Consider the following 72,089-nt stretch of genomic DNA (forward strand, 5'->3'; position numbering starts at 1 on the left):
CAGGCGCGCGCTACCACACCCGGCTGATTTTTTGATTTATTGTAGAGATGAGGTCTTGCTGCCCAGGCGGGTCTCGAACAGCGCAGGCTCAGGCAATCCACTCACCTCAGCCTCCCAAAGGCGTGGGATTACAGGCTGAGCCACCGAGCCCAGCAAGCCTATTTTTTTTTACCTTGTTCTTTTATAAAAGTTCTAGGTACTCTGAAAAAACTCAGTTCAAGACTCTCTACCACATAAAATATTTCTAATCCCTCTCCTCTCTGCTTTTACAGTGTTCTGTGTTTGCTGTGGATGCAGCCCTTGTCATACTGCAGGGATGGTGTTTTGTATGTATTTGTATGTCTCTCGTCTTGACGGCAAAATATCTGGTGCATATTGTTGTTCCTAAGCCCAGAATATCTGGTTCATGTCAGTCCTAAGCCCAGTGCATGCTTCACAACACACACTCAGTACGTTGTGTAAATGCTTATAGTAGAGAGAGGCACGTATGAGACAAGTACCTGGGAAAAGCTCTGGTAATGAGGGTTTAGGTTAGTATTGGCAGAGAAAGGCACATGGATATTCTGACCAAAAAAAATCTACAGAGTTACTAACTTATTGCATGATACTATAAAGAAGGAGTTTTAAAAATTGATCTATTCAATGTATACTTATTGAAACTCTCTCGTGGACCTGGCAATGTAGTGAGCACTTGGAGAGCATCGAAGTTTCCAGCATGGTTACTAAGAAAACAGTAAGACCACAGACAGGAAGGGGAATATCCATCTGGAGAACGACTTGGCTGGGGACAAGTGCTGAAGAAATGGATTGGGTTTTCACGATGATGACTTACAAAGTCTTCAAGATGAAGCTATTTGCATGTTCCTATTTTGTTTTTTTCCAACAAGATCAAAGATACGTGTTTGTCAATCATAAGAGAAAAGTTCATTTCAGCAGGGTATTTTTCATAGGTAGTAATATAGGAGGGTAGTTTTGAGTGAGCATTGGTTTGGTAGCTGTGTAATCAAAATTGCAGTGTTATGTTTCAGAGTTCTCAACATAAAACCTGAATTGGGCTGGGCACGGTGGCTCAAAATTGTAGTCCCAGGACTTTGGGAGGCCGAGGCGAGAGGATTTCCTGAGTCCAGGAGTTCAAAACCAGCCTGGGCAACTTGGTGAGACCTCTTCTCTATAGTAAACCAAAAAATTAGCTGGGCCTGGTGACATGTGCCTATGGTTCCAGCTACTTGGATGCCTGAGGTAGAAAGATCGCCTGAGCCCAGCAGGTCAAGGCTGCAGTGGCCGTGAGCATGCCACTGCATGCTCTGACAGAATGACATTCCTTCTCAGAAAAAAAAAAATCCTGAATGTTGTTATTTTGCATAAACTTACATGTCAAATTAAAGGACTTTTTAACCCATGTATGTGGGAGGAGGGGTAAGAAATTGATACAGTCTGTATAATTATATTCAAATCCAAATGAAGAGGTTGTTATATATCCTGTGCAGAATCGTTTAGCAAATCCGTCAACTTGATCAAAGCCCAGGTGAAGGAAGGCTAGCTGCAGTCAGTGATATGCTGGTAATTATTTAACAACGGGCTCTCCAGGAGGAAAGAAGTATTGATTTGTAGGCTTTGCCAATTTCCTCGGTAAAAATACTCTCACTGTGGACAATTTCAAGCTACCAATCTGACATCACTGAACACTCAGAAGAGATATATACATTTGGGTTTTAGAAGTATAAAAAGTAAGTATATGCCAGTTCTAGCACACCACTGACCTCCTCTGAAGATTAAAACTTCTCACATCTCATTTATTGAGCTTCTAAACTTAAGAGCTCCTTCTAAGAGCTGGACTCTCTAGATGGTGAAAGGAACATTAGTACCCATAATAAGCGGCTTTCCTAAACAGCAAATCACATGTTTCTTGTGTTTCTTGAAATGTGGGGCCACTTAAAAGTTAAGAAAAGCAATTATTTTCCCTCATGATATGGTATATGAGTAAAGTGATGTTTGCTAATTCACTAAGGACTGAATGACTCCACTCTTGGAGGCAAGCACGGATCAGGTAGAGTATAGATGCACAGGTCACTATAGGGAAAGAAAGCAAAGTGCCAGACAGCACTGAAATTATTTGCTTAAATATATGTCTCCCCTTATAGATTCTGACCCTCAAGAGCATCAAGCATGTCTTATTTGGCATTTCATCTCTATTGAGTGCCCTGGCACACTGCAGGCTCTGGATTAATGTGTACATTGACTGAATGAGTAAATGAACTTACAGGGGAAAATATTACATTCAGGACATCTGTACTGCTTACCTTACAGGCACATTCTGAGGATAATGCAATGACTGGTGGAAAGCATCTTGAAAAATAAAAGAATTAAATCTGGGCATTATTATTGCCATTATATCTAAGAAGCAGCAGTTACAAGCTATTTAGAGTATTATGAGTTTTTGCACTCGAAAATATTGACAATAATCTCTCGTAGATATAGAAATATTTTGGTGATGTGGTAAGTGCTTTGAAGTACTACCTTCCAAATTTTTGTCAAAACTTGACCAATTACCAGTTTCAGAGACTCAAATGCAAAAAGTAACTGAGTCTCCCCCAAAATAGGAAACTTGGTTGGTGGTTTCCAAGATCCATATTCTGAAAACAGCTTTACCAAAGCAACTCTTTACTTGTTAAATGTTTTGGTTTGGGAAAAAAAAAATTGGTTTGGATTATTTCTCAGCTATTTTGTTTAAGCTTCTCACTGAACATATAGTTAAATTCTGCTTCATCCCTTTTATCAATCAGTGGAGTCTCTGGTCTTTTGATGATAATTTATTGGACTGTCATTTTGTATTACCTCAGAGATTTTCAAAAGCGAATATCAAGCAAGTCAGAGTCATCCGGGAAATCTTTTCACCCGACTCATATCACCTAGAAGTTTGAATAGGCCCATAACGTGATGTGTCACTTTCCTCCCTATAGGTTGAGAATCACTGTTTCACAGGGACGTGTGTCCCCTCAGACATGATAAGACACAAAAACCAAATGATTGAGGCCCACTGCTCTGAAATAGTTTGAGGTAAGTGCTTATAGAATGGGGTTATACGTAAAGTACAATGTTGGAATTAAAAGGGAACTTTAAGAAGATGTAGGGCAACCCCTTGGGTTCCCTCCCACTATGGGAGCTTTTCTGTCTTCTCAATAAATCCAGCTTTCAAAAAAAATAAGAATAAAAAGAAAACGTAGTACCTTCTTTCACCTTACCATTGAGAAACTGAGGCCCAGAGTGGTTAGGCAGACTGCCTAGGTCCAGTGCTATTCAGCAGGAAGATAGGGCCAAGAATTCTGATTCTTCACTTACTCGGCCAGTGTTCCTCACCCCACACCATGCCCTCTCTCCTAACAGATGGTTTTACCACAATATCAGTGCCAATTGTCAGGATATGATTTTCCAAATGTCATTTTATCTATTAGTACCATTTTAGTTGGTGTTCAGTCTGCTCACACATTTGTCAGATTAATAATTATTTTATGATATGGTATTGCTTTTATTGTCTTTCCTTATGGTATTCATCTTCTTGGCCCAACTTTCTAGTTCCACAACAATGTTTGTACCACATACTTCATAGAGTCCTAAACTTTTTTCATCACTCAGGGAGAGTTAACACATTTTTATGTCCCATGACAATGTTATTTGCTAAAGATACACTACTACACAAGACAGTGTCCCCATCTTCACAAAATTTGCAACTTAACAAAATAGTCAAAAAATAATCAGATAATTACAACACAGAGTGATAAGTCCTGGAATGGGGGAGCTACAGACTTCTGTGGGTAACCAGAGAAGAGGCACTGTGTCTATTACCTGTGATGTGTAACAAATTACCCCAAAACTTAGTGGCTCAAAACAGCAAATATTTGTTGCCACTATTTCTTTGGATTAGGACTCCAGGCATGACTTAACAGAGTTCCCCTGAATCAAGATCTCTCATAAGGCTGAAGGCAAGCTGTCAGCAAAGGCTAGGGTTCATTCGAAGGCCCAATTGGGGATGAGGGAGTCTCTGTTTTCTAGCTCATGTAAGTGGCTTTTTTGCAGACCCAAAACAATTTGTTTCCAGGTTCCCTGACAAAGTTGATGGCCACAGGCCTCAGTACCTCACCATAGGGGCATCTCTATAGATGTTTGAAGGTCCTCTGGAAATTAGTGATTTGAAAGAGAGAGAGAGTTAAAGAGTGAGAAAGAGTACTGGAGACAAAAGTCATGAGCTTTTTGTAGCCTAATCCAAGAAGTGACATCATAAGTAGAAAACATCACTTTTGCTGTATTCCATTCATATGTTCTGAGTCTATCTCACATCAAAAGAAAGAGATGGAATAAGAGCATAATTACCAGAAAGAGGAAATTATTGGGGCCAACCTAGAGACTTCCTACCACAGTAGCCCTAAATAAGCAGGGACTGTGGCTACATGTCAAAGAAGCCACCCCACTCCCACCTCTGAGAAAGTATCTGAATGAACTTGAGTGAAGACTGAGCAAAAGTTGCCAAGCTAGAAATGAGTATGTGTTTGTGTGTGTGCATGCACACTCGCTCAAAGGTGTGAGGGAGCCATTCTGGGGGAAAGGTTAGTCTGTGTAAAAGAGTGAAGGCAAGAGAAAGCACTCTTAGTGTTTCTGGAGCACAGAAGCATAAGAGGAGGTGGAGAGTGGTTAAAAAAATGGGACTGGAGGTTATGGAGCCTGACTAAAGAGGCCTGCCAAAGAATGCGTCATGATCTCTCCCACTTGCTTTCCTTTGTTCTCCTAGAGTGGTTTCCATTGTTTATCATTTGGATAAAGATAGATCATTAAAGATAAAGATATTAAGATAGATTATTAAAGATTTTTGACTGCAAGGAAGCAATTCCCAACTCAAATGGACTTAACCAATAAGGAAATGTATTAGCATACATTGAACTAGAAAGTCTCCAAGGTTGACTAAGTCAGTAGCTCAAGAAGAGCTTTTTCTACTTATGCCCCATATCATCCTCAGTGTTGGCTTCATTCCATGATGTCACATCCAGGTACAACGTCCTGTAAAAGAAGAAAGATGTTCTTCTCCTGCATTTCCTACTCAAAATGGAGGAAAGTCTATATTTTCTCCCCCTCCCTTCTCAGGGGCCAGAATTAGGTCACAGTCTCATTCCTGAGAGAGTTATTGACAAGAGAAATAGAATTACCTTGACTAACTTAGACCAATCAAATGGGATGAGTTGATTGATGTTGGCACATCAGTCACAAACATCCACTATAGTCGGTGACATACTTAGACCGGATTCGTTATTTCCACACAGAATTCTTTTCACTGGTTTGTGCTTCAGTTCTCGTGCCCTGGACTTTAGTCAAGGATAGTTCAAGGATCAGTCATATAAAATTTGCCTCCACATTAACGGAAAAATAGAGTGAAGACATTTTTTTTCTTGTCACTTGAGTTTCCTACATAAGAAACATTCTTCAGAATTAAAGATGGATTTTTAAAAGCCTCTTGAGGAAAATAGGCATTTTTCACCCTAAAAAAGAAAGATATAGACTGACCATGTTTCCCTTTCTACAGTGGTGATCAGGAAACTCCAAGTCAGAGTTATAAGTAACTTACAGACTTCTATTAACAATTGTAATTATTGGTGAGTTTATTTCCTGCCTGTTATCTTGGACCTTATTTTCTGTTTCTGCATCTCTGTAACCCAAATATCAACTGAAGCCTCTCTCTTTCAGCATTCTTTTTTTTTTACCCTCTGTGACTCTAGGCTCATTTTCACGACTGGTTGCCACCAGAAACCCACAAGATTAATCATTTGGAAAAATGTATACTACTACAGGTTGCTAGATGATGATGAACTTACAGGGGAAGTTCAAACAAGGTTACCTCCATTACTGAAGAATTTAACTCACTTATGGCATCAATTACTTCTCTGTTTCCTCACTTACATTTTTCCCAGCTCTTCGGAATCAACACAAATTTTGGATTTTGAAGTGTGCATGTCAGTTCAGGGATCACCTTTGGTTATGTAAGCATGTTTTGGGGATTTCTCTTTCCATATCGAGAAGGTCATCAATGTACTCCAAACACAGTTCTCCCCAAGAGAAAGTCAGGCAAATAAAATTTTCTTCATCTTCTTACATATATATATGAGGGGGAACCAAAAACTCAGCAATATTTTTTGGAGGGCAGATCCTTGTAGTACAGGTTTCCCTGCTAGGTAAGTGTTCTAAGAACCCATTAACATCAGTGTACCCGCTAGCGTTGTGATAGAATGCATTCAGCTTCAGTGAATTTTTTTTGGAGATTCTCTCAATGTGTTTGCCCACTTCATGATGGATGATTTACAAGTGCACCTGATCACACCACACTGAATGTTCAGCAGTTTTTGACCCCAAATGGCATGACCTCTGCCTCAACAGCCCTGTTCAGCCAATCTTACCCCCAGCAACTTTTTTTAGTTTCCTTGAATGAAAAAAGTCCTCAAAGGGAGATGTTTTTGCCGATGTGAAAGTGGTGAAACAAAAAAAATGGCAGAAGCACTAAAAGGCATTACAATGGACAAGATCAAAAACTGTTTTGAACAGTGGAAAAAGCATCTCGATAGGCGTATTGCAGCAAATGGAAAGTACTCTGAAGGTGATTGAAGTTCAGATATGTAAGAATAAATACACAATTTTTTTAATAAATAAATTCTGTGGTTTTTTTTTTATTCCCCCTCATGTACTTTAGTGCAAGTCTTTCTTTTTAAGCCACCCCAAATCTTTTTGGAAAAGGAAAGTTATCAATAACTTTAGTAACCTTTCCTAAGCAACACCATAAAGTATGTTGTTAGCTACAAAAATAAAATGTTTGATATTAGGAAATGTAACTGACTAAAATGTCTGCAGATTTTTTGGTAAGAGGCTATGTCATCTATGAACCTTATTTTCCTGTCCCTATATTCTAATGCCTACAACCAAGAGAGGAAATCAGTTGAGTAAAATACTAGATGTTCTGAATCCAAAACACACTTCTCAAATATTTAAGGACTGAGATGACAATAAACATTTTGATCTAGTGAGTATATTATAATTTACAAGAAGCACTCACATACTTCACTTGGATACCATATGGCGTGACAGTTGAGGAAGCATCCTTGACACGATATCGAATAGCTAAACCATCCTGCCATGGTAGAAAGAAAGGTTTTCAAAGATGCTGAAAAGGATACCTAGCTCAAAACAATACTCTTGAATTATTCATTTGGCCACAACGCAGTTGAAAACAGATCCCCACAGGTCTCCTTTCCACTGTGCTCCAGCCACTCCTCATTGTTCCTTTGGCAAGTTCAGCTCAAGTCCTTGCTATTCACAAACCTTTTCTGGACCCCAGCATGAGTATGCAAAGCCATCAATAATTTATATTTTTCCACTTTGGGTGGTGATGATGTTACCGTATCAGCACAAAAACGATCCAGGTGAATAACACTAACAATAATAGTGCTACTTTAGACATCCCTGACATATTTCCTCCCTGGAGTGTAAAATGTTCTCCTAACTATTGGCTCATTTGTCCTTTCAAAAGAGGCCGATACTGTTATGTTATTAAGTTAGCACAGGAACATAAATGTTTAAGCCACAGTATCAGCACAGAAGGTAGGACAACATAAGAAATACCTAGCAGGTCAGACTCAGTGGCTCAACCTGTAATCCCAGCACTTTGGGAGGCCGAGACAAGTAGATTGCCTGAGCCCTCATGTTCTAGACCAGCCCGGGGAACTTGATGAGACCTCATCTCTACAATAAATAAAAAATTATGAGGTCTCTACAATAAATCAAAAATTAGCCAGACGTGGTAGCGAGGGCCTGTGGTGCTGGCTGCCTGGAAGGCTGAAGCAGAAGGATCGCCAGAGCCCAGCAGGTCGATGCTGGATGGCCATGAGCATGCCACTGCACTTCAATCTGGGTGATGGAGTGAGACTCCAACTCAAACAAGAAAGAAATACCTAGCAACTAACTCAAATTTGCCATATAGTGAAGACAAAAAATATCACGTTTTCTTCCTCTTCTGAAAATCCTCAGTTGCATGAAAATTAATAAGTACAATAAATTAAACTAACATTGGCGTGTACTTTACAGTTTGACATGACTGCCTCTATACTACCATTTCTAATCCTCAACTGTACCCTATGCAAGGATATTTTAATCTCAATTTTCTGGATAAAATGGAGACTCATAGAAGTGAATTTACTTGACTGAGATTGTGGAACTGGTAAGTGGTAAAGTCAAGACGCAAATGGAGATCTTCTGACTCTGAATCAAACTCCTTTGTTGTTATACTTCTGACTTGCTGTTGATAAGAGGGAATTGTATTCACATTTCAAATCAGACAGGAATTCACAGTGCTTGTCATATAGGATAAGAAGATGAAAAATAATTCATTCAAACCATTAAGATTTAAAGCTCAACAGGGAAACATGAAAATAGCTACCACAAGAAAATCTGGTTTTATTTGAAAATAGTATATATATATAAAATAATCAGACACAATAGACCCTGAAAACATCTCTGAGATTCTCATCTGCTCAGGAGTGGTCAATCTGACACACAGAAAAAAACCGAGGCTGTTTCTAAGGCTGGAATGAAGAATAAATTAGGTGTGAACATGAGTTAACTGGATAACTTCAGCGGAGACATACTACCAAAATGCTACGTGTTGATTATGCTATAAATGAGCAACTTCATCTCAGCCTGCTATTCCAGAGGATTAAAGGGAAGACAAGTTTTAGCAGTTAGAACCATTAAAGCCATGAAGAAAAGGATAAGGATAAGTACATGCTATCCAGGTGATGGGCCCTTCAGGATGGACTTTTAATTACAGTCATGACAGGACCTGGGAGATGGATGTGAGACACAGAATCAGAAAAGGTTAGCCGGACCTCTACTCAGGTGCTAACCAGAATGATGCTGACAATCACCCACAGGGCACCTTCCAGAGCCAGGCCTGGTACTAGACACTTCATGCACATTGCCTCCTCTCATCCTCACAACAGCTCTGAAAAATCACTTCTTTTTGCGGCTGAGAAAACTGAGGTTCAAAGACACTAACTAATTATTCTGAAGTCCCAAGCTAGTAGAATTTTAACGTAAGACTGGGTCTGTTTCTCAGCACACAGCTCTGATAAGGTAAGGTTAGGGTTGTTCTCCTGCAAAATATAACACACCAACAGAAAGGTTCAGGGAGGAAGAGAGGCATCTGGGAGGAAGAGAAGAAACACAAGAAAACTCTCCCTCCTCTCTGATCTCCACCCCATTGGTCATAAACCAAACTCTCCTCCTCCTCCTCCTTCCCCTTCCTCCTCCTCCTTCTGCTTCAGTCCTGAAGGAGGGTCAGAACAGAGAAGAGACGGAAACAAGGTCTGTCAAGCCCCTGCCCTGGCCCCCACCAAGAGTCATTATTCAAGACTTGCTGGGGAAACTATGAGTTGCTCCAGGGTCACAAAGCTTTCCTGGGGGCCACCTTGGCAGTCGTCCCTAAAACCCTGCCATGGAGCCTCTCAGGCTTCCAGGCACATGTGGAATGGATTATGTTTCTAATCATAACACTGCCCAAGTTGTCTTCAAATAAGGAACTTGCGAGAGAAACTACCCAAATTAGGAAACCAACGTGGGCACAGCAGGATTGGCCTTCAACCTCTCCCACACGCTGCCAACATTTTCCTCCTCTCGCCTGGTACTGTCATTTAAGCATCCTGTTAACTGACAGAATTTCTCACAAGGCAACCTCTGTTTCTGGAGAACTTGTAGCACATTTATTTATAATTGTCCTATTTCCAAGCACCAAATTTATTATTTTCACTGTTCCTTGTGTTATTGGGAAAAATATCCTCTCCCCTGACCTGAAGACTCTGGTCCTCTTGAACTTTTATTTTCTAGAAAAATCACTAGGCTCCCGAGGGCAGAATCTCTGACTGAATGATTACCAGAGTCACCACCTTTCCTGACTTCAAAGTGGGTATTTATGCATGCTCACTCTTCACTGTCACCTCGGCTGTAGCTCCAAGTCTTTGAATTTGGGATGTGAGTGATGTGAATGGGCCTCCTGCAGTGGCGTCTCATACGCATTCAGTTGAAGTCCTAGACCAGAGACAGGCCTCAGAATCCTGCCTTGTGCCTCAAACCCCAAGCCTCCCCCGACTTCCAAATTTATCTCCCACAGCTAAGGTGTCACTTGACTGAAAAGACAACCAAGTCCATTATGGTAAATACTTTCATTATCTCCTCTCTCACAATAACCCTATGGGGTGGGGACTATTATTTTAATTTCCAGTCAGGGAAACTAAGGCATAGAGTGATTACATAACTTGCTAAAGACCTCATAACTAGTAAATAGATAATAGTATAGAGATAATAGTATTATCTATTTACTAGTTACCAGTAAATAGATAATAATTACATAACTTGCTGAAGACCTCATAACTAGTAAATAGATAATAGTAAATGAACTGTGATAATCTGCACTTGTGCACGGACTTTCTTGTTTTGTGTGTGTGTGTGTGTTTTTAAGATTTTTACTTGTAGGCCAGGCTTAGTGGCTCATGCCTATAATCCCAGCATTTTGGGAGACCAAGGTGAGAGGATTGCCTGAGCCCACAGGTTCAAGACCAGCCTGGGCAACTTGGCGAGACCTCATCTCTACAATAAATCAAAAATGAGCTGGGCGTGGTGGCACGTGCCTGTAGCTCTGGCTACTTGGAAGGCTGAGGCAGAAGGATTGCCTGAGCTCAGCAGTTCAAAGCTGCGATGGCCGTGAGCAGGCTACTGCACTCTAGCCTGGGTGACAGTGAGACTCCAACTCAGGAAAAAAAAGTTTGAGGAGAAATATAATATTTGCACAGTTTCAAAGCATTGCTCCAAGCAAAGCAAGTTAATTATTGTACAGAATTAAGAAACTCTTCAGTAAAATCTGTAGTTCTACCTCATCTATACAATAAATCAAAAAATGAGCTGGATGTGGTGCTGCATGCCTGTATTTCCAATACTTGGAAGGCTGAGGTGGAAGGATCACCTGAGCCCAGCAGGTTGAATCTATAGTGGCCATGAGTGTGCCACTGCACTCCAGTCTAGGCAACAAAGTGAGACTACGACTCAAAAAAAAAAAAAAAAAAGATTTTTACTTGTAAATAATTTTAAGCACAAAATATTGGGAAGAACAAGAACTCTGGTGTACTCTTTACTCAAATCCACCTGCAATTAATATTTACCCTGCTTGCTTTATAATCATATTCTTCCGCTTATCTCTATTTACATAAAAATAAATTTTTATATCATGTATTACATAATATATGTTAAAATATATGAGTACTATCTATGATATTTTTCCCTGAGCCATATGAATGTTAACCACAGCAGAGTTATCTAATTCAGGAAATCTAACATTAATATAAACTCTTAACTGAATCTATACCCATAATCTAATGTTTCCAACAGACCCAAAAATGTCCTTTATAGAATTTTTTTTTCTCCAGTACAGGATTCAGTGTAGGATCAGGTATTTCATTTAATTGTCATGTTTCTTTAGTCTCCTTTAATCTATGACATTTCCACAGCCTTTCTTTTTCTCCTAGGACAGTGGCATTTTAAAGAAAATAGTCCCTTCCACCTTTTTCCTAATGGAAAGTTTCTACTTTGGGGTTTTTCTGAAGATTCCTCATGATGTATACTATACACTTCCTGCAAATACACCCTAAGTAATATTGTGTTCTTCTCATGTATCACATCCTGGATGTGTACAAAGTTTATTTGCTTGTCATTGGTGGTTTTACTGTGTTTATCTAATGAAGACATTGTCTGATTTCTATACAGTGTAGATACAAATATCCCTTGGGAACTGTAAATAATCTGTTGGGAATCAGTTTTAAAACATTAAAATATCCTGTTCCTTGTCAAAACTTTTCCCCTAGATTTAATATCCATTGGTGATTTTTACCTGGACCAATCTTGACCACTATCATGGCTATAAAATAATAATCTTCTGGGCAACCCCTCGGGCCCCCTTTTGCTCTGGGAGCTTTTCTGTCCTCTCAATAAATCATACTTTCTCAAATAATAATAATAGTCATCTTCTAACTCTAGCAGTTTCTTATTTACCAGTCAACCTAGCATTCTACAGCAAGCCAGAGACCCCTCCTTTTTACTCCATTTATTCACTAATCTTTCTATTGTTTTTAGTACAGATTCATGGATCCTGTTTTCTTCAGTTGTTTATAGTCATACAATCTTTGTTTTATTATTAAATTGTTTCAGTGTGGGGCAGTGGGAGCCACTTCATACTAGCTCTTATCTTTCCGACATACCTTAATTATTTTTTTTAACACTTCTTTATGTTGGGGGCATAAGACTCTTCAGTATCCTCTAAAATGTTTCCTTCCCCAGGCCTACATTCAGCCATTGTTCCTTTCTGTTGTTCTTTTAGTAGAGAATGGTGTTAGAGACCAAGATCTGAGTAGTAGATGTGTTCATTGCTACTGGAGTCTTTGTTGTTGCTGCTGCTGTTGTTGTTGTTTACTTCTAGGTACTTTCAACATACAGAGTCAGGAAATACATGCATGTATATACACAAACACATTCACTTACATACACACGTTAACATGAGCACACCTGCATGCATATACACATATAAATATTTTCAAAATCTTGAGTTCACACCAATGCCTCCAATTTAGAGCTCTCTCTTAACCTCTACGTAATCATTTTTTGTATGGTTCCACAAGGGCTGAAATAAAGATGCAAGAGAGAAATCAAAGTGACTCTGAGAACTTGCCTCTGTTCTATCATCACTTTACATCTCCTGCTTAAAATTTCACCCCTTCCCCATTTTGATAGCAACATTGTATGTCCTGGAAGATTCATTTTTGTCTTGGGTCTATATCTGAGCTCCTTGCAAGATAGTGGTAGGGGTTGAGAGGACAGAATCTAGGGCTTCTCTTAGAATCCAAAGTTTGGGACCATTAACTATTTTAAATACTTTGAGGTAATTTACATAAAATACATCTATCATAAGACAACAACTTGTCTGTCCACCAAAGTCATAGGCTGGTACTGAGAGGTGGATGAAAAAAAGTGTTCAGGTGGGAAGATAAGGTCCCCCAAATCTTTTGATGCTGGAGTGTGGGGGAAGTCCCAGTCCCTAAAGATAGACACAAGGTGGCCCAGTGACCCTGTTCCTTTGCATCAGATCCTAGGAGGAAAAAAGTAACTATGTTCAGGAGCATATGGCAACTGCCCAGCAAACCCATGGCAGCCCAGCAACAGAGCCTAGACTCAATGCGATAACCCAGCCTCAAGAGTGATGACTTGAATCCCATGGGCCATACCTGGGTTCACCATAAACCTTCAGAGGAGTCACTAACTGATACTCGTTGGCTTCAGCTTCCCTTTATGGCAGTTGAGTTGAGGCCGGAGTATGTGATGACTTTGGAACTAGAGTTTTAGTCTTAGCTCTGCTGATCAGTGTGTGGCCTTGTATGCTCAGCCTCTCTGAGCATCAGTTCCTCACTTATAAAAAGAAAAGAGTGCAAGGTTGGTACATGAAGTTTACGTCATGTGAAACCCATGGCACGTAGTTAGGTCTTAGATAAATGTAGGCTTTTTAAGAACAATATAATCTGTCATAATATGTGATATATTCAAAGTACTTAGGTGTGTACCTAAGCAAAACAGTCCAAGGTGCTTTTACAGAAGAGCTTCAAGTCTGATATCAGGAGAGAACTGAAATGAGTCAAACACAAGCCATTCTTCTCCCATTATCTCCCAGTGTCTCAATGTGAATTGCCTAGCAGCTAACTAGACTGATTCTGATGTGCATCAGCCAGAATCTTACAGTAATGTAATGGTTTGGATTCATGTCTTTTGTTATTGAATCTTTAGCTGCTTTTGCGACTGAGAACATACCAGCTCTTGATATGTTGTTATGCTAAGAACACCTGCAATATTGTATTTTCTTTGGAACTTAAATTGTCAGATACGGTGTGGCCAAGGGCTGAAAGTAAACACCAGCACCCCCTTGCCAAGATAATTCTCTGACTGGGTCTGCTGTCATCACAGGCAGCATTTCTCCCTCCATGAGCCAGCATCCCACCAGTTTTCCCAGTTCGGGATTATATGTCCATGAGCAACCCAGAACAGCTGACTTCCCCTACCATCTCAGGGTGACTAACAAGTAAATGTGGCTTTGTTCTGATCCTACTCAGAAATTCAGAACATCAGGACTGTGATGGATGTCATCATGGCAGATTGTTTTGGAACACCACATCTTCTAGCATTGCTCCACAGGAAAAGAATGTCTCAAGCCTACAGTCTCCAGACCACTCTGTTCTGCAGGTACCACTGGCCTAACGCAGATACCTCCTTGGGCTATACATCACAAGTGCATCTGGCACCTAGGTGGAAGGACATGGGGGTGGAAGGAACTGTATGAACAGTAGAGAGCAAGTCCCACCTAAAAGCACTGACGTTGGGTTATTCTTTAAACATTGTACTGGCCAAAACAAATTAATGAGCTTGTTTGCAACTCTTGCCCTAACCCAATGATTGCTTGTTGCAGGCTATATAAAGAAGCCATGTCAGGAAAATCAGAAATGGGTTCTATGCTTGGCACTGCAACCAGCGGGCTCTGAGACCTCCAAGAGGCACTTGACTTTCCTGGGCGTGGTTTCCTTCACAGGAAAATGAGGATGTGAAGCCTCAGGAGGACATTTAGTTCCTCTACCATCTCATAAGTCCTGGATTTCAGACTGGTGCCAGGCTCCCTCCCAGTGTAAGCTCCTACCCGCTGGCTGACCTAGGTTTGGAAAGACTTGAAGTTTGTATAATTTGTGGGGTTCTCTGTATAAGTAGTACTATAAAATGATGACTACAGAAATAGGTCTATAGTGAATATTTATTCAAAATGAAAAAGAAGTCACAAAAATACCAGCTTTGAAAAGCCAACAAATAACAAAAGATTACAAAACCCAGGGAAAAAAGAATATTTGTAATAATCTGTATTAATAACATGAGATTTACATTAATTATCTGACAAACCTCTATAAATGCTTATCTGCTACATTTTCGCTGAATACTCTTTGTTTCTTTTACAAAAAATTCTGAATCTTCCTTTTCTATAGGGAGACTAGAAAGATCATTCAGCATTTTTCTGTAACAAAATTTGTATATTATTAAAAATAACTGAGAAAATTTCTTTCAGTTTTCACAATTCATTATTGGCAATGTCATGTACATTTTTAGTACTGTTGTCAAATTTGGGAAAATCCTCTATCAAGTATCTTTCATGTGTGAACTGTAAGATTCCAGGCCTTCACACTTCCTTGGCCAGAGACTAATCTGCAATACTCTTTAAATTGATGACACTTGTTAACCAGGGCCTTGGTGGGGGGACGTCTGCTGTTACCACTTCATGCTGGGGCTACCCTACAGCCCCACCCTCAGCACACCGAACTTCTCACGTGTTTCTAACACGTGACAACCTTCTACAATTCTGTGGCTTTGCAAATGCTGATCCCTCGCTTAGAATTGCCTTCCCTTTCTCCTCCCCTGTACCCCTCCTTCAGGATCCAGATTCAGCCACCACTCCTCTGTGCTGCCCCTACCTTTGACTCACAAGACTAGAAGACACTCTTTTCCTTGGTATTATGTTCTATTTGTCTGCCTTTCCTGTTAGAGTCAGATTCCCCTTGGGAAAGCAGTGAACCTCTCCATCTAGCTAGCACAAAATCCAGCTAAAAAAAAAGCTGCTCAGTAAGTGTATCACAAATAGAAATTGCTCCAAAACACGGATGCAAGAAGTGCCACAATTCTTGACCTTCCTAAAACAAACCTTATTCTGCTCCGATTTCTCAATTGCCAATTGATGTTTAAAAAGCAACCGGCGCAGGGGGCTCACACCTGTAATCCCAGCACTTTGGGAGGCTGAGTTAGCAGGATCATTTGAGTCTAGGAGTTCAACATAAGCCTGGGCAACATAGCAAAAACTCATCTCTATAAAAATCAGAAATCTAGCCGGTGTGGTGGTGCATACCTGTAGTCCCAGTGACTCACCTGAGCCTAGAAGGTCAAGGCTGTGGTGAGCCATGATCCATGCCACTGCACTTCAGCCTGGGTGACAGAGTGAGATCCCAATTCAAATATATAGTATTAGTTATTTATTGCGATACCTTCTTCCTCCCTTGAACTCAGGCAGCCCATGAAAATGGGGGCTCACCCTCAGACCACTCGTCAGCATTGGTTACCCTGGACACTGCTTCTGTTTCTGCTACTCTAAGAGAATGATGAAGTTAGAGCCTTCTTCACTCATCTTTGTTCTGGTCCTCAGGGATCCCTTTCCCTGCTTTCAAGATGGCAGCAATCGGAGGCGACCACTTAATTCACCTGGATGGCCCTCCCCCCTAGAAGGAGCAAATGTGAACAGGGGCGGGTCTGTGCCAACTATAGAACATTTGGGGCTCATTTCCTTCAGGGACCTGGAAATCTGAGTAAAAAAGCCATCAACATTGTGTGTCCCCACAAGCCTCAAAAAAGGGAGGGATTTTTTTCAAAAGAAGGAAGGAAGGAGAGGCATGGAGAGAAGAAAGGAAAAAGAGATAAAAGTCTGTCTTATACCAGACACTGTAGGGGAGGAAGGGAGTAGGAAGAGTAAGGATGTGGTGATATACTGGGCGCCTGGTTCACTATCAAGGAAGGGAGGGCTAGAAGCCCAAACTTCACCTGCATGCCACTTTACTTATATAGTAAATCCTGACTTGTATCCTACAACTCTAAAATAAAATTTTATATTTCTGTGTACCTATATGACTGTCCTAGGCAACAAAGTCCAGAAACAAAAACACTAATGACTGACTGCTCTTCCTTTAAGGATGAAAGATGCAATTACTTCTTCATCCATTTTTTAATGAGTCTGCTCAAGCAAGAAAATAATAATAATAATAATAATAACAACAACAACAGAAGGCACGGGTTAATTTCTACATTAACTTATTAATGTGTTAGTCTGCCACAAAAGACTGAAGAATTATTGAAGAATCAATCAATATATGAGCTCTCATGGTTAGTTCATTATCGTGAATCTGTGTTTTTCTTTTTAAATGGCATAAATGTCACTCGGGGAAAAATAAAACAGTGTCCCTCTCCTCACACCTACATAATTGCACAGGTAAGAGCAATGATTAGAAGCTGTTTCCTCGCTGCACTGGGTAAATGAACCAGGCTTGTTCATTTCTGCTATCATGATGGAATTTCCTCCCCTGCTTCAGGAAAGAACTTTTAAATTTATTGTGTATTTTATAGAAAGTGGTTAAAGCAGATGAGCTCTTGCGTACAACCCCCACTAGCTGACCTCAAACTATAGTATGCAAGGAAAAATAAACTAAAACAAAACCAATTTCTTCTTAATCAGAACTTTTTAAAGAGGGGCTAAATTACAATGTCGTAATGCCCCTGATCAAAAGACATTAATGAATTTCCAGAGGCCAAGACACCCCTTATCAAATTCCAAGTGATGCTGCTATTTGTAGTCTAAGGAAGAAAGGGAGGTTTCACTCCCTAACATCATCTGGCCATTAACTTGTGTAGCAGAACAAAATGGCCCACCAAGCTCTTTTCTAGTTAGCAGGACTTATTTAAATTCTTTTCCCTTCCCATCCCCCTTTTTATAACCCACAGCAAATTACCAGTATTGATAAACCATTAGAAAATAAAATAAGAGACAATTTTATTGACAGCTAAATGAAGTAATGCCTGGGTTGTGTTGGTTTTCAGCAATTGAGCTTTTTGTATTCATTAAAACTCTACAAGCAGCATGTGTTAAATTTTTGATGTATGCAGTGCACACTGAAATCTTTATCTACATTAACTGAGACACCAATTTGCACCCCTGTTGCACCCTAATAGACTGATTTATTGTGGTTTCCCAAGGCCTGTTAATGAAAGAGCTTGGAGTTTTCTAGTGACCTAAATCAATTTCATTTTTGGATGCAGTGGAACTTGTCAAGGTCCATGTCTCTCATTTCCTCCTTTGTCAATGGGGATGGATAGTGTGAGCTCTTGTGCTATTTGTAGCAGCCAGGCACTTGACAGATTGGCATGTAAGCTGGGGACTACTTGGACATCTGCACAAGCTCAGTGAATGAGTGACAAAGAAATGCCCCAGGATTCCCAAACTGTTTTCAGGAGGGAGAAATGCCTACAAAAAATTTGTGCAAATGAACAAATACAAATAACAAACCCCACGAAACTGCCAGTAAGCACCAATCTAGAGTGATGATATTACTCTCTGCTATTATTAGTAAGTTCTTGGTCTACTTCCTTTGATGATTTTGAATTATCTTACTTCCCTGTTTGAATTTAAACCTCAGGGCAAGGAGCATTTAGTTTTGTTCACTAATGTATTCTAAGCACCTAGAATAGAGTCCAAGCTCAATAAATATTATCAGTGGATAGAATTCCACACAATAGGGAGAACATAAAAGTTTTGTTGAACAACTACCTTTTTTAACCCATGTTTGTTGCCATGTGGGTCAAAGGTTTTTTGAGAATCTAACAAAAACTATGATCTCTCTCTCTCCAGGAAAATGCTTGACCGTTCATGAACATTAAATTTGCAATACAATTTCAGACTTCCCTATAATATTAAGAGCTGACCTCAATGTCAGATACCCTGTGGTCCACACAGTGTCAAGACACCAGATTGTTTAATTGCAATAGTTGGGAGAGGGTGACAAGAGATATATAGAGTGTGGGAGAGAAGAAACTGATCCAATTGGATAGGATGATCTTTCATACTGTTCCTAGACGTATCCTAACTCAGCCAGTCAAGCAAACCATCCAAGACTTCGTTTGTTATTCTAATTGCTGTTCACAGTCCCAAAATACTAAAAAGATAATGAGCAAATTTGTTAAAATCCACATAAAATTGTCTTTCTTTCTCTTCCAAATGTGCTGGTTGATTTGTCTCCTAGGTTGGCTGAGTTCAAGTTATTTTGTGGTATTACTTCCTCTTTTTGGAGGGAGTTCAGAATACTCAGGCGCAAATCTTCTTACCCTGACACAGACATCTCAGAATTAAATTATCCCATAATTTTGCTATCTTGGAATAGGAGTTTGTCATGTCAATCTCAAAGATCTCCGAATGGTCACCTGAATCTGAGGATTCACAGGAGAAATTGGCAGCTACTCTTCCTGAAAGATAAAGATAATGCTGACAGATTTAAGAAACATTGGCTATTTACATGCTCTTATTTTCAAGGCATTTCTGAGCAAATCCATCAATTGATCAGACTTATTGATGATAGCATTTTTATATCATGTACTTTATAAGTTAGTTTTAGTTTTACTGTGTAGCTTGAGTCTTCAGAAGCCTAAAAGACTGCTTGCTACCCACATTCATAGAAGATTATTGCCTTGTTTCATCTTGTATGAGAAAAATCTAGTCCAGAGGATTATGAAACAGTCTGTTAGGAAACTGTGATATTTTGACAGGATTTTGCAAGGAATACACTGATCCAAAATTTAGGAGAAATTTTAATTGAATAAATTAACACATCTGCTAGGAGGTTCTGAATGTTACTTTCCTAACAAGAGAGAGTTTGTCATATTCAGGCAAATACAATTGTAAATTTGACTTTTGCCACTAATTGGTTCAGTAACTTCAGACTAGCTGCCTAATTATTTTGGTCTTTGGTTACCTTAACTTTAAAACGAGGGTAATAATAGTTATCGTTAAAGTCATTGGAAGAATTAAGCAGAATTTTATCTATAAGACACTTAAGGCAAAGCCCAGAAGCACAAAGTGTACATTCAATCAACAGAAGCTGCTTTCTGGAAACCACCCAGGGAACCAAGACACAACTAGTAGGAGAAACAGAAGGGTACCATGGGCTGACAGAACGATAGTGAACTGTCTAGTCTTCAAAACTAAATCAACTACTGGCAAAAAAAAAGTCAAGGTTTGTCTTTCAAGTCTGCCTCTTTTTGGACGGCAAGGAGGAAGAGGAAGCATGATTTGTAATAAGAGATGAGACAGGTGGCAGAGAATATGGCAGTCCAAATACATGGCAGAAGAGGCAATACAGTGGAAAGAAATTTAAAAATTAGATATAAAATAAAGGTCCTGCTTGTTTGGCAATAACAAAATTTAGAGTAAGTTATTTTAGAAAGAAGGACAAGTACTATTATAGGCCAACCAAGCCATCAATATGTGTTCTCAGAAGAACAAACACTGCGACAATCACTTAAAGTGAATGAAAGCACATCTAATTCACAATAGAAGAAACGCTGTGGGCCCAAAGCCAGAAGCTATTCTTGATCATTTGTTTTCTTATGACATTAAATTTAACCAACTGGAAAAAAGCACTCTATTCACCTTTTCAAATGAAGAACTTGCATTTAATGAGAAACGTGCATTTAATCACAAAAATGGAACTCCTTCTCCTCGGCTTAGTTATTCTTGGAGGAGCAAGACCACATTGTGACAAATATTTCTCAGGTATGAGTGATAGGGGCATGCAGGGGTTAAGTGGAAAATGTTTCCACTCGCAATACAGAGCACTGCATAGTGAATCTTCTCTGAAGGGAAACCACTAATCTCGCCTATGAAGATGGCACAGATCAAGAGAAAAGGTATAACTCTAGAATAAATGGCTGATATAATTAACATGAGGGTTAAGGAAGAACTCAGTTATCAAGGGATAAAAGAGTCAGCAGCAAGTTTAAGCAATGAAATAATGTGCCATGGGCGGTTTCTCAAATTCCTGCTTACTTTAGGAAATTATGACGGGCTAATCAAAAAGCACCCTGATCCTATAATAGTCAGGAGAATAAAGGGAGTAGTGAAGGACAAAAGAACCCAAATAACTCATTTCTGGAACAACAGCTAGCTCTGTTGCTACAAGTATCAGCAGGTTAATTAAGAAGTCGTTAGTGATGAGGCCAGCGCATTTTCATTTCCAGAAGATACTGCTCATTAACACATGAGCATAACTAATAGTTGTTGAATAATAGCATGCCTTTCCAGACAGGAGGGTGTTAGAGATATTTTCCTAGCTCAGAGATAGGCAAGTCTCCCCTTGTTTGGCCTACCCACCATATTTTAAAACTAACATGAATGTAGCTCTGTCAATACTTGTGTCTGTTGTCCACCCATGAAATCACCAGATAGAGAATTCATCCTCACACTTCATGGATATTAGCCTATTCTATACCTGTTCCTTTAGGGAACTAAAAAGAAAGCAACTGACTGTAAAATACTCATAAGCCATGCTATGGTTGTATGTGGTCTGTACCCTCCAAAACTCATACTGAAATTTAATTGCCTATAGAGCTACATTGGAAGGAAGAACCTTAAAAGAATTGGAACCTGATGAGAAGCATTTTGGTCAAGGGGGATCCATCCATATGGGTGGCTTGGTGTTGTTCTCATGACAGTGAGTAAGTCCCCACTCTTTCAAGATTAGACTGGTTCTCTCAGGAATGGATTTGTTCCTGCAAGAGAGGGCTGTTACAAAGCAGTAACACCCTTTGTGCTTCGGCCCTTCACATACTTGCTCTCCCTTTCACCTTCAGCCATGTTATGATGCAGCAGAAAAGCCCTCTCCAGAAGCTAGAGCCATGCCCTTGTACTCCCTAGCCTGCAGAGCCTTGAGCCAAATAAACTTCTTGTCTTTACAGATTTACCCAGCCTCAGCTATTCTGGTGGAACAACACACAATGGGCTAAGACAGAACGTTGCTACCAAGGAGTGGGGTGTTGCTATATAGACATGTGAAAATATGGAAGCAGTTTTCCAACTGGGTGATATACCTAGACCGAGGCTGCAAGAGTTTGGAGGAGCAGGTGAGGAAAAAGCCTGTATTTCTGTGAACAGACCCTAAAGGGTAATTCTCATGAGGGCTCAGAAGAAGACAAAAGGATGAGGGAAAGTTTGAAATTTCTTAGAGATTGGTTAAGTGGTTGTTATTAAAATGACAAAAGGATGAGGGAAAGTTCGAAATTTCTTAAAAATTGGTAATAAGTGGTCGTGATTAAAATGCTGATAGAAATATAGACAAGAAAGGCTATTCTGATGACACATCTCTGAGGAAAATGAGGAACAAGGCTTTGGGAACAAGAGAAAAGGCCATCCTTGTTAAGCCATAGCAAAGAACTTGACTGCCTTGTGTGGATGCCCTAGGGCTTTGTGGAAGGTCAAACATAACAGCAATGTGATAGCATATGGGGTGGAAGAAACTTCTAAGCAGCCAAGTGCTCAGGCTTCTGTATGTTTACTTTTTACTAACTTACAGTGAGCTGCTAGGAAAGAGAAGCAGAATGAAAAGATCTGGAAAATTTGTAGCCTGGTTATGTGGTACAGAATAAAAGATCATCTTCAGGAGAGAAATCCAAGGATACGCTGAGCAGAAAGTTGCTGAAGAAATTAGTCCCAATAAAAGAGAGCCAGTTGCTAATCCTCAAAACAAAGGGAAAAAGGCCCTAGAGGCATTTCTGGAATCTTTGAGGCCACCTCCCTCATCACAGATCCAGAGGCTTAGGAGAAGAGAAGGTATTGATGTACAAATCCAGGGAGCCACTGTGCTGTACTGTTCTGGAATGCTGCTCCCCTCATCCTGGCTGCTCCAGCTAGAGCAACTGTGGCTCATACAGCCCAGGTGTGACTGACACCCTCCTCTGGAGGGTGCAAGCTACAAGCCTTGGTGTCATCCATGGTCATATGATGTTAATTCTGAATGCTTGCAGAATACAAGAGCTGTGGAAGTGTGACTTTCTCCACTGAGATTTTAAAGGACATATCAAAAAGGCTGCAGGCCCAGGCTTAGGTTTGTTACAGGGGCAGATCCACTGCAGAAAGTCTCTCAGAAATGTGGGGGTGGAGCTGCTGCTGAGACCCCAGAATTGTAGAGCCACCAGCAGTGTGCAACCTCAGCCTGAAAAAGCTGTAAGCATTCAACTACAACTCATGAAAACAGGCATTTGGGATATCCCCAACAAAACCGTAGGGCTGGATTCCTCAAGAATAGCATAATGCCCTCACATGAGGGTGAGTGATTTCTCATTCTTGTGGGAATGGGTTAGCTCCCAGGAAAACAGGTTGTTCAAAAGAGTCTGGCTTCCTTGGTTTTTTTTCCACTCTCACTTCCTCTCTTGACGTGTGATCTCTTTGTACACACCCACTCCCTTTCGCTTTTCACGCTGAGCTCAGGTAGCATGAGCCCCTCACCAGATGTAGCTGCCCAATCTTGAACTTCCCAGCCATCAAAATCATAAGCCAAATAAAACATATTTTCTTTATAAGATACCCAGTCTCAGGTATTCTATAATACCACACTAAAAAAATAAGACAAACCTTATGTTACATCATAATGAATGCTTTTGATTACAAGAAACAAAAAGCCCCATCTTAAACAATAAAAAATGTACTCCCAATTTTATCAAATGTAAGACATCAGTTGTAACACACACCATTATTTTATGAAACACTAAGGAAATAACACTGCCAAGTAAACTGACACAATGCTCTCTAATGACATAAAATTTTCTTTTAGGCCAGACGCAGTGGCTTACACCTGTCATCCCAGTTACTTAGGGAGCTGAGGCAACAGGATCACCTGATCCCAGGAGGTCAAGGCTGCAGTGGGCTATGACTGTACCACTGCAATCCAACTGAGTGACAGAATGAGACCCTGTCTCAAAAAATATATATGTTTTATACCCATTGAAAGAGAATTATAAAATTTATTTATATATATATTTTAAATATAATATATATTATATATGTATGTACACAACCATAAATCAAATATATTGCTTTATAGTTCTGAAATATCTTCCCTTTCAGAGTATAAATCTCATTTTTTAAATTCAAAGCCATCAGTATTCATGTTTTCCTCTCAATATCATCCTCTGTGAAATCAAAGTATTAGTGATGCAACATTTCTTAAAAGATTGACCCTCTATTTCCTTTTAGATTTTTCCTAAGCACTGGCACTCATTATGCAAGTTTTGGTGATGATGCTTTATCTTTTCAGAAGATGTCAATGGAAGATTTTCAGACCAAAAACAGGATCCTTACTATAACACCCTTCAGTGATTCATTGACTGAACTGTCAAGGGGCTGCTGTTGACAGTCATGTCATGGGGAATAACAATCAAATTGACACATGCACAGGCAATGACAGAAATGTTAGGACCGCCCCTGGCCAATAGTAATTGTAAGGACTTATCATGGCAAGACACATTCTGATTTCAGATGTTGAACTAAGAAAATAAAGTGCAACTTTAGCAACAGAATATACTATCCTACTTAACAAGAAATCTGAAGACGTCATGGTTCTGGGCCCAGTTAATTCAGCAGCTCTATGTCATCAGGAACACAGGTTTTTCCACTTTTATGCTCAGCCATTCTCAGCACGGTAGCCTGTTCTCAGCTTGCTGCCTTCATGGAACTAGCTGGCATCAGAGAACCAGGAGTCATAAGCAAATATAAGAACCAGAAGATAAGAGAGGGTGTTTGCTCCCAAGTGTCTTCTTTTATCAGCAGCAAAAACAATCCTTCTGGAGAATATTCTTGTCACACAGGAGGAAGAAAAAGAATGTACACTATTGTTCAGCTCTATTCCATTGTTACTTTGTAGGAATTATTAATTAAGATGTTAACAGATCTCCCAGTTTGTCAAAAAAAAAATCAGAAAGTTGAATTTTTCTTTGGGTTTTTAAAACATGTCTCCAGTCCATCAGTTTCCATACTGTTCCATATTGCCCATTTACAACTTGAAAACTAAGAGAGCTTCAGTCCTACGGTATCCTATAGTAACCTAGGTCTGGGGAAAAAAACTAAATAACAATGCCTGCAGCAATTCTAAAAATGTAGGTTGCATCCAGTTCTATGCACCTGAAGGACCATGCAATGCCAGCAGAGACATAGGTGACCTCCAGGCAGGAGAAACCGGATCCATGGACCTCTGCCTTTACCAACGGGCAGACGGCTGAGAAGAGGAACATCTAATGAAAGCCCTTTGAGGCTTCACTTAGAGGTTCTAACTTGGCAAAGAGTCTTTGAAGGCGCCACCAGAGTCATTCCAGCAGTTGATTCAGGCCCCACCCTTAGTGCCTGCCTGACTTCAGCTTGGTGACCACTTCAACGCTACGGAATCCCTGCCAGCATCTCCCTGAATTGTGCATCTACCCTGTATTTGACACTATCTCCTATCCTCATCAACCTGTCATTTTCTGGCTCCAACACTCTCTCACTTCCACTCGGACTTCATTTGCTTCTAATTGTTTGGGTCAACAATTGCAAACTTTGCTTCCTATTCGCTTTAGCCATCTCAGCATTGCAATTTTTCCTGTAACAACTTATGTTAGAGAACTGTCCATTTCCTCTACATCTTAATCTGCCTTCACTCATGGCTGCACAATCTCCACCACATCTGAAAAGACTTGAGGTACTCCTCAAGTCAAAATGATCAGCTATGGGTTTATGCCATAAACATCCAAGGTTCTCTTAAGTGTGGGTGACAGAAAGAGAAATAACTTTCTACATGCAAGACATTCTTCCTTCTTTCCTCCTTCATTACTTCCATGACTTCCTTCTTTTCTTCACCTCCTACTTCTAAAGAATTTTCATATTTTAAATACAGAAAGTATACAAGAAATTTAAGCTTATTCTTAAAGATAAATAAGAAAAAAGGAATGAAAATCCAAATCATGTTTCTACTATGAATGTTTTAGTGTACTCTTTCTAAGTTGTTATATTGATGGCTTTTTATTGATTTCCTTATTATTTATATTATTGATTGATTTTTTTTAAGTTTGAATGTTTTTATTTTTGTGTGGTTAAAATCATCAGGTAGCTTTCTTACATAAAATCAAGGCATTTTCATACACGCATATCTATGAAAATTTAGTTGTAAAAATTATACCATTAATAATTATATAAAGTATTCAATTAAAGCAAGAATGTATATTCTGCTCTTTTAGACTATTATGAAAAGCAGAAACATTTTTATTCACTTTTGTATATCTTCATTGTTCTTTTTACCCAATAGTCACTCTATAAAAATTGAGACTATCACAAAATATAAAAACCCAGATACAATTAAGTAAGTGCCATTCTCACCAATTTTGAATATGCCTTACTGTTGCTTAACCCAACTTAGATATCTTACTAGCTCAGGTTTGAGTAAGATACTCCATTTCTCCCCTAAATTGTTGCTTATTTTTATTCTGTTAATTTGAATATCATCTGGGGCATTTACACAGCTCCAGGATTTCAGCCCCTTCAAGTGTCAAAGCCAGAAGCTGGCACATAACAGGTACTTCAAACATGTTTGTCTTTGCAGCTGTCATTGTGACTACTATCCTTCTAGGCAAGAATACCTTGATTTTTTAAATGGCTTTAGAACTCTGTGCTCTTGTTACTTAATCACCCAGGCTCTCCTTGACTTTTAGTGTGAAATGAAAGATAATTGAATCCATGTTTCCACTGAATGCAAAGATATTTAAAACTTGAAGTATTTTTTATCAATAGAATAAACTCCCAAAGCAGATGGAGAAAAAATTATCTTCTCAAAGAAAATACACAGACATTCACACATAGACACACACTCACACACACACCCCTTACAAGAGGTATTGACATACCCTGCGTGTTTACATTTTATTTCTCATGTTGAGATAGCCGCTAAAAATAAGTTATTTCAAACAATGCTTAGCATTGCAAAACCAATGGTTTTTAAAATTCATCTAAATGGAAATTAATGAGATTTCAAAGAGAAATTAAAATCAATTTTACCTCAGCGTCCTTGTTTGGATTTCCTCCAGAATTCTTAGTCGCAGAATTATGCAGCTATATAGATTTTTCACAAAACTGGTTAAATTACACATAGCTAAATTCCCTCACATAGACCACAGGGATCAGATATTAAGAGGTCAGCGGACTGGGCTGGCAATGACACCCCGTCTCCTCTCTATGGGCTGTTTGTTTGCTAGTCTATTTAGCTACTGGGTATTCTCCCCTTTAAAATATACTAGCAGACAAAAACGACTTTGCTGTATCTGACAAAACGGTAACATGCATTTATTTGATCTGCTAATCCCAAAGCTAACGTCTGAGTGTAGTGGGTTTTTAATCAAATCCTCAATATGCTGAGAGCCAGCTCAGTGCATGCAATCCTGTCTGAGTCATAAAGGCCTGCCTTGGTTTGCAACTACTGCCTCAATTTCACAGAACCATAGAATTTTAGAGCTGGAAGAGACCTTAGATTATTTGTGACGTGACCTCCTAGCTGCTTTAAAACCACTGCTTGAAAACATTGTACTTGTCTGTTGCTAAATCCTTACGCTTTTTAAAAGAAGTGAAACCTCTGTTCTAGATGTTTTTATGGGGCAGCTTGTTAAAGGGTTGTTTGGTGGAGTCCTTTTTTTTTTTGAGTTGGAGTCTCACTCTGTCACCCAGACTGCAGTATAGTGGCTGCTCCCGGCCACTGCAGCCTCGACCTGAGGGGCTCCGGTGATCCTTCCGCCTCAGCCTTCCAAGTAGCCGGAATTACAGGCATGCGCTACCATGCCCGACTGATTTTTTGATTTATTGTAGAGATGAGGTCTCGCTGCCCAGGTGGGTCTCGAACCCACAGGCTCAGGCAATTCACTCACCTCAGCCTCCCAAAGGCGGGGGATTACAGGCTGAGCCACCGAGCCCGGCTGGTGGAGTCCTTTTATGCTCACCACGTTTGAGTGAATTCTTGAATCTTTTTACAAACACTGTCCAAGTAATCATTTCCTGCAAGTAAGGAAACTTGGAAGAGAGGAAGAAGGAAAGGAAGCCAGCCTTTGCGAAATGCCTAATAGGTTCCAGGTTACTGATTGACAACATCTCTTTGTATACTTGATTTCATAAATAGCTATTGTCTCCATTTTACAGATTAAGAAACTGAGGCCCACAGAGTTTAAAAGTGATTTGCTCAACACCTCAGATACAGTGACTGACAAATCTGGGCTTTAAACCAAAGTCTATCAGGCTCTATATATGGCCAATGTTCTGTTTATTATACCTAATTGCTTCATTTGAGTTTATGCAAATATCTAAATAGAAAAGCACTTCATGAACCTCCACATAGTTACATAGGCAAGATAGACACTCCCTTCAGGTGACTCTTCAAAGCAACGTGTCCAAAAATCTAAAGGAAGGGGCTCAGATTTTCTTCTAGTTGGCTGCTTGATAATTATACAGACACTCCTCAACTTATGATGGGGCTACATCCCAATAAATGATACAATAATTGTCTCCATCTTACAGATGAAGAAATTTAACATGTCATCATTACATTGAAAATATTACAAGTCAAAATGCATTTAATACACCTTAACTTACTGAAAATCATAGTTTAGCCTAGCCTACCTTAAATGTGCTCAGACACATTAGCCTACAGTTGGGCAAAAGCATCTAACACAAAGGGTTTTTATAACACAGTGTTGAAGCCTCTCATGTAGTTTATTGGATACAATAAAGTGAATTACAGAGTGGACATACGGGTCCTCAAAGTGCAGTCTCTATAGAATGTATATTGCTTTTGCACCATTGAAAAGTCTAAAATTCCTAAGTCAAACCATCATAAGTCGGGGACCTTCTGCAGTTGAATGTGTTTTGTACAGTGGTTCCTTTATATCAGAAAGCGATGTCTATCCCCTTAGAAGCTGCTCATGATGCTCTTCTAGAGTCTACCTGAAAATTCTGAGTACAAGGAACAAGACCCAACAAGGGTACTTGCCAACTTTACACAGATGTCTGCTATATCAGGTAGGTTTCCTCCAGTGGGTAGGTTGATGTCTGGAGGGCTTTCAGGCAACCCAAAACACAGAAAGAGATTTTGTCCTAAAGTTCAAGATGACTCTGAAATCAGTGCTATAAATACAGTCTGGCCATTCTTCAACTCCAATTTATAGAATTGTCCCTTTCTGCACCCAGAATCCAGAAACAAATAATAGATGTCTTTGTATTCTCCATAGTACTCTGTGAAAATGAAAATTACCTACAATTTTGTTTGGATTAGATTTTACCTCTTTTTCTTTCTTTTTTGTTTGCTTGTTTGTTTGTTTTTTGTTTTTTACTCATCTCTACCTCAAATTGGCACAACCAAGATTTCAAGTTTCAGTGTATAAGGCTGCTTGGGAAACGTGAAATGAAATCAGCCCAGATATTGAAAATATTTTGCTGGTGTCCAAAGTGATATTGAAAATCAAAAGTTAATAGTAAGGTTGAGGTCATTGAGTCTGATTTCTGTCCCAGTAATCATTGTCGAACAGGCATTTAAACTCGATGTTTCTTTAAGCTTCTTTTTCTGCTAAGATAAAGTCATACTTCATGATTCTTAACAGCAAGGGCTCTACAGTGTTCACCATAGATTGTGTTGTGTCAATGAAAATGATGATCTCTAATAAGAAGCGGGCTTCTTGTTTAATTACCTTTTTATCTTTTCATTCTTTGGAACCTTCCTTCTCTGCCCTATTCAACTCTTTAGCTCTCCCTAGGCTGTCTCTTCTCAGGCTTAGCATCTGACTACAAGGTCTGACAATCAATTTTATGAACTCATTCTAGAAGTGCTACATACTTCATTGCTGAAAATCACTATGGTCACCTTTGAAGTACTCCCCTCGGAAAGCTATGCACCGACACCAGTGCCTGGTCCACCCATCAAAGCAATTTGGGAACTCTTTTTCTGGAATGGCCATCAGAGCTGTGGTTGTATCAACTTGATGTCTTGAATGTCATCAAAATGTCTTCCTTTCAATATTTCCTTTATCTCTAGGTAAAGAAAAATGTCACTGGGGGCCAGATCAGGGGAGTAGGGAGGGCATTCCAATATAGTTGTTTGAACAGCGCTGCGAATATAAGCACATGGCATCGAGTTCGCAAATTTAATTGTCAGCGCAGCAAATAATGATGACAGCTCTGATGGCCATTCTAGAAAGAGTTCCAAAATCGCTTTGATGGGGGTACTAGGCCCTGGGGTTGGTGCATAGCTTCCCAAGGGGAGTAATTCAAAGATGACTGTAGTGATGATATTCAGCAATGAGGTATGTAGCGCTTTTTAAAGGATGGGTCATGGAACTAATTTTTGGTCCTGTCATATGACCACCTTGAACCCTCATCTTTGCCTGCATGCCAGCTTTCATTCTGCTCATCCCTGAAAGATGAACACCTTCACTTTTCACCCAGTGAGAGGATGCAGTAAACACATAGAAGTTTCTACCTCTGGGATTCAGCGTTCACTCTCTCTGAAAGGATTACTCTCTTTTACTCAGGTAGGGAACTTACCTTACTAAGAATTACTTACTTTTCTTTCATCCTTTTAATTACGTTCTCAGTACAGCCAGCTAAAGTCAGCTTATGCTATTAAAGAGGCTGGGATACACAGCTGGTAAGCAGCAATTTATTTTTCTCACCCTTTGGACATGTTTCTTGTTGATGGTTTTCACTCAGTGACCCAAATCATAAGTGTCCCTCTAATGCAATGGATGCCCCAAGCAGGGGGGATTCTGGCTCACACAGAAGCAAGCATGGTCTTCATCAGAAATGTCCAGCTTATGTTCTCATTTAACTACAAGGATGGATGCCAGACGAGAAAAACCATTAATTAGGGGAAAGGAGAGAATTTTTTTCTTTAAATATTCTCAATAAACCATTTTGACTCTGAAATGGAAGCAGAGCATAGAATATGGAAATATTCAAATTTGTGGTTTTATTAGGGTGTACTTAGATTTTTCAAACACTAGACTACTTTTTAAAAGTTCTTGACTCAGCAGAATACGAATGCATTTGGCCAACCGCTTTTTCCTCCTCTAATTTAAACCCATTTGTATTCCAAAAGGAAATTTAATCTGAACATTCATGATTCATTTGTGCTTAACTTGTCAAAATGTTAAGAGCTGTTTGAAATAAAAGAAGCCTTTGGATTCTGATGCTTATATAATTTTTTATCCTGAGAATCAGAAAGCTGTGCTTTTGCAGAGGATCTATAATCTGATACCCTATAGGCATAGACATTCTATATGAGAAACCTCAGGGCTCAAGTAGATAACAGACCTTTTGCTTTTACTTTGAATTTTAATCTATAGGCCATACATACACAAGAAAGCATTAAATTAAATTTTTTTCAAGAAAGTCATACAATTTAAATGATGATTTATCTTACATGAAGCCCTCAAATTATTATTTTTCTTGCACAGTTAGTGTGCAAAGTTGTTCAAGTTGTATACTGCACAATTCTGAAAAAACAGTACAATCATTTATAGTGTGTCCATGTCCTTACATTCTTAACTCTTGTTTTCTTTTCTCAATTCAAAATCCAGGCAAGAGCATCATCTAAGAACATCACTAAGCTGCAATATCTTTATTGACTAAACCAAAAATTATTTCTTGATTTGCCAAATTTGTAAGGGTTCCATGCATATTATTCTAATATGGCTAGTGCCTGATGAATTTATATCAGGCTTTGGGTATAACTCCGCATTAGGTTAATTTCAAAATGTATGTCTTTGGAGAAGTTTATTAACCAATTGGAACATTTTTATCTTCAGATGAAAAATCAGGATAACTTTACCTCAGAGAACATCAGTGGTGTGGAGCTAGCCAATGTACCAATGTAAGGTCACCTTAAGTGTTCTGTGTGACTGGACCACAGAGTAAGCCCCGGGTAGGAAGAGGGAGGAGGTCTGTGCTTGAACCGTCAGACAGAAGGAGAGAGCAGGTCAGAGCCTTTATGGAGATGGCTGACTGGTGTAGCAAAATTGTTTGGGCTGAATGGCGGTGGAACGGAAACCAGTGACAGGTCAGGATAAGGAGAGCAAGAACAGCATCACAGAGCAGTGAGCGAAATGGTCACTGGGAGCGCTGAGGGGCTGCAGGGCTCTTAAAAGGACTGGTTGGGGCATACAGCTCTGAGAGTTAAAGAACATAATGAATGCATTTAATGTTCCCCGCACAGTGCCTGAACCTCATATGAGATCAACAGATGTTAATTTAGCCCTTTTGGGGGGCATGTATTCATTTCACCAGGACATTATAAAATAAAACAGCATTATGGAAGACCTAATTCATAAACTCCCACTTGCCAAACACAGTGGGTCTTTACTGGATATTTGTATCTTCTCCACATGGTGTCATTTTGGAATCTGCATTCCCTCACTTGGTGTGACCCTTAGAGAGACCCAAAATCATAGGATCCTGAATCAACAATCACATGATGCAAGCTGACCAGAGTATCCTTTCTCACTGGAGACAATGATTGGTCTAACAGTGGACATGACCCAAAAAGGGTCACTCAGACTACTTTTTCAGGAACCAATTGGACACTGTTTCAGAGGTTACAGGCAAAACGCCCCGCCTGTTGGGGGCCTACTCAAAGGAAAACAGAGTCAATAGACTTAGAGAAAGACAGGCACTACCTAGATGCTATGGTGTCTGAAGCCGTAGGTGCCTTTTCAACTGCAGAGACAATTTGTTTTCTTCCTTTCTTAAATCAATTTGAATTGGGTTTCTATCCTTTGCAACCAGTAGACAATTCTGTAGGATGACCTATGGGGACTAAACTTTACCACAGCATATATAAGAAAAGATATCATTTCCCCTCTTTTATTAGAGATTTTAGTCTAAACTATTTTTTAAAGCTTAACTAGGTATTTCTGTGATCTGCCATTGGACCAGTTATCGGGATTTTTTTGAAGGCACCCTGGGATCATTCCAGATGTCCACAGTATAATAACCCTTCCATCCCAGTGGGATGATGAGTGCACTGGTGGAATGGTGACTGATCTTTCCATCAGTGAGAAGGCCACTGTGCTGATGTGGGCACAGGCACGGTCTGTTCCCAGGGCCTCACGTGCCACAACAACCATGAAACACACAGAGTTGAGATTCCATCTTACAACAGTTCAGCAGGAACTCCCAAAGTTATAAGCAAAACGGGTCCTAATGACTTGTCTTTACAAGAAGGCGCACAGAGGCCTCTCTCTAGAGCCTTGGCATGGAGCTGGAAAATCAGAAAGTCAACAAGTCAGGGGACAGTGGATTCTGTAGGCAGAGCTGGAGGGTAGCCCTGAGAGAAAGCTCCATCACTGCTGGATCTATAGCCTCACCAAAGCTCATTGTGGATGGAGGACAATGGAGTTCAAAATCAAAGGCAAGGGCAGCCATATATAGGCTGTGTTTGTTAACTAGCCCATAACCGCAAAGTAACCACACAAATATAACAGAGAGCAAGCACACGTCCATTTACTAATTTACTTATTAAGACATTGTTTCCAGCCAGAGGCAGTGGCTCTGGCCTGTAATCCCTGCACTTTGGGAGGCTGAGGTAGGAGGATTGCTTGAACCCAGGAGTTCCAGACCAGCCTGGGCAACATAACAAGAATCTACAAAAAATCAAAAATTTACCTGGGCATGGTGATGCATGCCTGTAGTCCCAGCTACTCGGAAGGCTGAAGCAGGAGGATCACAGGGCCAAGGGGTCAAGGTTGCAGTGAACTGTGTTCGTGCCACTACACTCTAGTTGGAGTGACAGAGTGAGATCTCCCCATTTCAAAAAAAAAAGAGAAAACATGGCTTTTAATTATAATCAATTGTGCATTAAGCATTTACCACACACAGAATGTGGTGCATGGAAGGGAGAGAAACATAAGAAGTGGCCTTGGCCTTCCAGGAGCCACAGCCTAAACAGGGCTGTCTGGATCCATGCAGAGAACCAGACAGGAAGCAGTGGATAACAGCTAGGTATCAGCCCAAAGACTGAGACACCAAAAACTACACAATTTCTAGGGAGGCAGACATATTTCTCGGTTGATCAGAAGAGGCTTCCAGGAGGTAGGGGGATAAAGCTGGGCTGGTTGCCATGATGGAAGGAGCCACCTAGTTTTAGAACACAGACTGGGCTCTCCCCCTTGTGGTCACGTGACTTGAGCAAGTTTTTAGCTTCTCTGAATCTCATTTTCCCCCTCTGGAAATGGAGAATACTATTTCAAATCTCCAATGTTGGTGTCAAGATCAGACAAAACCTCTTAGGAGTGACCTGAGCATAGGCCAGGAGAGGGGAAGGCACTACCCAGTGTCCCTGACCCAGCACGCAGGAAGCAGCAGGATGCCCAAGAGGGCTAGACAGTAGCTCTGGAGCAAAATGGCCAAGAAAGACACATGGAGACCTTGTGGAAAGGAGTGAGGGATAGCAGAGCATCTAGTTAAGTGGAATCAACAAACCTTCCCATTTCACTTCCAAGATCTGATGAGATTTATGTAATGCCGAGGACCAGATGCCCAACGCCTCCCAGTCCTCCTCCAGCCTCATGCCTGGCAAGACACCAGCATCATCCCCCAAGAGCTTAGACATTACTCTAAGGGAAGTGGGGGCAGAAACCCGGAATTAGCTGAGAATACTTCCTGGCACCAGGCAGGGGCTGAAAATAGAAACTATTTTAGAGTGTTCTATTGCTTGGGCACTGGAGTTGATGAATTATAATTTTTACCAACTAGCTATGTAAAGCACTCATGGGCATTCAACACATAGTCATTCTCTAGTCTGCCCTTTCCTTAACATTTCCTGGAAGAAATGATTCTAAATGGAATCTGCGAAAGCAGAAAGCTATCAGGTACAGATAGCCTTTTACAGATCTGCCTTTATGGCTGCAAAAATAATTCAAAGCACATGTTTCTCCTGACGGCAGGAAAGTCGTTTTACTGCCACATGGAAAGGACATCACATTTTTAAAAATCACTTCTATATACCTCCATCTACAGCTTCTCATACCAGAGACGTTGACACAATTGTGAGCCATCTGTGACCAATTTTTGGAAGCTGTGAAAATGGAATCAAGTGTCCACTTATCCACAAGTGGAGTGTGTGCACTCCAGGGAGGTGGAAATGTCTCTTTCACTGGTGACATTTAAGAAAATGGCAGGGACAGCTATCACTCAGTGTGGGTTGGCTGCACAGCACCTAAAGGCAGTGTCACAGTTGCTGAGAGCAGGGACAGGGAGGGTTCCCAGGGTGTGAGGAAATAGGCCAGGGTTGACAGCAGCAGCTGACCCACTCAGCCTTCCCCACACCCACCTTCACCCCAGTGCTCTTTGGGTTCCCCACTCCACGCCTCTTTCCCCTCAGACGGCCTCATCAGTGCCTCTTTCTTCCTTTGGCTTCCTCCATTCCTCTCTCAATGACAGGAACACAAATCCCAAATGCCTACCCAAGTAGAAAACCAAAGAAAACTTCCCAGGCTGATAGATAGTGGAAACACTAAAAGCCTCATTCCTGATATTCTCAGATTTAATTTTTTTAACCCAAGATGCTAAGGTTTTGTGTTAGGCTATGGGCAGTTTGGTGTCTTCACTCCTTTTTGAGCTTGACTTAATGAAGGCAGATAAATGCCACTGTAATTCTGAAAAGTGAAATGTTAGATATCAATGTTTTATGAATAATTGATCTTTATGCTCTAAGCATAAGGAGTTATTTTTCTTCTAAAATGTATTCTCTGTTTCTGTGTCCAGGGACACCACATTGGACCCAAGAGTTGAGTGGTGTTGACCTAAATCCGTGGAGTCAAGGCAGGCTAGGAGTCTCCACACTAAATGTCTGCAGATTCCTGTGCTGGCCTAATTGGTCAGGCATCTATCTATCTGTCACATCCTATACAAGAGAGTCACACAGAGAGAACTGGGCCAAGCCAATTTAGGGTTCTCCTGATAGTAAGAAATTGTGAACCATTCCAGAGGGAACAGGAGGAGAGCAAAATCTAGAGCAAAACCAGAAGAAGAAGCAGAATCAGGAAGACAAAAATGTCTGTAAAGATCTTAAAGACAGGTATGACCCCAGGTGGAGGATGTGAGAGGGACAAAGTGCCAGTACCTGAGGGTTTGGAGATTTTCTGTCCGCAATATGCAGCATCGCCCAGATCGGATTGGTCCATCAGTTGACCAATCAAAAGGGCCCACACGATTTTGTACACTGACGTTGACATTGCCTTTACCCTCATTGCAGGTTGTTGATTCTCAAGTTGGGTCCTCTAGCAAGGCCTCCCAGCATGCTCAGCACTCACCCTGCATTTGCCTGCACGTTTAATACAGCATGCCAGACATTGACTGGGTTCCCCTGCCCTCTTGTGCACCCAGGTATGTGTCCTTTGAGAAATCTATTTTCCCCTCACCTCATCAAAGAAAATTTCACTTGTTTATCAAGTTGCAGCAGTGTTCCAGGTGGTGTTTCTAGAAGGTAAAAACAAAACAAAACAAAATTTATTCTCCACCCTAGGGCCAGAGTGGGTTTTGTTGTTATTGTTGTTGTTGTTAATGCAAATCTGATTATACAACTCCTTTTCAGCAACACACCACTGTCCTTAGAATAAAGTTCAGAATGCTGCCAGCAACCAGTCGCCCTCACCACCTAGGCTCAGCCAGCCATGGGATCCCAGTGCATGCCCTATCCCAGTCCAGTCCAGGGTCTGGACTCCCACAGTTCCCTCTGCCTGGTAAGGCAGCTACTCCAGTGTCAAAAAACAAACAAAAAAAGCCTTCCAGCCTCAGCTTAAATGTTAACTTCTGGAAGAAACCTTTACTGACCCCCCAAAAGACTAAATCCCTAAACGTAGCTCCCTGGGTCCTACCCTCAGCCCAAACACCACATACCTGCTATCGCTGACTCAAAGCTAATTTTTCCTCACTAGACTTGATCCTCCCTGAGAATAGTGACAGCAGCAGATACATGTTCTGTGGTGCCTGAGGATTCTACAGTGGGGGAAGGGGACTGGTTCTTTAAGAAAAACAATATAAAAATATCTTACTTTACCAAAAAAAAAAAAAAAAAGATCACGTGAACACATTCTTTTTATATTTTTTTAGAATGTGCAGAATTTTTTTTTTCTTTCGTTGGAGTCTTACTCCGTCACCCAGGTTGGGGTGCAGTGGCACGCTCATGGCCACCCCAGGGTCAATTTGCTGGGTTCTGGTGATCTTTCCCCTCAGCCTTCCAAGTAGCTGGAACTGCAGATGTGTGCTACCATGCCTGGCTCATTTTTTGACTTGTAGAGATGAGGCCTCACCAGGTTGCCCAGGCTGGTCTCGAACCCGCGGGCTCAGGCAGTCGTCTCACCTCGGCTTTCCAAAGTGCTGGGATTACAGATTTGAGCCACTGTACCTGGCCTGAACACATTCTTAAGGTGTCACCTAGGGCCTCAAAAGGGGCTGTGCTAGGGAAGGAATCTGAAGTTTAAGTGTTTTGTTCACTGCTGTACCCCAGGAATCTGATGAGTCGTTTTATTTAAGTGACCATTGTCTACTCATTTCCTAATCACTCAATGAGGCAAAGTAGGAATTACAAAGTGAATTTTTTTTTCTATTATTAAACCAGTAGATGTTTACCAGTAGAACCACAGTCATGTGTCGCTTAACGACATATTCTAAGAAATGTAAATGCATCGTCAACCAATTTCGTTTTGTGCAAACATCATAGAATAAATACACTTACACAAACTTAGATGGCTTAGCTACCACCCACCTAGGCTGTGTGGGATAGCCTATCACTCCTGAGCTACAAACCACTGTAGCATGTTACTGTGCTGAATCCTACAGGCAACTGTAACTCATTGTTAAGTATTTGTGTGTCTACACTTTAAAAGGTACAGTAAAAATATGGTATAAAAATTAAAAATGGTAGACCTGCACCCATGGGGCACTTACCTTGAATGGAGTTTGCAGGACTGAAAGTTGCGCTGGGTGAGTAAGAGAGTCCCAGAGGTCTAGGGCATGACTGTTCACTACCATAGACTTTATAAATACTGTACACTTAGGCTACACTAAATTTATTTTCAAAATTTTCTTTCTTCGATCATAAATTAACCTGAGTTTACGGTAACTTTCTACTTTAAAAACAACATTTTTGAACTTTTTGACTCTTGTATTAACACAGCTTAAAACATAAACACATGCTACAGCTGTACAAAATTATTTTCTTTCTCTGTATTTTTACTCCATAAACTTTTTTCTATTTCTAAAATCTTTTTTTAACTTTTGTTTAAAACTAAGATGAGAACCCACACATTAGCTTAGGCCTATACAAGGTCAGCATCTTTAAGATTACTAGGTAATAGAAATTTTTCAGCTCCATTATAATCTCATGAGACCACCATGGTATATGGGGTCCATCATTGACTGAAACATTCTTATAAAGTGCATGATTGAACATGATCCCACCAGGAATGAAGGAAGCATATTGGCTCTCTGAGGGTTAGACCAATCTTATAAGAAAAGATACCTTATCCTTTATCCCCAGTGAGAGAAGGCTCCTGAACAGGATGTCAGATAAATCTGCAGGGGTTGGACCACTTTCAGACTGATTCCCATCTTTAGTTCTGACCCCAAGTGAATATATCTGATATTCTCTAAACAGGAGTTATTAATCGGAGATCTGTGATAAACTAATAATGTTTGTAAAATTGGGAATATTTCCAGGTTCATGTCTTTAGGCGAGAGCCCTGACTTTCATCCAATTCTCAAAAATAATATGAGACCCCTCCAAAACATTAACAATGACTGCAGATCAGCCAGGAAATCGGCCTGGAATCAATGACGTTGCCCAAAAGGTCATAGCAGGCTCATAGTGCAGCTTTATATCTTAGCAAATAAAGATCTGCATAGTTTACTCAACCTCTTGTTCGTTTACTCAAATGTATTATGGGGTTACTAGTGCTTAGTCACAAGGTCTCTTCATCTATTTTCTGCTGCTGCAACAGAATCCTACACACTGAGTAATTGATAAAGAACAGAAATTTATTTCTTATAGTTTTAGAGGTTGGGAAGTTCAATATCAAGAGGCTGACCTCTGATGAAGACTTTTTGCTATGTCATCTCATGGCGTAAGGGCAAAGAAAGGAGGGGGATATATCATTTTATAGCAAACCCACTCCTATGACAATAGCATTAATCCATTCATGACAGTGGTGTCCCATGACCCAAACACCTCCCATGAGGTCCATCTTCCAACACTACTGGATTGGGATCAAGTTTCCAACATATGAACTTTGGTGGACATACTCAAGCTGTAGCACAAATTGACTGTGTATGTACTTATATACATATATACATGTGGTTTTTATATAAATATGTATATTGTCTTGCTCAGTTGCTATCTCACAGCGCATATTCAATAAATATCTATTCTCTTCTCTTTTGAACAAATAGCTTCTCATTGTTTCAGTAGGCTTTCTGCACTGGGGGTTAAATTATTTTAAAATAATGCATTCGTTCACCCATCCATTCACTCTAAAAGATTTTATACAGCACCTACTTTGTGCCAGACATTGTGCTATGCACTGGGCAGGGGACAGAGTGAGAATCAAAGATCACTAAAATGATTTTAAAAAATGAATACAGATTAAATAAACTGAAAAAATCAAGAAGTGATTTTGGAAATCTCCCACCTCGTGATGATGATGTGTTCTCTCTTGGAGGTGAGCCTGTTTGGCTGTCTACGTTATTCCAAAATATCTGGATAAAAATGGAAAAATGCAGTCAGCCATGTGGCTTTTTTATGCAAAGGATACCCATCACCCAAGTGTTTCCAAATATTCATATGTCCAATGTCATCTAGACAACCATTTTGGAGGATTTAAATTTTCATTCTCAATGGGATATCATTACTTTGGGCATACATGGTTTTGATCGTTTCAAGTCAAACAATATCTTGCCTCTGACATAAACCAAGTGCAACCGATTCTTGCAAAACAAACTGAAACCAAAAAGAAAAGCAAATGAGAAATTATAAAAATAAGTGGATCTTAAAACCAACATAGAATTATTCAAGACTAATCTCGCTCTCTCTCTCTCTCTTTCTATCTCTCACTCACTTGCTCGCTCTCTCTCAGTCTCTCTGTCACACACACACACTAACCATCCTACTTCACCTCCTTCCACCTCCCCTGCCTTCCCTGCCTCCCTACAGCCAACTCCCCCACCATTCTCCCCCACCATTCTCCCCCACCAGATCACAGAGGCCCCCTTAGTGTCCCCCACAAACCCAAACACACCTAAGGTGGCCCGATAAAACATGTTGATACCCAGTTAAATTTGAATTTCAGATAAATAGCAAATAATTGTTTAGTCTAAGTATATCCAAATATGGCATGGGGTATATGTCCACAAAATTATTGGTTTTTGCTTTTTGTTTTTTTAATTGGAGTCTCACTGTGTCGCCCAGGCTGGAGTGCAGTGGCACACTCATGGCCACCCCAGCCAGCATCGATCCACTAGGCTCCAGGGATCCTTCCTCCTCAGCCTTTCAAGTAGCTGGAACTACAGGCATGTGCTACCACGCTCAGCTAAATTTTTTGGTTTATTGTAGAGATAAGGTCTCGCGAGATTGCCCGGGTTGGTCTCCAACCCATGGGCTCAGGCAATCCTTCACCTTGGCCTCCCACAGTGCTGGGATTACAGACTTGAGCCACTGCACTCGGCCCAAAATTATTGTTTATCAGAAAATTATTGTTTATCAGTAACTAAACAGCCTGTATTTTTATTTGCTACATCTGGCAGCCTCCCTCCATCCCTTCCTGGAATTATGGCTTGTAATCGAGATTTGTCACTCTCACTTCTCGGGGCCTCACTGTCATTTTCCCCCGGCATCTCACAGCTCCCAGGATGATGCATCTTCTCTGGATCCTACTCTGCATCCCTGTCCCATCAAGCTCTGCCCCCACTGGAATTCCCACTACCGTGCTCTGCAGGGCTGTTGCCACTCCTGGCTTTTCTTTCTCTGTCAGCCAGGGCCCTTAGTCACTGATCTCCTCTCTACTGGTAACCTCTGATGTTACAGTAGCCCCTCCCTAATGGGTCTGCTCCTACCTGGCAGGATGGTGAAAGTACCCTGCCCCTCCCTGTGACTCCCTGAGTCCCCACAAACAAATTTCCAGACCTCTCTAATGAATCCTCAGCAGGGCAGCCCACCTATATCTATATTGGCCAGGACGAGAATTGGTTGCATTCACAAGCTAAAGTGAGCATCAGAAGGCCAAACGATGCAGTCATCAAGAACAGACTACTTATTTCCTAAGAAAACATGTAACTAAATGGCAAAATTACTAATAAGCCAATCAATGAATTAATAGTTACACAAAACATAATTTATCTCGGAGTCTGCAATTCAACCACATAAGAACTCATAATATCATAGCTTTTTAAATCTCCTCTAAATTTATCGAGGTCTTATTTAATTGTTATAAACACTTAAAGACACGAGCAAATTAACACATAAAATTGCAGAATTTTTAGCTGATACATATTCATGAATGCATGTTGTTGTGATCAGGCAAATAATGACCCAAGACATTGATAAATTTGGTAGAAGCAAAAGAAAACACAGCACACTGTTAGAATTCTCTGCAGATCACAGAACAGAATCTTTGATGAGCCCGGCTCTAAGAGACCATTCATAACAATTATTGTATTTCTGTAATTCTTCCAGGAGAGAGATCTGCAAATGTTTAATCAGTAAGCTTCATGAAAATACTGTCCCCAGAACACTTGGACGCTAGATCAGTGCTAAAGAATGCTGGCTTATTGGAAGGCTAATCCAGGCCCTATTTCTCAGAATCCGTCTCACATTTCTTACTGGCATTCTTGCCCTTCTATCTACTGCCACTCAGAAAGGACTAACAGTTTTCCAAGCATTTGTGGGAATCTCGAGTTACGGTTGTTTCACGGTCTTCAAAATGAATGTCTTCTGTTTAGATGGAAATATACATCATGTGTTGGCTCACCCGGAGTTGCCACGGTATAGTTATTTTTTGATCGCCGGCCTGCTAACCCCTCTCATAAGAACCCAACCATACATAGTTCCGATTCAATTAAGTCCTTTGCTCTCACCCAAGTATCCAGTACCCTCCTGAGCTGGAAACTGCATCTGAACATAGCTGCACTGGTCCCGACAAAAGGATTTGAGCAAATGCCTAAGGCAGACAGGGAAGCAAAGAGGCAAAGGCGTGAACTGTGACAAGCCCTGCAAATGGCTCTCCAGAAAAGGGCGTCATCTTGCAGAGCATACATAGGAATGCTTATTCATTTTAACTGAGCCCACAGTAAACCTCAGAATCCTTCTCATCATGATATTTTAGTCAGCCATTTCTAGTCCACCTGAAGCAGGAAGCACTTCAAACTTATTTGCCTTCCCTGTTCAGGCTGAGGTCAACAAGGAAGTTGAGTCCTGGAATATAAAAATAACACCACCACCACCAAATTAATATTTTGTAAGTATTTACTGTGTTACAGAAACTATGGCATATATATATTAACTCATTTGTTTTTGTTTTGTTTCGTTTGAGAAAGCAGGGTTTATTGAGAGTACAGAAAAGCTCCCACAGTGGGAGGGGACCCGAAGGGGTTGCCCTATTATTAATAAATAAGAACTCAATAACCCTATGGCACAGGTGCTATCACTGCACCAATTTGTAACTACTTGTTCAAAGACACATACAATGAAGTTGAAGGCCAGTATAGAAATATAGGCCTATCTCCCTCCAAGTTATGTGCTGACAGCCTGACCAACCTTAAGTAGGGAAAAAGTGACAGCTGTTTATGTTGTGTAATTTTAAGGGGTAATAGAAAAATTCTCTCTGCTCACAGCATCTTCAAGCTCTTCCTCCCAACACAGATCTGTTCGCTTTAACCAAAAGAGAACAACTGGTAGAATAAAGAGAGCATGAAATTCAGATTCTCGGCTCAGGCGCTGCCAGTGGTCTGACTTTGGGCGAGTAGCTTAGCCTTCCTGGGGGTGATTATAAGGATACCTGCCACACAAGACTGTGTGAACATTAAAAGAATCGTGTGGAGAAACACATTCTGAAAGTGGAATGGGACATACAAGGGTTAGTTCCTATTAATAAAATCCAGAATTAGATAAAAGCACATGAAGTATGTGCATTTAGACAATGGTATTTACTATGAGATTCTGAATGGAGTTGGGAGGGGGCTGTAGTGGCCCTCTGGGAAGTGGGACACAGAGGGGTCCACAGGGAGTGGCATTAGCAGATCTAACATGGCTGGTGATGGAGGGAGGAGGTTGACACCATCGTAACCTGAAACAGCGACGTGGCTGGAACTATTGTCCCCAGATACGTAGGCTAGATGCATGCACTTCCTTTGTCAGAAAATTCCCAGGCTGGCAGACACGTCCTAATTAGCTGTTGTAAAATACAGATGGCATAATTAGAGAGTAGTTATTATCGGTGGAGATGAAGACACAGCAGAGGACACTTCAGGAAGTTCCTAGGAGTCTGAGAGGGAGCCAAAGCTAAGAACAAGTATGTATCATCTCGTCCTTGGGGCTTGGTCTGTGCAGACCTAGAGAGGAAAATCTCGAAGTTCTCCCACATTCATATCACCACTAACCTCAATGGCGTCGTAGGAGTCTCATCTCCATTAAGATAAAGTCAGGCCGGATGCGGTGGCTCACGCCTATAATCCCAGCACTTTGGGAGACCAAGGTGAAAGGACTGCCTGAGCTCAGGGGTTTGAGACCAGCTTGGGCAACTTGGCGAGATCTCATCGCTACAATAAATCAAAAATGAGCTAGGCATGATGGCACATGCCTGTAGTTCTGCTACTTGGAAGGCTGAGGTGGAAGGATCGCCTGAGTCCAGCAGGTCTAGGCTGTGGTGGTCATGAAAGTGCCACTGCACTCCAGCCTGGATGACAGAGTGAGACTCCAACTCAAAAAAAAAAAAAAAAAAAAAAAGATAAAGTCAGTCTGATTTTTTGCAAGTCCCCAGCCCTCTGGGGATGAGAGGGTTAATAGTGGAGTCCAGTGACCCTTCATCTCTCACTGAAGGCGCATCTTACATTCCGCAGGGTGCTTTGTTTCCTTGGACACTCAGCTGCACAAGACAGCTGCAACCTTCTTAAAGAGCTTTTATATTTGTCTGGATCACTCACAGAGCCTTATGTGGTAGATAGCCCATACGGTGAATTTAACTAAACTGGGTAGGAATTGAATTGAATGTGAACCAGTTGAGCTGGTTGCCTCTCCTATCCCTGAATCAGGTAAGGCGAGACGATTCTGATTTTCTGTAGCCTTTGTCTCAGACCAGCCCTGCCTTGGCATGCCCCTTCAGTGAATGGAACACTCCTCTGCCCGGTTGCTGGGAGTCACCTTTGATATCACTTTTTCTCCCTCACCTTTGCCTCCCATCCAACTCATGGCCAAATCCTGTGCGTTTTTAGTCACCTTGGGAAATCATTCACTTCTCTCCATCTCTGCCACTGCAGCCCTTGCCCAAGTCACCACCCTCTGTCACCTTGATCACTAGTGTCGCCTATTAAACAATCTCCCTACATCTATTCTTGCCCCAACCCTTAATCTGGTCACTAGTCTAAAGCTCAAATGATTTTTTTTTTAAAGTACAATACAACATAGCCACACTGTTCCCCTGGCAAAACCCATAAGGGCTTCTCGTGACCATCACAATGAAAACAAAGTCCTCGCTGCTCATGTGACTTTAGACACCAGTCTGTAGGTTTCACACAGCCATACTGGCCTTCTGGGAATTCCCCAAAAGCTCTGTGTTTTCTCATATTGCCCATGTTATGCAGCCTGAAATTCTCTGCCTCTGATCCCCTTCTTCCTCCACCTTCCTTTGCCCAATTAATATAAGTAAACATAGCTTTTGTATGCTAGATCAGACCTTGCAGTTGTCCTCTCTCCCAGAATACTCTCCCTTCATCACCAGGTAAGAATTTGGAAGTGTGCCCATGTGTGATTATATTTATTGTCATTTTCCCACTAAGCAACAAGCACTCTGAAAGCAGGCACCACGTGTGCTGTCTCACTATTGTCCTTGAAGGACTTACCATTAGGTCAGACATACAACATGAAACAATGGCCATTTGTTGTTGAATGTTGAGAGAACAAATCCCACTAGCTCTTCAAACTATGGAATGATGACCCTGAAAGTGAGACGTCATGAACAGACAAAACCCATCCACCTCTCATGCCACCTCTTGCATTTGGAGCTTACTCACATCTGCTTCAGAAATGCAGTGGCATTTCGAAGGTCATAGAGATACTCAGAATTATTGTTGATAAGCTTTTCTGATAGTGTGGAGTATTTTAGAAGAGTTCATTACTGATAGGGCAATGTTAAGAACAGTTTGTCACTGAGTCCTTCAAATGCTGACTCTAAGGGTGTTTGAGGCCTGTCTTTACCTATTGCATCTGCTGGTTCCCCTAGCAGGCCAGAAAGGACCTACCAATCTCTGTTTAAATGCCTCCCCTGATAAAGAAAGAGTTCGTGACATCCATACCACTGTAGAACAGCTGCACTTGTTAAAAACTTGCCAATGTTGAGTTGATGTCTACCTTACTGTAAACACACACTCCATCTACAGTCTGACTGTTTGTCTCTCCAAAAATTCCCATATTGAAATCCCACCCCCAAAGTATTAGGAGATGCGGTATTGGGGAGGTGATTAGGTCATGAGGGCAGAATTCTAGTGAATGGTATCCGTGCCCTTATTTAAAACAAATAAATAAAAGGTCCCAGAGAGCTGACTTGTTCGTTTCATCACATAACACATATAGAAGGTGCCACCTATGAACCAGAAAGTGGGCTGTCCCAGAACCAAATCTGCCAGTACTTTGATCTTGGACTTCCCAGTCTCTAGAACTGTGAGAGATAAATTTCCGTTGTTTTCCAGCCACCAGGTTGATAGTATTTTATTATGGCAGCTCAAACAGACTAAGATCCACACACCCTTATATTCTTGGACCCACATACCAAATAATCCTAAATACTCTCCACGTGATGACCCTTCAGTTATTGAAGCTCATTGACAAGTCACATCTGAAGTCTTCTCTTCAATATTTTATGCTTCTTCCAGCCTTGATATTTTACTTATGGACCATCTCTTGCTATTTTATTGCATGCATTCTTGTAAAACCTTCAATCCTGTGTGGAATAAAGCCATACATAAATAAATCTTTGTGTCTTTTCTTTACCTCAACTCCTCACTTGGCATCCTCCTCGCCAACCTAACATTATTGCCTTGTTGTATTTTCTGAGCATTCTGACACTAGAATAGCATTAACTCTAAACTTGATCTTCATCTTAGATGGATATTGCCAAGCCCACCGCAGAGTATCTGGGCACAATATCTTAGGACCAAGGTAGAATTTGGAACAAGGAGAGCAGACCCATCACCATATTTAACAGTTTCATTTTGCAAAACAGTGATTAGTGACCTTCTCAGGCCTGAGAAACCCTTAAAGCCCCCACTCACCCCTGAGCCTTGAGTTGACAATCTGGCTTCCACATAAATGAGAACACTAAGGTCACAGCAATGAAGTTCTTCTCTCACGCTCCTCTACACTCATGCAAAATCTACACTCTCTCCTCCCTCCTTCACTGCCTTCTGTCTCTACTTGCTTTTGAAAGCCAGTCTCCTCACTCTGGCCTAACCCATTCCTTTTCACTTTCATGAGAACTGCTCCAAAACAGGAATCTGTCTTCCTCTTGCAGATAGCACCATCCTTCTGTACACAAAATGCTCAGGACATCCCTATCCTAAAAGTTACTCCTAATGAAATATTTACCATACCACCTTGCCCAAAGCTGACAGTACACCCCTGAGTACACCCCTGGCAAGAAATCTTGCTACTTCTATTACCTGAGGCCAGTCCTGGTTTTGGAGGGCCTGTAGCTGATCTAGTTTGAGGGGGTGGAGGAGGAGAGGTTCTTTAAGGTAAAGAATTCAAATTTATAAATAAAAAAGATGTATAAAAATCAATATTTATTTAAAATAAGAAAAAAATGCAATAAATTATTTTCCAAAAAAATGGACCAAGTACAGAAACATCACAAAATCTATAGAAAAATGTAGTATTTTATTCATTAACTGCCTGGCTACTACCATTTGCCTCTACATTCTTTAACTGGGTTCTATTAGTTTGCTTCTTTATTTGGCAAGAATTCAATCTTTTTTCCAACACAGTTAATTTAAAAATGTGAGTGTTTATAGTTTTTAGCTTAGCTTCCTATTTTATTAGAGGTGATATATGTTTGTAGAATTTTGTAAAAATCTCTTATCAAGTTTCTTTCATATCTGGGCTGAAAGATTTCAGAACATTTTGAGTTTTCTTGTGCCGTGACTCATCTCAAATCTTCTTTGAACTGACAACACCCGTTAACCAGTTTGTCACTAATGTCTCATCACAGTGGTATATTATGAGCTGTAGGTTATCTCATCTGGTAGGGGAGAATTTGCATTCTGCTTGGGTCTTGACAAGAACTGGATCGCCTACTTGTGATTTTACACATCTCACGATTGGGAGGACTTTCCACGTGCCAGCCTCTGACTCCGCACATCTCAAACCTTTTCTCTTCTACTGCCTACATTTCTTCAATGCCAGGTGCCGAAAGACACATCCACACTCAGTGCCAGTGCTGTGAGTTGGCACAGTGAATGGAGGAAGAATTTCTGTGGCAATTAGCAGTCATTTAATGATGTGTTAAGTATTATATACAAACCACACAGCAGAGACCCTGATCCCTAATTCTAGTTTCCCACACAGATGATTGAACGCCAAGCAGGTATTCTACTTTCCACTTAGAACCTGAGTAGAAAGAGTGCTCTTCTCTGATTACAGCTAAATATCTTACAGTTATAAGTTTCATAGAGAGCGTGATCATCGGAAGACCTTGCTAAGGTACGTCCTAGGGCCTGGGGAAAGGCCTTGGCAGTTAAGGGGTCTGAATGAAGCCTCACTTACTTCGTGGTAAATAGGCCTTTGCTGTTTAAGTATTCTCAGGAAGAAATCTTCAGGTCTTACCTTCTTTCCCAGACACTTCCTCCCCTGTCACCTAATCCCTTGGAATTTGGTATCTACTCTTTTTTGTAACTCAGCAGCATCCAACTAACCACCTAACAACACAGTATCTTTTTTTTTTTTGAGTTGAAGTCTCACTCCGTTGCCCTGGGTAGAGTGCAGTGGCACGCTCACAGCCACCCCAGCATCCACCTGCTGGGCTCCGGCCATCCTTCCCCTTCAGCCTTTCAAGTAGCCGGAACTACAGACGTGCACTACCGCACCTGGATAATTTTTTTATTAAATGTAGAGACATGGTCTCGCCAAGTTGCCCAGGCTGTTCTGAACCCATGGTCTCAAGCAATCTACTCACTTCGGCCTCCCAGAGTGCTGGGATTATAGGTTTGAGGCACTGCGCCAAACCATAATACAATATCTTTTATCCAGTTTGTACTCTCAATCTCTCTGCCTTTCTCTGAACCAAGCTGTCCTCTCATCTCTGACCATCATCATATTTCCCCTCAGTCTTCCCTAAATGACATTGCCTTCCCAGTGTCTGGCCTAACTCCTCCTTCCTCTCTAAGGGGCATCCTTCTTTGGAAATCCCATTCACTCACAGAATTACTTTGTCACCTCAATTTATATGCTTGCTCCAGTCTCCTCCTTTGAGCTAAATTTCATTGCTGGCCAGCCTCTCCCTGACACTTTCATCCAATGTCTTTTCCCCAAACCAGCTCTGCCTATGTGGTTACAGTGTTTCTATTAATGATGAGATATCACTGTTGACTCCTCTTTCTCCCATGTTTTTTCTCTCCTTTCCTACTGTGTTGCCCTATATCCCTATACTCAGCACCCTAAAACTATAGTAAAAGGCTCTTAATGGCACAGAGAATCCTACAATCTTTTCTACCCAGATAGTTTTTCCTTCTCAGAATTGCCATGTGCTTTTTATTTCTCTTATATCATTTAGTATATTTTATATTGTAGTTATATAGCAATAACTAACACTGATCAACTGCTTACAATGTGCTAAGCAATTGCATCATCTCATTTAATTCTCACAACCACCATGTGACTGGCTATAATTGATTATTGTTTCTAGTTTAAATGATGTACCTGAGCCTTATACATAAAAAGAACAACTTGTTCAAGCTCATAGAGTAAGCGGCAGAGGCAGAATTTAGATGCAGCTGTCTTACTACAAATAATCATGAGTGTATTCACCAGTCGCTAATATTAACAGCTATCGATCGAGATGCCCTTGCCACGTGCTCTGTAGGCCTCACCATTACCCTGTGATTTTGTACAATTAGACAGACGATCACCCCCCTTTTGGCATTCTTTTTGCATTCTGCATGAATCTTGACAAGAACTGGATCGCCTACTTGTGATTTTACACATCTCACGATTGGAAGGACTTTCCACATATGAGCTTCTGGCTCTTCCCACTTCAAGCATTTTCTCCTCTACTGCCCACATTTCTCCAATGCCAAGTGCCAAAAGACACGTCCACATTTGGTGTCAGTGCTGGGTGAGTCGGCATAGTGGTTGGAGGAGAAAGCTGAGGCCCAAAAAGTTTATGTCATCCTTCTAAGGTCTCCTTGCTGGTCACGGCAGAACTACGATGGGAACATGAGGCATTTGGCTCCAGAGCCCAAGCTGTCACCAGCCTGTCTCTCTCTACTTTGCTGTCTTTATCTCATCTTACTGTCTTGGTCTTTCTATTGTCCAGTGGCCTCCATGAAGGCAGGGGCCACTTCTTACACGTTTTTTAATACTAAAAATAATTTTTATTTTTAAATAATTTCAAAATTACAAAAAAATTGTAAGTACAAAAATCTTTTTTTCTGAACCATTTCAGAATGTTACTAACATGCTGCCCTCTAATTCCTCAACAATTTCATGTGAATTTTTCGCCAGATAAGGACTTTCATTTTTTTACATAACTACAATAAAACCATCAAGGAAATTAACATTGATACATTAGTACCTCTACTCTCAGGCCCAATCAATTTTCACCAATTGCCCCAATAACATCCTCTAAAGGATGGGGTCCCCAACACCCGGGCCATGGACCGATGCCAATCTGTGGCCTGGAACCAGGCCACACAGGAGGATGTCAGCACAGGTGAAGGCGCAAGCTTCATCTATATGTACAGCTGCTCCCCATTACTGACATCACTGCCTGAGCTCCACCTCTTATCAGATTAGCAGTCACACTAGGTTCTCATAGGAGCACAAACTCTATTGTGAACTACGTGCGTGAGGCTTCTAGGTTGCACTTTCCTTATGAGAATCTAATGCCTGATAATCTGAGGTGGAGCTGAGGTGGTGATGCTAGTGATGGGGAGCGGCTGCAAATACAGATGGACGTGAGCAGTGGGGGTTGACTGCACATCTCTCCCCCACACCATTTGTGGAAAAATCGTCTTCCAAGAAACGTGTCCCTCAAACCAAAAGGTTGGACCCCTGCTTTAGAGCACAAGGATCCAACGTTCAGTCATTCATGTCTTTAGTCTGCTTCTGTCTAAAATATTTCCTCCAGCTTTCCTCGACATTCATGGCCTTGACCCTTTTGAAAACACAAGTCCAGTTATTTGTAGAATGTCTCTCAATTTGAGTTTGTCTGATGTTTCATAATGAGTAGATTCAAGTTATAGTCTTTGGTAGGAATCTCTCAGAAGTGATGCTCAGTTCTTTTATGTCTTCCAATCAAGTGGTCACAATTGCTTTTTGTCCCTTGTCTGGTAAAGTTAACTGTGAACATTTCATTAAGATGTTATCTGCCAGTTTCCTCTAAAGTTACTCTTTTTTTCTTATTAACACATAAACATTTTGCAGAATGTACATCTTTTAAAAAAAAGAGAGAATGTACTTCTTTAAGAATATCTTCTCATCAAACTTTTACCCACTCATTTTTTTAATATTCTTAGTTGTATTTTGGCTTAATTATTACCGCAACGGCTTTCAAACAGTGATTTTCTAATGCAGTTATTCCATCTATGTTGACTAGTCTACAGTTACTTCCACCAATTTATTTATCCAATGATTTATTTATATTAATATGGACTTATGAATTCTAATTTATTTAATGGGTTATAATTCCTTTCTGACATTAACTATTTTGAATCTCAAATGATCCCAGATCTGTGTGAGGCCTTTTAAAGAGGCTTCTGGGTTCCTATCATTCTTTGAGTTCGTCCTGAGACATTAAGATTTTTCCAGGCTTCTCTTGTACTTTCTCTGGCCCAGTCTTGAAGTGATCTATTTCTTCAAGTAGCCATGGTCACATTCAGTAAAGAATGATGTTTAGAAATCAAGGTCTGACCTCTATGTGTGTTTGATGTGATTGGGGTGTCACCGCTCTGGGGTTCTTTCAGTGGTCAGAGCTAGGAAAGATACATACATGTACAGTAAGTCCCCTACATACAAACAAGTTCCATTTTGAGAGAGCATTTGTAAGTCCAATTTGTTCATGTCTGACAAAGTTAACCTGGATATCCAACTAGCACAATCAGCTATACAGTACCAGCTACATCACTGCTGCTTTTACTCTTACTTCCAGACATCCTGGACTTGAAATAAAGATACTGTACTACTTACTGTACTCTATACTGTGCCGTAAGGTCAAATACTTATAGAGGATGCACTCACAACAGTGTACACCAGCCATGAACTGACTTATGAGATTGGACATGCAAATGCATGTTCACATCTTTGAAAGTTTGCTACTTGAAGGTTCATATGTAGAGGGCTTATTGTATATACACATACGAGGGGAGACCCAAAAAACTTTTTATTTATAAAAAGTTTGTGGGTTTATTCTTACTTTTTTTGCTTGTTTGCTTGTTTTGTGAAAAAGCAAGATTTCTTAAGAGGACAGAAAAGCTCCCAGAGCATGAGGGGACCCAAAGGGGTTGCCCTATTCTTACATGTTTAAACTTCGGTCACCTTCAAATACGCCTATTTGATGCACTACACCTATCAAGGTGCTCAAAACAGTTTTTGAACCCGTCAGTTTTGATGCCTTATAGTGCTTCTGCCACTTTTTGTTTCACCTCTTCCACATCGGCAAAATGCTTCCCTTTAAAAACGTTTTCCACCCGGAAAACGGAAAAGAAAAAGTCACTCTGGGTGAGACAGGGTGAATAGGGAGAGAGAGGCACGGAAGTTATGCCGTTTTTGGTCAAAAACTGCTGGACACAGCAGGTGTGGGTGGGTTGTGTAAATCACTCATCGTGAAATGAGCAAGCATGTTGAAAGAATCTCCAAAAAAAATTGACTGAAGCTAAATGCAGCTTCTCACAACAACATTAGCTAGTACCCCGATGCTGATGGGTTCCTAGAACACTTACCTAGCAGGAGAAACCTGGACTACAAAAGGTAATTCTGGTTATTTGGGGTCCTCCTCGTATACACATATAAACATATATACACACACACATACTTAAATCTATACTTATTTCTCTATATATACCTAGTTGTCTATTTAACTTTGAAAAAAATCAGTTCACACTAATAGTCCCAATTCTTATCTAACATAATTTGGCTTGTTTCGTTTTTCTCCTTTCCAAATTGATAACATCCTCCTTAAATAGTGTGAAATCTGACTCCCATTATCTTTAATTAACTTACTTATTAGGTCAATATCCTTACATGTATCCAACCTCCTATCTCTACCACTGCCTCCCCAATTCACATGGATGCCATTCTTCCCCTACTCAGGCTCAGATTTCACATGCCAGTTTATACCCCACCAGCTCCCCCCTCAACTTCTTGTATGGAAACCAGTCTTGCTTGGCACCTCCTAATGACCTCTGAACTGAATAACTCAGGGAGCTCACTAATTGTATAATGGACTAGCATAGCCCAGTGAGTACTCAATTTTTTCAACCAAATAAAATAAACACTTGTTCATGTGGGGGGTTTGGCATAAAAATTAGCCTTTATTAAGAAAAAAGACAGCTTATGCTTTCTTATTACAAAAAAGATAACGCCTAAATGAGAACAGAAACTCAACAAAAAGTAACCTCCTATTAAGAAGTCTAAATTTAGCTTTTAATATGATCAAAAGGTCATTTTTTCCCCTTCTACATCTGGCCTATCCCAGTTTTCACATGAATTTCTGACCAGCTTTTTTTCAGTCTGCTAGTAAGAAAAAAAAATCTTTTTTGGAGGGTGGGTCAGTGTCTCACTTTATAGGCCAGCTGGAAAGCAATGACACAATCAAGGCTCACTGCAGCCTTGACATCCTGGGCTCAGGTGATCCTTCCATCTCAGCCTCCCAAGTAGTTGGGACTACAGGTGTGCCACCATGCTCAGCTAATTTTTTGATTTTTTTTTGTAGAGATGAGGTCTCGCTATGGAGTCCAGGCTGGTCTTGAACTTCTAGGCTCAAGCATTTCTCCCAAAGTGCGGGGACTACAGGCATAAACCACCAAATCTGGTCAAGAAAAATGTTTTAAAATTACTTTGCCAAAATACCTCTGTCACGTCATGAATTTAAACTGATTGCTGTTAGTTACTCTCTTACCAGGCTGGCTACAGTCTACTGCCTGGAGTTTAAAGCCCTACCATGCTCGGCCTATAATCAGAGCACTTTGGGAGGCCGAAGGGAGAGGATTGCCTAAGCCCACGGGTTCAAGACCAGCCTGGGAAACTTGGCAAGATCTCGTCTCTACAATAAATCAAAAATTAGCTGGACATGGTATCACATGCCTGCAGTTCCAGCTACTTGGAAGGCTGAGGAGGAAGGATCGCCAGGGCCTAGCAGGTCGAAGCTGGGGTGGCCATGAGCATGCCACTGCCCTCCAGCTGGGGCGACGGAGGGAGATTCCAACTCAAAAAAATTTTAAAAACAAAAAAACCAAAATAAAACCCTATCACGTGATTGTTGTGACCCATGACTGTGAACTTCTCTCTCCAAATGGAGACTCCACTTTCCCATGAGGGTCCCTCTCCCCTAGTTCCCCCAGTCTGAGCTCCTTAGGTTGAGGAGATGGCTTTCTGTTACATATCCTGATCCAGAATAGTTTTCTCTTCTAACTTTTCAAAACTGCAAACATGTTATAAAAGAGCTTATTCAGCTTTCTTGACAAATATTATATTTCAGTTGGTTGATTTGCTTTCAAATTAAGGTACACACAGATGTGATATGGCAATAAAATAAATAGATGTGTGGCTTATGAAAATAGGTTTATTGCTTTCATAGTTCACTGTAAATATATGAAAAATTAATTCATTTGAAAGAATATTTGTTCTTCAGGGTTTCTAGAGAGATTAAAGAGTATGGCTACCAGCAAACAAAGGTACAGCATCCATATTTCTTAGGCTTAAACTACAACTTCTAAGGACATGTAAGACCTGTATAGAAATTTCTAAGACCTGTATAGAAATTTCAGTTGAATACTGGATAACCTTTACCACGAAACTTCAGGTCCAACTCACCAATATTCAGGTAAAATAGGAGGAGTCCACTTTCTAGTGCCATCATCCATAGATTGTATAATAACAATAATAAATCACAGATAGTATTACACATATTCCTCACAAGAACACTGTAAGGTAAACAAGAGAAGGGCTATAACATGATTGCACAAGCTCACGCTTCTGCTAAGTGGCAAAACTAAAATGCAATCCCAAGTCTTTATTCATCCCATACACCATACTGTCCCTCCAGACTAGATTATATTTTTAATAGATTTTCAGTTCCCCAGCCACCTCTTCTTATGCTGTTCATCCTAACTCCCTTCTTTCTAATGAGGTAGATAAATCAAGCCAATCAAGTCTAAAGACAGAGAAAATGCTTTCTGAAAAGATGTTTTCTTTAAGATAGCTGACATTTAAAAAAAAATTATTTTCTCTTTAAATTAAAGAGCAAAGTATCCAAACCAGATTATATTCAGAAATCAAAAAACTTTTCTCGTATTAACTATGGACTATTTTTATGAATTATTTTTTATGAATTATTTTTCTTCTGGATTATCATTTTCATATGGAGACAGTATAGTAAATTCCATGTATGAACTATTTGTTAAAGATGGCTATTCTTATGCACAATTGCAAAAACATGGAGCCAACCATGCTGCCCACCGAAAGAGGACCGGATTTTTAAAAATGTGGTATATATACAAGATGGACTATTATGCAGCCATAAAGAAGGACAAAATTACTAACTTTGCAGCAACTTGGATGGACTTAGAGATTATAATACAGAGTGATATACTACAGAAACAAATAACCGAGTATCACATGTTCTCACTCATAAGCGGGCCTTGAACAACTATCATAATGCTATAAGAAAGGGATTGGCAGTAGTGGGAAACTGTCAGGGGAGGAAGGGCACACCAAGGGTACCTGCAAAATGAACATTTGTATACCTGAATTGTACGACATATATTTAAAATAAACCAAAAAAAGATGACTATGCTACAGCCATGGGAGTATAAGATAGAAAAAAAGGATCAGTTATTTGATGATCATTGCAAAGCCTCAAAAACCACCATTTCAGTTTTTGATCAATCTATTATTCTCACCTACTAAAAATTCGGTCACTATAGTCAATATTTTTTATGATTATAAAGCTAATACATGTTTATTATTCTTAAAATGCAGAACGTTATAAAGAAAGAAGTTAAAATCACATATACCTTCACCACCAAACAATAATGAATGGTTTCTTTTAAATACTTTTTTCCCTGAATTTGCTTGTCTGGTTTTGTTTTCATAAAATTGGGATCATATACTAGAGGGTTTTTTTGCTGCTTTTAAAAAAAATTATATCAATAGTATTTTCCCATGACATTAAACACTATAATGGGACATTGATGGTTGAATAATGTCTGTGGAATGCACCCTAATTTATTTCACCTTAATTGATTTAACTTTATTATTAGAAACGTTGACATTTTTATTTTCACTATTAAAAATAGCAATGCAACAAATACTTTGCATATAAATCTTTTTCACAACTTTGGATATATTCCTAGAAGTAAAATTATTGCACCAAAGGGCATGAACTCTTTTAAGAATGTTGATTCACATTGTTAAATGCATTTCCAGCAAAATTATTGCAGTTTACACTTCAACCAGCAGATTATCAAAAAACCTTTTGTAGCACTTAATATTTTTGCATTGTTTTGTTAATTTGCTAGTTTAAAAACTATATATGTTTGTTGATTTAATTTTCATGTACTTAACTATTAACAAAAGTGAGTGCTTTCTGGACATGTTAATTTCATCTATGTATATATAAGCATTTGTGTGTTTTATATTTGTGTGTTTCCTTCTGTCTTGTCTATTTCTCTAGTGATACATTCACATTATCTTAAAATATTTCTTTATATATTAAAAAATATTATATATATTAAATACAGTCCTTGACATACATAATAATGTTGTCAACATTATTTACCACTTTGTTATTTGCTTTTAATTTTTATGCTGTCAAATCATTAAGGTCCCACTAGGTATTCAGAGCTCATGGTGTTTAAAAAATGTCATTGCACATTTGGGTAAATAGAATAGTTTATCCATCAATCAGTTCACTTGTGGCTGCACAATAGCCATTAAACCAAGCTGCTCTGGGAACCCAACAACCTCTATCCAGCAATCTTCACTGGCAGTTTTGGAGAGTAGTGAATTATACAAAAATACTCCTCCAAACTCAAGCTTCCATTATCATTTTGAATGGAGCTTTGAACTGACCTAGGGCCCTTTGGGAACTATATTTCTCTCCAGACATAGCATTACTTCCTGGTTACAAGAGCTAAATCTTATCAAAAGCACCTCAGGAATCTTCCAGGGGACATCAAATATCTATTGCCAAATAACATTTTGATGAGTTAAGTATAAATGAATGTGAAACATATGGACTATATTTCCTCTGGATAAACAAGAATACAAAATGGAAAGGTGCTTGGCCAAGTGGATTTGGGACTGTTAGGAAAGAAAAATGAGTTTAACTCAAGCCTAAAGCATAATTCATTTATCAGCTGTATGTCTGATCTCAAAATAGGTTGGGTCTGTGCAGATCACAGTATCAATAATCCCTGAGAGAAAATACGAATTCCTGGGATGTTTCTCTTCAACGTACATTCTAGGTCCCTTTGTGGCAATATGTCTTAAGGCAGGGAAGAATATACAAAGTATATTACTTTCCCTTTCACTTCAGTTCTGCCACTGTGAAGTATTAAGATTCACATCAAGCCAGATGAAGCCTCCCCATCCCACTCAAGCTGAGCCAGCCCAAACGAGTGTGGGAGAGACCGACACCGGTAGCACAGAATTACCTTCGAGGAATTAAGCTGATCCTAGCCAAAACCACCATCTGTCCACAGTGAAATCTGTCAATTGTGGCTATTTATGAAATCTCTAGTTGAGCCTATAAATGGCTTTCTCTTACCTTGCCTCCCCTCTTAACCAAAAGCTTACAGAGTTGTACACTCTTTTTCCGAGAGGAGACAGTGTACAATGGTCACTAAAAATGTTCGTCAAAAGCAGAGTGTTGTAACGAAAAGTGAAAGGAGGTTGGGCTTTGGAATTAAGCACTCTTAGAGTCAAATTCTGCTGACATTTGCTATGTGATATGGGATATGTCATTCACATCTCTGTGCTTCAGTTTGCTTATTCTGCGAAATGGAGACGGTGACGTCTCTCCTGCCACATTCACTAGTGGTGGGAAAGAGTTACTAAGAAAACAGACATAATAGTGTGTGACCACCCATAGCAGTTACTTGGCATATGCCACTTTCATAGGCCTTCCTCGTGATTTTCCAAGTCACACAATGAAGTGTTGTAAATGGCATTGGTGAGGGAAATGGAAACTGAACTGCAGATGAGATGAAAGACTTGTGAGAATGTTTAGCTTTCATTGTATTTTTCAGGAGTAATTTACATTCCTTTGATGTGATGTCATCCATATTTGCATAAAACCAGGTTACTCAAATGGTATGCTGCCTGATTTTTTTTAACTTACCATTATTCTCTGGAATTATTAGAAATAAACAGAAAGTCACAGAGGGAGAAAATTTCAGTTTAACAAAAAGGGCCTCTGCCAGTTCCAAAAACATGAACAAGTATTTCCTAAACAGGGTTGGTCTCAGACTCCCTCTCTCTCAGCCAACACACCGTGTGAGAGATTGCTAGGGATTCTTAAAGCAATCCAGTTTTGATCTTCAACAGACTATGCTTTTGCCTACCCCACCTCCTATAAAACTCAAATACCTTAGACTATTTCTGTCATCATTATTCCCCTAAGAGTGTCCACAAGGTCACTGATAACACAAAGCAAGTAGACCCCAAATGTCTCTTTCAAAACCAGAAAGGGTAAGGGAGCAACTTAAGATAGAGATTCTTATTCCAAGACTTTCTTTGGAATTTTTAGTGAAGAAATATCACCAAAGTGTGAAACCCTCTTTAAAATAATGGAGCGTTTGAGAATATTATGAGGTCTTAAATCTATGGCTAATTTGGCTAAGGATTTTAAAACATTTTTAGCATTTTTACTTTTCAATGCTTAAAGGAGAAATACTTCTAAAGGATTGCTTCATTAACTTTACCAGGCTCCTGAGCAAATGAAACCCAAATTGCCAACAGTTTTCAGCTTATTCTTATCTATAGTTTAACAACTGAACACTGTATATAGAACCATAGGCAACACATTTTCCAAGACAGTGTCAAATTCAAGTATCATGTTTCTTTTTTTCCACAAGTTTCTCTGTTCATAAGCATGCATGGTATCCTATACTTTGCAAGTTATGAGTATAAACTTTGGAGTCAGATAGAATGAAATGATCTCCTAAGTTTGCCATAAATTGTTTGTGTGACCTTGGAGAAGTGACCTACCTTCTGTGAGCTTCAATTTCCACATTTACAATTTGGGCTGGGCGATGTGACCTTTGGCTTACAAAATACAGTCATAATCATTATACCTTACGCCAAAATATGTGAACTATGCTCCACACAGGCAGTGATAAAAGTTCACAATGTACAGAATATTTATACAGAAATTTTACTGTTCACTTTGGAATGTTTTCCTTACACAAACACACACACACACACACACACACACATACACCCCACAAAGCCTCAGGTTTTAGTCATCCTTATTTCTGCTTCCTACATTTAAGCCATCCCATTGTCTTTTAGCACCACACCTAGAGGATCACAGAGTGGAAAAAATGCAGGCACCTTCAACAAGAGCTCCCTATAAAATATGTGCCTCCTTTGTGAGTCAGAGGTTCCCACACACATGATCTTAGAGAAGTCACATGCCCTGTTCAGACCCTTTTTTGTTTCTTGGTTAAGAGGATTAGTTTGCATGATGGCTGACCCCTTCTCTAGATCTGTCCTCAAGGATTTATTTTAACAATTATAGTATTATATAATAAATGAAGCTGAAGGAGGTGCCTAAAATGAGAAAATGAGATTTTAAAACTAGCTGCATAATTTAATTGTTCCTACCATCTTTGACCATGGCAATGAATAACCTCTCCTGTTTTTAATAAGCAAGGTTCACAATGTTTCTCATAAAATAAAGTCTGTGATGAACACTGCCCCCAAAATGCAGGTTCCATTTTGCTAATAAAGTTGGTCTTGGCTAAGGGCTCTTTGGAAATGATAAAATATTACAAATGTAATCCACATGTCAGAGTACATGAAATGGTTGAATAGCAATATTTCACTGAAACCAGAAAGAAAACCTTTTAGCTCAAGATTAAGGGCTGATGTGGGTTGGGGAAAGAGCTGGAAGCATAGGAAATAACTGAGAAATTAGGGGACAAGAAAGAACCCGAAGAAAGTGTTTCTCAACAGAGGATCCCTGAAAAACACCCTCTCCATATCTCTGTGTCTCAGACCTGGGTTATTTGTCTTGGTCTCCTTAAAGCCAGGAAAGTTTCCAAAACCTTTCCAGCCTTACTTGCAGCAGGCATTTTGTAAGAGGCTTTTTTTTTTTTTTTTTTTTTTTTTGCGGAAAAAAAATCATTGCTGAGAAGAGATCACCCTCAGTGAAAGGGAACAACAGCCGCAACATTATACAGATCTGTGAAATGACAAATAAAAGAGTGAAAGCTAGAAAGATAGCTGAAGGAATTCTGTAGTTGAGTTCAGAAACGCTTTGCATGTTCAAATGTAGATCCGAAGTGTGAGAAGGTCATTCACTCCAGACCCGTGCTCCGAATGAGGATTGTGTCCAGAGTGGGGCATTAAAAGCAGATCAGAGGATACCACAGAACCAATGAAAGGTGAGCAGGAAAGAACAGAAACAGATCAGCCACCTGGTAGTCTTTCCAAAGCAGCCAAGTGGCACCTGGGAGATGCAAGGCTTTGAAGGCAAACAGCCCTTCTCCTGGGCGCCTCCACTCACTCTCCCTGTGACCTGGGTCAGTTTCCACTGAAGCCTGTTCCTCACCTGAGCAAAGGAGATCATCCACGCACATTTTGTGAAGGCACCACACAGCAGAAAGTGTGGCCTGATGGCTAGCAGTGTAAATTCTTCCCACTCGGGATGGAAACGCTCTCTCTGTGTCAGTGTTCTGTGGATGGGGTGAGCAGTCACCCATCGTCCTCCTTATAAAAACACTTCCATTTCTTTGAAGACAGTAATTAAATCACCTGTTAGCCCATGGGTATCCTTAGGAAAGAAAAAACAGTAAGAGTTCTCACAAAACCACAAACTGCTGTTTTTTTCTCCTTCCCTCCCCCAAAGATGCAATTTACAAGAGGGAAAAGGTGGTGTGTTTTTAACAAGTTCTTCACGCTGAATTGCTTAGAGATGTACATTAGGCCTTCCTTCAGTAATAGGAAAAAATTATCTCGTCATGACTTGACTCTCTTTCCTACCTCCAGCGGAGGATTGTAATCAATCAGCCAGACAGCAAGATTGATTTTCTAATTAAACCGGCATTTGTATCAGCTCGCAGAGCCACAGAAGGCTTCCCTACTGTATCTTCCCAGCACATTCCTATTTGTATTCATTTACCCTCCCACCTAAAGCACTTTCAAACTTGGGGGCGGGGGAAGGGTAAAACAGTCTCAGGCTCCATGCAAAATCCAAGAGCATCTCTAGCTGCTTCCGGGAAGAATTACGTCACTCTTGGGCAAAGAGTAAATGTTCACAGAAAATCCATTCAGACTCCATTTGGCTCCTGCGTGGATGAAATGTGCCACCAGGCGCTGCATTCCCACCACCCCGTCCCCAACCCAGGGCCCAGTGTCGTGGTCACAGCTGGGCCAGCCAGCACAGATGGCAGGAGGAGGCAGGCTTTTAACATTTCTAAAAGCTCCGTTTTAAGCACTGCTTGCCAAAAAGGTGTAGCAGGCTTTTGTGCAGGCCTCTGTGATGAGTGGTGCTCATGATCTAATTTACTTAGGGGAAGAATATGAAACCCTTAACAGCTCAGCCGGATTCAGCATCCTCAGGGACTCTGCCGGAGGAGAAAACTCACTTTAGCAATTCTGGATCCAACATGCCCGCACCTTGTTGCTCATGACCTTCCTTCAGTGGGAGACTTTGGGGAATAAGACTGAGATCAGTAAGAAAAGCTTGCATCTTTTTTAGTTCATCCCTGGTACATCCATTACCTAATATTTTATTGAAAAGCTCAGTCTTTCACTAATTCGAAGTGCTAATTCAATTTAGGAAGCTGGCCTGAACTGGAATAAAGTTTACTTATGTTCAATATTTAAAAAATAAAAAGAAGAAAAAGGAAAGAAAGAAAAATGAAGAGTAGTTCAGGCAAGCAAAGTAACTAGGGAGGTGAATGTGTGTGATGGGCTTATTTAAAAAACAATTTATTTTAAAGAGTAAAAAAGTAGCCTTTCTAGTAACCTCGTTTGTATTCGTGTCACCTCTGGTCTTTGGCGCCACCACTCCAGTCATTCATGTCCCCCTGGGCTACACAAACACAACTTGCTCAGAGCTGAACAACTGAACGCAGTGTCTTACCCTGAAAACTGCACCCTCATTCTGATGTCCCTGTTTCTGTAGATGGCACTGCTGTCCTCCTAGCCATCAGGTTCAAAACCTGAGAATCAATGTTGACTCAGTGCTCCCTTGACTCCCTCATCCAGTTGGTTGACTTATTCTGTAAAGGAGACCCCTGGCCTATGCCAGCATAATTTGTTGTTTAGATTATTGCAGTCGTCTCCTAAGTCTTTCCCCCACATCCAGTCTGTTCTGTTTTCTGTCCTCTATTTCACTGCCAGAGTAATAGTCTATTCCCACAAGGTCTCTTGAATTCTGTCATTCTATGCTCAAAGACGTTCAGTGGCTTTCCACTGCATCCTATTTGTATACCAACTTCTCAGACCAGCAACCTTTCTAGATTTTCTCATATGACACCCATGGTTCATTGGCTGGAGGTTGGTATCTTTGCCAGGTGCAACAAAAATTCTTTGTTTAACCAAACTTTAATCAAAAAGAAGCTCTAATCCCAAAGCTTCTCTTAGGCCTATCTGTGCATTTCCTTGTAACATCCAGTTTTAGCAAGAACCCTGTGGAGTCACTTCATCAAGAACCGCCCCCCTTGATACTTGGTCAGGCTTCTCATGCTCTCCAGACCCGTGCTTCGAATGAGGATTGTGTCCAGAGTGGGGCATTAAAAACAGATCAAAGGATACCGCAGAACCAATGAAAGGTGAGTAGGAAAGAGCAGAAACAGATCAGCCGCCAGAATCTCCCTTAGTAATTTTCCATCCACTGACCCCCCCCAACCCACCACCTTGGCTATGAATTTCCACTTCCCTGTGTTGTATTCAGAGTTGAACCCAATCTTCCTTGCCCACTGCAAATCTCATTGCCCTGGTCCCCATACCTATCACGATGATACAAATAAACTCTTTCTTACTGTGCTTTGAAACAAGTATCATTGAATAACTTTTCTGTAACAGGAGCATTTGGAAATTGTGTCAGAATTGTGCTTGTTTGCTTCAGTGACTGGAGGTCACAACTGTCATTTCCTGAGTGGGCTATTTAGCATCCCAGGAAAAAGACAGTCACAGCATCGTGATAAGAAACACTACTACAAGCCTGGAAAAATATTTTTCTTCCAAATATGTGTCACCCTGATTATGATTTGATTCGTCTTCAAATCAGTCCATGGGTCAATTTTTTTAACCAAATTGTCCTGATCATCACCACCCTGCACCCAACACACACACACACACACACACACACACCCCACAGGACTTTACATTTCCATTTTCTGAATCTCACTAAAAGAACTTAATCACAGTCTGCCATTTACAAATAAATTGGCCTGTCAATCCCTCCATTAGATTGCAAGTTCCTTGTGAGAAAGTATCCACATTACTCATTTTTATGTCAATGATACAAGTTCCACAAAGCTTTACATAAAATAAGTACTCAGTATGCAGTCATTAAATTGATCTAGGATGAGGATCTGCACCAACAAGGGAAGTCCAGGGAGTCAGGCAAGTCCCGAAGAACTAAGTGGGTACTCAAGGCAAGAGCAAACTATATCCTCAGAAAGGAAAAGACAGACAAGGCAGAGAGAATCTATAGCTCAGACAAGCGGTCTGAGAAAGAGAGGGCAGAGTTTCAGATGAAAGGGCAGGCAACAAGAGCATAAGGCCTCCCTGGTCAGGCAGAAAGAAGGGCCAACAAGACATCAATGAGCAGCTCAAAGAGGCATCACGAAACAAAAAGACATTTCAGGACCGAAAATGATCTCATCAAGTAATTGAGAAACTGTGCGGCCAGGGGCCTTGGCAGGTTGCTCCTGGGACTCGGCACAGCCGAAGGGGAGCAGCTGTGTGGCAGTGGAACCGAGACCCAGCTGGACTTCTGTTTTGCCCCAGGCACTGAGCTCTTCTGTGGTTCCTCTGAGGATGGGCAGCCATCCTAGTTCCATTAGTACGAGCTCTGCAGGAGGGGACAGACCGTTGGGAACATCTGGCCTGCACATTTGCAAGAGGCAACAGTAGCTTTTCGAAGGCAAAGCCAGGGGTAGGACCATTAACTGTCCAGCTGTTTGAAGAGAGTGTTTGCAGGTGGAAGAGGGGGAGAGGTGACGTTCCAGAAGCATGCCCAACGATGGTGAGCCAGATACTTGGTTGACTGTAGAGAAGAAAAGAGACCTTGAGGAAGAAAAACAACACTTGAAGGTGATTTTTGCAGAAAGAATGGAAAAACAACTTCATGATAAAAACAACTGTGCTGTATGTTAGAACTGAAACCACAAAAACAGAAAGGAAAAATGAGAGAATGTGCTATGAAGTGGATTTCAAGGGGAAAGGTATTGAGATGTCAAAACGTGGAGTCTCACTGAAGGAAGCAAGCAGGGTTTAAGTAGTCATGGAGGAAAACCGAGCCAGGTAGAGATTCCTTAACTAGAAATATCACATTCAAGTGGCCTAACCCATCAACTGAGAGGAAGAATTGGAATGAGAGTTGGATAAAACTGAAATTAAATGGAAACTCCATCTACTTTGGGAAAGTAATAACCATTAGCTATGGCAAGAATAGCCAAGAAAACTCTTCAGTGACTATTGAAGGAGTAGTTTTTGGTGCAGCACCTTATTAGAGGAGGTCATATCTGATATATGCTGCAAAAATAGGGTGGATTTTAGTAGATAAAGAGGAAATAACTGAACATTCTTAGATAATGCAAATATGAACAACAGGCTAGAACCAGGACAGCAAACACACACATATTCCAGAAATATGGAGTAGACATTTTTTGGACAAATGGGAGAATGAAGGAGAGGAGAGAAATGGGAAGAGGTGATTTGCAGCACTGGGAAGTTTAATCATCTATCCAGGGGTGAGACATTAATACCATAGAAAGAAGGTACATGGAAGGATATTGAGCAAATGTATACATTATTATATAAAATGATCATTAAGTGCTGTAGAGAAAATTAACACTTGATTTATGAAAGGTACCTATAGAAACCTAGAAGAAACTTAGCTTATTCTTTAGTCTTTTTGCCTCAGTGTAACCATTAGAAAGCATTCAGACATTCTACTGCAGGACAAACAGCAGCCTATCCCATCTCCCCCAGGCAAATCTCCTTCAGATGCAAGATCAGGACAGCCCAACTATTCATGGCTTAGCATAATAATCTCTAGTAAACTTTTGATTCCTTGTCCAGGCCAAAATCATAAGAGTTTGTGAGTTGCAAATGTCTGAGTTTATGAATTGCAAATATCTAACAAGTCTCTTGCAGGAAACTCCTCCCGGGGTTAACCTAATCAGTCCTCTGTGAACTCCGTGACACAGATAAACCCCACCATGGCAGCAATCATGTGACTAACCCACCTATCTGCTTGCTGTCCATCACCTGACATCACCAGTACCTGCGCTTGCCTGCCCTTTGTGATGATGTGGAAGCAGACCACCACTCAATCACCTTAATGATCTTCCCCTGTCAAGGGGAATGGTTAAAAGGACAACCACAAGCAACCAGCAGCCATTGCCTTGCTAGAGTCTGGTGTGGCCATGTGCTCTTTGAGCTATGGCTGTCGCCATGCTTCCTGGCTTTGGTCCCCCTCCCCCACCTTGGGGAGGTGAATCTTCTTGCTTCCTTCTCTTTCTTTCTTTAATTTACTTTTTTTTTAAATTGGAGTCTCACTCTGTCACCCAGACTGGAGTGCAGTGGCCGTTCCCGGTCACCGCAGCCCCGACCTGCTGTGCTCTGGAGATCCTTCCGCCTCAGCCTTCCAAGTAGCTGGAACTACAGGCGCACGCTACCACGCCCAGCTAATTTTTGACTTATTGTAGAGATGAAGTCTCGCCAAGTTGCCCAGGTGGGTCTCAAACCCATGGGCTCAGGCAATCCACTCACCTCAGCCTCCCAAAGGCGTGGGATTACAGGCTGAGCCACCGAGCCCAGCTTTTAATTTACTTTTAAATAAACTTTTCTTATGCCAGCCCCGGCAGTGCTGTGCACCGCCCTGCGCCTCTATACCATCACCCTGTCCGTCCGTACCCTAACAGTTTACATTTTTGTTTTTGTGTTTTAATCACTTCTCACTTCTCTTTTCTTCTCATGCCACCCATATTCCTATGATGATTTCTGCTTTAAAATCCTGAAAAAGAGAAGGAGTCTGTGAGCTTCTTACCCGTGGACTATTGCCATCCTCAACATGCCTCTTTATCTTTGAGAATCTCCATTGCACTCACAAAGGACAGAGTTAATTAGAGGAAAAGTTAATTAGAATCTAGATCTCCTAAAATTTCTCCCTACCTTCAGCAATTTCTCAAGTTCTTAAAAGTGCTGTTTAGAGGAAAAGGCTTGCACTGAGGCAAGTAATTCCAAGACGACTACAGAGAGAAAGATGTGACTTGTAAGTACAGAGAATCACCTGATATTTTCATTGAAATAATTTGCTTTTAGAGGTAACTCTAGATGAATGTCCAGAGAGCTGTGTCAGAAACGACTCTTCATCTCTCTCAGTGAAAGCGATTCAACCACTTTAGACAAAAACAGAAGAGAAGAGGAAGTTGGGTGAAACTGGGTAAAAGAGAAAAAAGAGAAAATCCCCCTTATCCACACCAGGATCAATTTTAGTAGTCAATGGCACCATTAATTGAACCCATGGCTCTTTTAACCTAAGGCTCTATTCAGAGAAGTCTCTTCCAGGAGCGAATTAGCATTTAGAACACAAAGGCAAGTGAGCTAAGGCTGAATGATATGCAAAACTGGTTGTTGTTGCTGTTATTGTTATTTTCTAAATATGTATAGGAAAATATGCTCCCATGTACAATCCTCAGAAGGACTCTTTCTTTTGTACTTGGACGATAAATTGCTACAAATATAACAGTCATCTCCAAGTATTCATTTTGTCATATCCTGGAGTCAAAATTTATATCCGAGATAAGTAGATGGAAAAAGAATTGCTGTTTCATAAGGACATACATGAAGGAAAAAGATATCTGGTTAATATAAGTATTTCATGGAATTAAATGAAAGTAACTTCTGGAATCAAAGAGACCTTGCGTTGGATCTTCACTTCAGTCTTTTAGAGGCCTCTGAACTGCAGTTTCCTCATCTCTAACATGAAAGCGGTAACTTCTGCTTCTTATGGCTGCCATGAGGATGCAAGGAAGCCACCTGCACAAAGCTCAGGTCAGTGCCTTGTGCATAGTATGCAGTCTACGAAAAAGAATTGTGCTAGCAGGAACTCAGACAGCCCCTGGAAACTCATCATGAAACAAAGTTCCTGGTAGAGTGTGAAGGGTGGAGGTCACTGTGGTTGCTATAAAAACCAGCTGCCATATCACCAGATTCACTTGCCTATCACTCCATGAAGTGAATGTTTGGTCTGGCACCCAAGATGAATTACTGGGCACCAAGATGGGTGCAAATCCAGCGTCTATTATTGGCATCTTTCTCAGTGTCTTCAACACCATCAAAAACATGGCCCAACTAGCCAACTGGATCCTGTTCAACACTAAATAAACATTTGGAATAGGGCCATGCTTTTGCAAAATTACAATCTGCTTAAAATAGATGGCCTTAGAGGTCAGTTTCACATATGCTCCAATGGATGTCCACGTTTGTTTACTTCTCTCCAAAGGCAATTTGGGGGCAAGCAGCTCAGACAGCTGCTTGGGGCATCAAGCACTAAGTGCAGATGCTGCTGTTCCTTGAACATGATGTGCTGCGCCCCTACTTTTATTTTAAAAAGGACTCCAGCTACGGTTGCTAGGAGAAGGCAAGAGCCATTGAGCAAGTGTGCAGACCTTAAAGGACATTTAGGGAGGGAAATGGATAATGGGGGCAGGAAGAGAGCTCGGCTCACAATCGGATCTGGAACCTGTTTGGCTATAACTGTTCCTACCCTAAAAAAAATGTCTTTGGGGTTTTTAGATAGATAGATAGATAGATAGATAGATAGATAGATAGATAGATAGATAGATAGATAGATAGAAAGAACAAAAAGTCCTGAAAGTTTGTTGAAAGGGTACGCAAGTCTCAAAAATTGAATCGTTTCCACAAAGCAGTATTAGGTAAAATCGTCTCAAAAATGTAGACTAAAATTTTTTTCTTAATAAATACACATGTTGAAAAACAAGATGAATCTATGGCAAAACTTTCTTGGACTCATTCTCAAAAAAAAGAACCACTTAAAATTAGCTTTAGATGTAAAATATCCCCCATCTTTTCATCTTTAATAAAATAATAATAATGATAATAACGGTATCATATATGCTTTTTCTGGCAGGACAAAAGAAGTTAATTGCCAAAAATAGAATTTCCAGACATTTAAGAGACTGGTAAATTGAATAGTGAGCCACTTTTAGAAATCTTTAATATCAAGTGTTCTGAATAAACTAGTTCTCATGTTCTCCACTGATTCATCTCAAAAAGGAGGGAGAAAAGACCTGGATATAGCACGTAAGAATTTTTTTAACACATTCAGAATATTTTACTTGACCAAGAAAAAAAAAGAACAATTCTTCTGAGAAAAATCTGCTTTGATGACTCAAGCAAGTCTGAACTGATTATGCTATACTGAACGTATATAATGTATAATTAGTCCACTCCATTCAGAAGCTAATTATACACAGCTTGTGTTTTTTCTCAATTGTTTTATATATGTTTGTTTTGTTTCCCTAACTAGATGGTAAGCTTTTGTAGGACAGTGGTCATATATTACATTTATTCTGTACCTTTTGGTTGCCTGTTTAATACACAGAAAGCCTTTAGAAAATACTTCCTGAGTGAAAAAAAATGTTTTGATTGCCACATTTTGAAGTGGAGTGTCTCTAATATGAAATGTTATTTCAATTAGTGTTATAGTCAACATGTAGGTACATTAGAATCACCTGACTACCTCTTAGGGTCACCTGGGGAAGCTTTTAAAACATTCCTAAGCCCCTGTTAGACATTCATTTAAAACAGAGGAGCCGGGCTCGGTGGTTCAGCCTGTAATCCCGCGCCTTTGGGAGGCTGAGGTGAGTGGATTGCCTGAGCCCACGGGTTTGAGACCCACCTGGGTAGCGAGACCTCATCTCTACAATAAATCAAAAAATCAGCCGGGCATGGTAGCATGCGCCTGTAGTTCCAGCTACTTGGAAGGCTGAGGCGGAAGGATCGCCGGAGCCCAGCAGGTCGAGGCTGCGGTGGCCGGGAGTGGCCACTGCACTCCAGTCTGGGCAACCAAGTGAGACTCCAACTCAAAAAAATTAAAAATTAAAAAATAAAACAGAGGAAAAAACAGTCATGCCTTTTTCCATCACAGAGTTTACAAACCTAGAGTTGAAGACCGACATTGCAGATAACAATAAACAAATATGATTCAAGTTTCCTTCAGATAGGGAAGTTATACCTCAATTGATCATATTGTAGATTCTGTAGTTATCATTAATTTCTGAAGATATACTGTGTTAAACTTAATTCGACGTGGATATTCCCTAAGCCTTCTTCAATAACTTATTTACCAACCATCCTCTAAGATGGCGTAATTTTTTCAGGTATCTAAATTTATCTGTTGTATGTAGATGCTGATTAGTTTTGCTTACAGAAGAGGAGTTCTATTTATGAGTTCTAGGGGAAAATAGCATGCAAAAAGGAGCTTCTTGTCTATGGACACATTATATTAACACTATATATTCCAGCAAAGATAAAATAATAGGGATAAGATTTATCCTTCCACCTGAAACAACTAAAAAGCTGGAAGAACCAACTCTCAAGATATTGGACATCAGGCAAAGAAGAGTAGGGATACCTGAGGCATGGGAAACAAGAGGTGAGTCCTACCAGTGCCTTAACTTATGCCTTAGAGAAAGACTCTGGGTTGTGCGGCAGGGAAGGAAACTAGGCAAAGCAGTCTGACAACCTGAGTTGTGGACAATCTGGGTCCAGGAAAGTCAGAGAGAGAAAACATCCAAGATTTTCGAGTCTGTCCCTCAAGTACACAGCTAAGTACTGATGAGAAAACGGGAGTGAGGAAACTATCCCAAAGAACTTGAGGGAACAGTGTCCAGAACTTATCCAGAGCTAGTAATAGTGCCTGTTTCCCACAGCCAGAGTAGAAAAACTCATAAATCATGGTTTATCCATTAGAGCAAGGGTGGGAAAATGATGGCCCACAGGCCAAACCCTGTCCACCACTCGTTTTTGTAAATACAGTTTTATTGAAATACAATCACACCCATTTATTTATGTTTTCCTATGACTGCTTTTGTGCTAGAATGACAGAGTTGAGTAGCTGGAACTGAGACCAGATGGCTCGCAAGTCTAAAATATTTACTTAGCCCTTCGCAGAAAAAGTTGGCTGACTCCTAGGTTAATGTACTAAGAAGTACCTTGCCTCAGGAGTGGAAAAAAAAAATCAACATGGACTAAGAGCTGCTCTGGTCTCATAGAATGAAGTTTGCTTTTAAAGAAAGAGCCAAAAGAATCACATTATTTCCAAGTAACTTAACTATGCTCCAGTTCAAGAATATCTATATAAACACAAAAGTATCTAGCACTCAAAAATATAAGATTCACAATGTCTGGCATCTAGTGAAAAGTTACACAGCATGCAAGAGTAATATAATCCATAACATCGGTGGGGGGAGGGGGTGGAGAGAAGAAAATCCCAATCCATCAAACTTGACCCAGAAATGACATCAATGGTAAATTAATAAGCAAGAACATAAAACATTTATGATTATATTCCATGTGTTGGTGCTTACAAAAAGATTGAACATGTTGAATGAAGACCTAAATCGAACTTTTAACTATTTAAAAAATGATAATGTATTTTGGGGCATATTTACAAGTGAAATATATGTGGGGACTTCAAAAAGTTCATGGAAAAATTGACTTAAAAATACAATTCAAAAATATAACTTTATTTCTCAAAATAAGTTCCATCAAGTTTAAGACACTTTTGTAAGTGATGATACCAGTGATTTAGTTCATTCCCAAAGATCTAGGGGTCCTGGGAACTTTATGTAAATGCCATTTTGGTTTTTTTTACATTATTAACTGATGGTAAATGGGTGCTCTTTACAATTGTTTTAAGTTTAGGAAACAAAAAGAAGTCAGAAGGAGTCAAATAAGGACTGTAAGGTGGACTTCCCATTAAAACTCTTGCAAAATTATCCCCATTTGATGAAAAGAATGAGCAGGATCAGTGTGATAGTGGAAAAGGACTCTCTGGTGAAGATTTCCAGTGACTTTTCTGCTAAATCTTTGGCTAACTTTCTCAAAGCACTTTCATAATAAGCAGATATTATTGTTCTTTGGCCCTCTAGAAAGTCAACAAGAATGCCTTGAGCATCCCAAAAAAGACTGTTACCATGACCGTTGCTCTTGACCAGTCTGCCTTTGCTTTTGACTGGACCACTTCCATCCCTTGGTAGACATCGCTCTGATTGTGCTTTGTCTTCAGCATTGTACTGGTAAAGTCATGTTTTATCTCCTCTTACAGGTCTTCAAAGAAATGCTTCAGTTTCTTGATCCCATTTGTCTAAAATTTCTATTGAATGCTCTGCTTTTTTCCACAGTTAATCTAGATATAACAGTTTAGGCATACAGTGAATGAAAAGTTTGCTCAACTTTAATTTTTCTGTCAGAATCGGGTACACTGAACAAATTGAGATGTCTATAATATTGGCTATCGTTTTTGCTGTTAATGACCAATCCTCTTCAAGAAAGGCATGAACAAGATTAATTTTTGTTGCGAATTGGTGTGGATAGTCTACAGCTGAGGGTTTCATCTTCAACATCATCTTGTCCCCACTTAAAACCAATTAGCTATGTTTAAGCTTCTAATCTGGGGGGGACTCTGTCTCCCTAGACTTTTTGAAAAACATCAGTGATTTCACTGTTCTCCAATGCACGCTTTACCACAAATTTGTTTTTTTGTTCTTCCTTCAATTTTAGCAGAAATGATGCTGCTTTGCTAGGGGTTCTTTTCAAACTGATTTCGTATCCTTCTTAGTGCCTGAAACTACAGACTGTTCAGATATGTTGTGGCAAGTCAATAAAGTCAATATCAGTTTATTTCAGGCAAAAAAAATTTGAAATTCATGCATATTCTCTTTTTTTTATAACACACATTTTTCATTAACTTTTTAAAGGTCGCTGAGATGATAACATGAGCACAAAGAGTATGTGAAAACATACAGATCGGACAATTGAGTTCACAAACTCACCCTAGGAAAAGTGCTACATATCTCATTGCTGAATATCATTATGGTCGCCTTTGAAGTACTCCCCTTGGGAAGTTATGCACTGATGCCAGCAACTAATCCCCCAGTCAAAGCCATTTTG

This window comes from Carlito syrichta, unplaced genomic scaffold (assembly GCF_000164805.1).
Source record: "Carlito syrichta isolate Samal-C Ts95f unplaced genomic scaffold, Tarsius_syrichta-2.0.1 Scaffold314780, whole genome shotgun sequence".
NCBI classification, from domain to species: domain Eukaryota; kingdom Metazoa; phylum Chordata; class Mammalia; order Primates; family Tarsiidae; genus Carlito; species Carlito syrichta.